General features: G+C 31.1%; 6 protein-coding genes across 10 annotated transcripts; 2 read left to right on the top strand and 4 right to left on the bottom strand.

Moving 5' to 3' along the window:
• Window positions 1–1,631: 1,631 nt before the first annotated feature.
• LOC100305574 (uncharacterized) lies at window positions 1,632–3,295 on the bottom strand. Its single transcript, XM_003538089.5, has 3 exons — window positions 3,145–3,295; window positions 2,002–2,157; window positions 1,632–1,884 (listed from the first exon to the last, which is right to left on the bottom strand). The coding sequence occupies exons 2-3, from the start codon at window positions 2,155–2,157 to the stop codon at window positions 1,837–1,839; spliced, it is 204 nt and encodes a 67-aa protein (XP_003538137.1). The 5' UTR covers window positions 3,145–3,295; the 3' UTR covers window positions 1,632–1,836.
• Window positions 3,296–6,421: 3,126 nt separating this feature from the next.
• HDA12 (histone deacetylase) lies at window positions 6,422–12,606 on the top strand. 4 transcript variants are annotated; one of them, XM_014764138.3, is made up of 15 exons: window positions 6,422–6,610; window positions 7,291–7,403; window positions 7,517–7,634; window positions 8,598–8,672; window positions 8,776–8,995; window positions 9,120–9,166; window positions 9,405–9,490; window positions 9,626–9,734; window positions 9,932–9,981; window positions 10,056–10,146; window positions 10,958–11,028; window positions 11,268–11,366; window positions 11,933–12,016; window positions 12,105–12,171; window positions 12,400–12,606. In XM_014764138.3, the coding sequence occupies exons 1-15, from the start codon at window positions 6,574–6,576 to the stop codon at window positions 12,480–12,482; spliced, it is 1,350 nt and encodes a 449-aa protein (XP_014619624.1). In that variant the 5' UTR covers window positions 6,422–6,573; the 3' UTR covers window positions 12,483–12,606. The 4 variants fall into 4 exon arrangements, with proteins under 4 accessions (XP_014619624.1, XP_014619625.1, XP_014619623.1 ...); XM_014764139.3 differs by having other exon boundaries at window positions 6,423–6,610; window positions 9,120–9,183; window positions 9,398–9,490; window positions 11,933–12,005; XM_014764137.3 differs by having other exon boundaries at window positions 6,423–6,610; window positions 9,120–9,183; window positions 9,398–9,490.
• Window positions 12,607–13,605: 999 nt separating this feature from the next.
• On the bottom strand, window positions 13,606–16,620 carry LOC100527219 (uncharacterized). Its single transcript, NM_001249631.2, has 5 exons — window positions 16,306–16,620; window positions 15,716–15,851; window positions 15,309–15,376; window positions 15,145–15,231; window positions 13,606–13,814 (listed from the first exon to the last, which is right to left on the bottom strand). The coding sequence occupies exons 1-5, from the start codon at window positions 16,480–16,482 to the stop codon at window positions 13,734–13,736; spliced, it is 549 nt and encodes a 182-aa protein (NP_001236560.1). The 5' UTR covers window positions 16,483–16,620; the 3' UTR covers window positions 13,606–13,733.
• A 3,199-nt stretch (window positions 16,621–19,819) lies between these two features.
• On the top strand, window positions 19,820–24,082 carry LOC100792154 (serine/threonine-protein kinase D6PKL1). Its single transcript, XM_003539129.5, has 2 exons — window positions 19,820–20,684; window positions 23,164–24,082. The coding sequence occupies exons 1-2, from the start codon at window positions 20,161–20,163 to the stop codon at window positions 23,963–23,965; spliced, it is 1,326 nt and encodes a 441-aa protein (XP_003539177.1). The 5' UTR covers window positions 19,820–20,160; the 3' UTR covers window positions 23,966–24,082.
• A 4,497-nt stretch (window positions 24,083–28,579) lies between these two features.
• On the bottom strand, window positions 28,580–32,768 carry LOC100791634 (MAR-binding filament-like protein 1). 2 transcript variants are annotated; one of them, XM_006591026.4, is made up of 4 exons: window positions 32,439–32,768; window positions 31,073–31,116; window positions 30,819–30,959; window positions 28,580–30,585 (listed from the first exon to the last, which is right to left on the bottom strand). In XM_006591026.4, the coding sequence occupies exons 1-4, from the start codon at window positions 32,671–32,673 to the stop codon at window positions 28,813–28,815; spliced, it is 2,193 nt and encodes a 730-aa protein (XP_006591089.1). In that variant the 5' UTR covers window positions 32,674–32,768; the 3' UTR covers window positions 28,580–28,812. The 2 variants fall into 2 exon arrangements, with proteins under 2 accessions (XP_006591089.1, XP_003539176.1); XM_003539128.5 differs by having other exon boundaries at window positions 28,643–30,585; window positions 31,073–31,119; window positions 32,439–32,767.
• A 2,750-nt stretch (window positions 32,769–35,518) lies between these two features.
• On the bottom strand, window positions 35,519–45,684 carry LOC102668782 (histidine-containing phosphotransfer protein 1). The gene is made up of 8 exons (XM_014764134.3): window positions 45,487–45,684; window positions 45,267–45,397; window positions 44,705–44,773; window positions 43,673–43,744; window positions 42,785–42,857; window positions 41,947–42,053; window positions 36,690–36,896; window positions 35,519–35,824 (listed from the first exon to the last, which is right to left on the bottom strand). Exons 1-6 carry the CDS (start codon window positions 45,556–45,558, stop codon window positions 42,015–42,017), a joined length of 456 nt encoding a protein of 151 aa, XP_014619620.3. The 5' UTR covers window positions 45,559–45,684; the 3' UTR covers window positions 35,519–35,824; window positions 36,690–36,896; window positions 41,947–42,014.
• Between the last annotated feature and the right edge of the window lie 16,238 nt (window positions 45,685–61,922).

Below are 61,922 nucleotides of genomic sequence, written 5' to 3'. Positions count from 1 at the left end.
TATCATATTTCCATTGATTATATGCTGTAAAAGCTTTTTCTTTGTCTGATTATAATAAGAATTCGTTTGCTCCTTGTGCAATGCACTCTTTTAGTACATGAATTATGATCAAACAAAACCGCGAGGAAGACAAAGTAGATGGATGCAAGACTTGCACCCATAAGTTTTCAACTAAGGGGGCAAATTTGTGCTTACTTTCACAAACTAAAGAAGTTTGTGCTTTAATGTCCATGTGAAACACTGATTTCTCCTTTAGCAACAAAGTTGCTTGCTTAATGCTGTGTTTGTTCAAGATTATAGGGGTTAAGTACAGAAGAGAAAATTTTGCCTTTAGAAATTTGTGCCTCCTAACACGAGAATATGTGGATTTGCACTTAGATCTGAGAATACTCCCAACCAAACACTACAATCTTCCAAATCTCATAAACGTTTCCGATTTTCCCACATTGTAGAGTATACAGAACCCAGAGATTATTTGGGATTGATTAAACGGCGTAATAAAGGGGGGTCCGGAGCTAATATAGGATTTTTCTTCCTGCCTTTTTCTTGTACACTAAGCAAATGTTTAGATAATTTCAATATTATCTTTCTATAAGACTCATATGGATTGTAACAAATATTGGATAATCCGTATGGATCCACACAGATTTTTTTTTTTAATTTTTTAAAAAATATATTTTACCAATTAATTTAAAATAAATAACTCATGCAAAACTCAAAGAGTTTTAAATTATTATACACTCTAACTAACTAAACTAATAGGCCAATTAGGATATAATATAATTAATATCATTATATATAAAATTAAAATTTCTAATATATATTTAATAATATATTAATTGTCAGAAAATTTATTATGTAAATTTTAATATTATATATAACAATATTAATTATTTTATAACATAATTAGTCATTAGTTTTAAACTAATTAATAAAACATATTTTTTTACAAATTAAAAAGAAAAATCCGTATGTATGTAAATTATCAATCTGTATGACTCATGGATTACCAATCCGTAATAACCTTACGGAAGGACAATGTTGAATTATCCAAAATCTCCTGGGTGTATAAGAAAAAGACTGGGCGAAGAAAAACCCACAAATATATTAGACTAGACGAGGTTGGGGAATAAGTCAACTGAGTCCTAACCCAAAGTGATACTTATTTACTGAATATATAAACAAACGTAATTTTTTACTAAAAAATATTTATATGTTGCAGATTCGTATTAACGATTGGGAAAGTGCAAAACCTACAAGAAGCATTTGCCCGAGCCATTGTTTGTGGTGGCGGCCTCTCCAATTGAAGACCAAACAAGAAAAATAAATACAAATGCTATGAGATCCAAACCACTTGGATCCACCTTCTTTGTCCATTTCACGTGTTCCTATCACCACCTATAGTTTAAGGCCCTCAACCTTCAAACCCCAAACATGGAAGGACCAAAACAAGCAACAACGTCTCACAAGGCAATTCCACTGGACTATCCACCATGCATGCTATATAAGGCAAATTGAAATGTTTATCAAAGCATAAGAAAAACCAGTGAGCTTGTCTAGCAAGGAGAAGCATAACCTAGATGGAACAGTTAACACGGAACAAGTACTAAACCAGAAACAGAAAACAGCAGTTTGAGCCAATTCACTCAATTTGATTATATCAAACATACAAAGAACAACTTTCATTCAAGTTATAAACCCCCAATGGCAGTCAAAATCTGCAACTAAGCAATTTATTAAGAGAACAGACATAAATGCAAAGAAAACCACTGGCCCATATTAACGAAGCTAAGGTAGGTTTGTGTGGGAAACCCTCCTCAATCAGAAATTCCCAGGTTATTCTTTCTTTCCAATTCCATGCGACATATTATAGATCCCTCGTCCCTAGACAAAATACACAAAACAGTGTCTATAAACAAATGGAGAGCTGGAGACATTGATAAATTCAATCTGTTGAAGTCAACAGAAACAAGTGAAAACTCATATCACAATTAAACTTACAATCATGTAAATTGACGTTGCAGCCAAAGCCAGTGGTATGGCCACGGATGTAATCTTATCCATGGGTCCCTTCAAGTAGGTATGCCTGTGGATACTCTGAAAATATTTTTGCTTCTCAGCAAGCTTTTCTCGTGGTCTGAATGGTGATTCCGACATCTGCACACCATGGCCAAAGATTATCCCAATTTTATCCCAACTATATAAAAGAATGAATTGAAACAAAACAATGTCCTATGTCCCCCTCCCCCTCCCCCCTCTTTTTATATATCACAAACACAACAAATTGAGAGATTGAAGCCTTGAACTAATTCCAACATATGCATCAAACAAACAGGGGAAAAAACCAGAGATAAAAGGGAACAATGGGATAAATGACCCAACCATGATTAGTATCAAATAAAGTGGGTAATTTTAGGTCAACAAGATGTATCATACAAACAAACAAAAAACTATATACTAATAATCCAGTACAAACAATTTTCAGTTTTACAAGATAATATCTAACATGTCACATTAGAAAAGCTTTACCCCTTTACATGTAACAAATGAAGCAGGTTTCCAACCCCTCTAGTAAGTAACAAACTAGCTCTTGCTATATTCTCCTCATCACTCCAAAGTCTCTTGCCTAAGTAGCATTGTATACTGCAAACTCTAGCTAGTTCATCAATTATCTAAGCAAGCACTATGATATGTGCCAAAAGAACATGATTAAAAATCACCAAGTGCTTGCCACCCCTACCCTAATCTCATTTAAATCACAGTTGATAATTCAACAGAGCATTAAATGAATAACCCCCCCCCCCCCCCCCCACAAACCACCACACTGACACACAAAAAAAAAATGAAAATCAAACTGAAGCATAATTTTGACTTATAATGAAAATAGGGAAAACGATTCAGATTTAAGCGAGAAAACACAATCGAACACAACAAAAAAAATTGGGCTATGATAAAACCATCATCGCCAATAAGGTACACTATTTGAAAAGGCTCCAAAGACTGGAATTTGGCAAAAAGTATTTGACGAAATTATTTTAATCACGGAAAATTATATATGGAGCACGAGATCTGGGAGAAGTGCGTGGCTAAATTAAGCAGTGTGAGTGATGAATAGATGAGAGAGTGGGAGTTTTATGAGCTTACTCTGAATAAAGGCGATGGGTGTGGTTATCGATTGTAAAGATTTGAGGCACGAAAAATGACGAACGAGCTCTCTTAAGAATCTAGGGTCTTTCAATTTGGGGAAGATGAACCAATTTTATAGGGGCTCCGTTAACCTCTCTATCTATTGACCCGACCCAATCAATTTTTACAAGTGTTTTCGTAACATTTTTTTGGGATTAAAATATTAAATATTTATTTGTTATAATTAGTATTTAAGTTTTACAAAATAATAATAATAATAATAATAGTATAAGTTTTATAGCATTTATAAAAAAAAATTACCTTTTTTAAGCTAATATTGCCAAAATTTGTATTTTTTAATCATAAAAAATATTGTTCAATTCTTTTTTTTTTCCTAAAAACATATAAATAAGAGTTTAATTTAAATGTATTAAGGGTTTGGAATGAAAATATGTTAGATTTTGTTAGGTCTAAGCTAGACCTTGTTAAAAATATATATAGCTTGATTCGACCTATTAACCTGTTAAAGATTTTTTTAAAAGGTCTAATTTAACCTACATAAAAGTAATGTTTGGCTTACAAACATCTTCAAATGTTTATTTTGTGATAGGTTAACACCCAAATAGAAGTGAAAAAAATGTATGTTAAGAAAACCATATTATAGTCCCTTAAACACTTAGACGACAGACGTTCTCATTATTTTAAATTCCATATTTTCGAGGTTACACAAGTATAAATCCTCACAAAAATAACTTGGAGATGGAATTACTAGAGAAGATGTTTTGGTTGTTGTACATCTCCCAATATACAAAAATGATTTGTATTTCATTTATTTTTTATATGATCAATATGACCCCTCTGACGACCAAGTGTTGTGTATTAGAATTGTTTAGTATTTTAAGTTTTATTTTTTTAGGAATAATTTCCAAATGACCTTTGGTTGAATTTTGTTAAAAGTTTTTTTTTCTATCGTAGAAATTTAAGCATAATCAAGGTAAAACATAATTGGTGTTACATTTTAATATTAGAGCAGTTTGATTCAAATATGATTATGATTAGTATAATTAGATTAGAAAAAAAGAATATTATGGGTTATTTCTCATGCCATAAATCATAGTTGCTTTGTCATATAATATTGAGACTTATGACTTCAATACTAGTTACTTTATAGTAAGGAAATATTACAAGTGAAACCCGAGGTCAAGGGCAATCGTCCTTCAATTCCTTAAGATTCCTTAAGAGTGTGTTTGGATGAAGAAATTTAAAATTCTGAGAAATTTTAAATTTTAACAATTTCAAATATTTCAATTGAAATTCTTTTATTTTCAAAATTTTGTGTTTGGATAAACAAAAATTAAAATTGTGAGGATGAAAGAAAATGAATGTAAAGATCATAGAAGATATGGTTAATGTGCTTTAAAGAGAAGAATATTGATGCAATATGGGGAACCGGGACACGACGGTGTACACCACCATACCTGACCACAATCAACCGCTCAAGGCATGGCCCAGGACCTCCACATCGGCGAGCACCTTAACCGCGTGATAGGCAGCGACGACTGCTCCCCTAATTGGTGAGTGCAGTTCTATGTGTCCCCTTACGCCCGCACCCAATTGACACTCCACAAACTCAGACGGTGTTTCTTAAGGAAGAAGATCATCTGCGTGAAGGAAGAGTCGCGAGTTCGAGAATGGAATTTCAGGAGGAACTTTGTGGAAGAGAGGATGAAAGTTATAAATGAAATACATGAACGATTCGGAAGGTTCTTCTATCAATAAGAGAATTTCAATTTCTTACATTTTAGAAGGAAATTAAAATTCTACATTTTTAGTTGTTTAAAATTTTGTTTTAAATTTCCAAAAATTTAAATTCTTCATAAAAAACATCTAAATAATGAATTTTAGACTAAAAAATTTAAATTCTCTGATAAATTATTTTTCTCACTTAAAATTCTCTATCTAAATACATTCTAAAGGTAATCCCACCGAACTAACCTAACTATAAAGAAGAAATCCTTGAAAGAGTAAAGAATACCCGGAACAAATAATTGTAGAAATCCATAATTCAAGATTTGTTGAATTCAAAAGGAGTCAACTACCATCCTTTAAAGGTTATAATTCCACTGAGACAAGGTTATGGTTGAGGGAGATAAAAATGATCTTTGAGTGAGTACCTTACCTATATTAATAATGAACTTATGTCACTTTTGTGTTAAAGGATGAAGTTGAGTTTTAGTGGAGAAATATGAGGGACATCATGACCATTTTGAAGAATACCTTAGAGCAAAAAAAACCTTTCAAGGTAGTATTCTCGGAAAAAGTGTCTCTAAGGTTGCGAGGGACCACATAAAAATATATGAGATGCACAGCAAAAGCATGACAATAAAATATAAAAAAAAGAAAAAGTTCAAGGTCTTCCTGATTTGGTAAACCCAACAATTTATTATTGATAATACAAATTATTCTTGAAATCTCAATTACATTAATGAGGAATAAGAATTTAGGCTGTTTATATTTTGGACCAATCTAGTCTCCTCTTAAAATAGGTCTGATCATATTTTCACCTGTATATCGAATTCATTTAGGTTTAGACTGAATTAGGATCCGAATAATTGATCCGGCCAAAATTTAAGGATGAGTTATGGTATCGACATTGTTATTTAATGGTTATCGACATTGAGGCTGCAAAAAGTTATTTTTGAGACAGGTTGCAAATAATTGGTGGATTGTATAACAACTAGATGTCCTATACAATTTGGTGCAATTTTTGCTATTGAAAATTGTCCTATACAGTTTGTACGTCGACAAGCAAATTCAGTTGCTCATTGTTTATCAAGAGTATCTAGATTTTATGTTAGTCTTGATTATTTTGACTTCACTTCCTAGTTGAATTCACTCTTTTATTAAGAATGAAATGACACAAGCATGTTTTTTATTAAATAAAAAATAGTTTTAAATATTAAATATATTCAAAATAGGTGCCTAAATTTTTATTGGTTAAAACTAATCGTTAGCAATTTCCAACTAAGTCTTTATAAACTAAAGAAATTTGAATGTACAAAAAAAGAAGCTAAAGACATTTTAATTAAAAGTAGGATTTTATAGTTAGTTTATGGCAATTTAAACCTACTAAAAGAATGAGAACTTTTATAACCAATTTAAAAACATCTGAAACTTAATTAAACAAAAAATAACGTAACCAAGATCTTTTTTTTTTCTTTAATTTAGAGAACTAGTTGAAAATTTATAATGTTCAAGAAGCAACCAACAAATTTGATAAAAATGTTATTACGTTCTGTAATTATATGGAAGATTACAATAGAAAAAAGCGAAGGGGCACATAGAAGCGAAGCGCGAAATGGCACACAATTGATATCATCAATGGCATTCTATTGCTAGCCATTTTCTCCTTTCGCTAATTCTTCTTCTACGCTCTCTCTGCAAAAGATGCCTTCCAAGGACAAAATCGCTTACTTCTACGACGGTGCGTTTTCCTCTTCTATTTCACTTCCATCCTCTCTAAATCGATTTCCTTCCTTCCTTTTTTTCTTTTCTGTTTCCTCCGATTCTTCTTTCGCGGAATTGAACTGTTTGAAGTTCGTCAACGCTCTTCGTTTCGACTCGGTCTTCTAATTCCTAGCTCACTTCGTTCCTGACTATCAAAACCCTAGCTAGCTAACCCTATTCCTATGCTCGTTGTGCTTGTTGCTGCGTTTGGTTGCAAGAAAATTGTAAAATAAAGAAATTAGTTTGCGTTTAGAACTGTTTTGGATTTCAGATTCTGCTCCTTGATTAGTTCAATTCGTGTTCTGTAAGCTTTAACGCTGTGTATTTTGGATTGTTGCTGAAATTTTAGTTTTTTTTACATTTTATTTATATTCGCTCTGTTGGGTAAGAATATCAGCATCTCTAATAGCAGGCGAGTTCTGTGAGGAGATGTTCAATCTTGTATTCCAATTAGTTCTAGGTTTTAAATTGTGGTTACATCCGCAATTGTGGCTGCAATATCATGGATTTGGTGCATTAGCCGTATTTATTTGCCAAGGATTGCAGGTAACTGCAACCGTAATGTAAAACAGTTGCTGCAATATTTTTTCGTATCCGCTAGTCTTTGTTTTTTGCATGTTTTCTGTATACTCAAATACTTCAATCTTCATATTGCAGGTGATGTCGGTAGTGTATACTTTGGGGCGAAGCATCCAATGAAGCCCCACCGGCTTTGCATGACTCATCATCTTGTTCTCTCATACGATCTTCATAAGAAGATGGAGATTTACGTTAGTTACATATGTTGGCTGTTTTTGTTTTTCTGTTGCCCCAAATTGTTGATTATTGGTGTGGCTGATTGCATAATGTTGTTCTGATTGTTTCTCTTTTATGTATGATCCAGCGTCCACACAAGGCTTATCCTGTTGAGCTTGCCCAGTTTCATTCAGCTGATTATGTTGAGTTTTTGAACAGGATTACACCTGACACTCAGCACTTGTTCTTGAAGGAACTGACAAAATGTATGCTTTTCACAGTTTTAAACTCGTTTAGATGTGATTTTAAGTTTTTTGTTATGAAGCGCAAACACATAACATGTAATGGGTATGATGCGACCTGGTTACAGGGATAAGGGAATTTCTTAAAATTCAAAATATGATACAACCTAGATGCGTTTACATGAATTTAAAAGAAAACATAGTTTACATAAATGCACAATAATTAAGAAAACATATTCTTAAAATTCATTAATACATATGTAACATAACCATATAAGTGGAGGATGATAACAATTTACGAAAAGAATACTTGTGATTACCGCAAAAATAGTTACCTATATTTTTTTCCCTTGTAAGAAAATCTACACTTTCTCCAATGCAAATGCCTAAAAAATAACATGTTTTTCCCAAATCCATGTTATGATGTCCAAAAAGCATCATTTGTCCTATTCAGAAAAAGTTTTGGCTCTATAATTGCTCCCCATTTATTATAGCTTTAAGTATGTAGCAGAAAAGTTAGAGTTGTTTTGGAGCTTTATTCCTAATGTATCAGACAATAAAACAAAAAAACGGAGGATACTTGCTGGATACGTATCACATGCATGTTGGAATAGGATATGTATATGACACTTATACTATGCCATCAGAATATTGATGTTACTTTTAAGTTTTAACCAAAATGAGTTTTTCAGAGTAACATTATCCAACCCCAATGTTTATGGCAAATAAGCTTTTGCGGTGGGGTGGGAGGGTGGCATTGGGAATTTCTGTAGAAGATAGTAAATGTTAATGTTTTACCTACAATGTTGTTACTTTTCATCAAAATATGAGCCCCCCCTGTCCCTTCTATAAATTATTGATATTTGACTTCTGAAATTAACAATATCCAACCCTATTGTTTATATAATAATTTTACTTCTATACTATCAATTTATTGTGTAGCTACTAGCTAATAACAAGTTTTTTTCTATTTCGCAATCATTTCAGATAATCTTGGAGAAGACTGCCCTGTATTTGACAACTTATTTGAATTTTGTCAGATTTATGCTGGTGGAACTATAGGTACAATATATTTTTAATAGTGATTCTCTGAATTTTGGTTATGCTTTGTTTTTTCGGTTATGCCTAGTTTGGCCTATATATGCTAATTGATAAGTGCCCGCAGATGCTGCACGTCGATTAAACAATCAATTGTGTGATATTGCTATAAACTGGGCCGGTGGACTACATCATGCTAAGAAATGCGAGGCATCTGGATTTTGTTACATCAATGACTTGGTTTTAGGAATCTTGGAGCTTCTTAAATATCATGCTCGTGTTTTGTATATTGATATAGATGTGCACCATGGTGATGGTGTAGAAGAAGCCTTCTACTTCACTGACAGGTCAGTCAGTTTCTTATATCTTGTTAGATTTATGAAGGTGAAGCTATTGAGAATGTAGGACAATTTTGCCATGCTGCTTGTGATTTTTCTCTATTTTGTTAAATGGAAAACTTTGTCATCACAGGGTGATGACTGTCAGTTTTCACAAGTACGGAGATTTGTTCTTCCCAGGTACTGGCGATGCTAAGGTGATTTTCTTTATTCTGTTTGTATTTTTAGTAAGTTAACTAACTACTCTTGTTTTAGTTGTACCAACCACACTATTTGTATTACAACCTTAGTATTACAATTACACAATCAGGATTTCACTGTTCCCCTTGTAATTTGCTAAGTGGAATGCTCTTTTCTGTTTGAAACACTATATAGATTGGAATGATTTGAACTGATTTTACCATATAAAAGGAAATAGGAGAAAGAGAAGGAAAGTTTTATGCCATAAATGTCCCATTGAAGGATGGAATAGATGACAGTAGCTTCACTCGACTTTTCAAGACTGTAAGTTCAAAATTTTATTTCTTCTTTTTTTGCCAAACTTCAACCTCAATTCTAAAGCTTCTCATTTTAATATTCATTACATTATTTCTGCTTGATGGTATTTTGTCTGAACTTTTTGAAATTCTTATGCTATAGATTATTTCCAAAGTACTTGAAACATATCAACCTGGTGCAATAGTTCTCCAGTGTGGAGCAGACTCGCTTGCTGGCGATCGCTTGGGTTGCTTCAATCTCTCTATTGATGGTGCTTATCTCCCAGCAAATTTCCTATTCTGATGAAAATATCAGTATTCTATGTTAGGGATAAGACTTGATTGTTCTTGTTGGTGTTTTTTTTGTCTATGTTATCAGTCCATCTTTGTTCTTCTCTGTTGGTCTCTATTTAATTAGTGGATAGTTTAGCTTGATTAGAAAAATTATTTTTTGATGTTTCTTTCATAGGTCACGCTGAATGTGTTAGCTTCGTAAAGAGATTCAATTTGCCATTGCTGGTGAGTTTATATCAGTTTATGTTTGCCATTGCTGGTTGAGAATTGAGATTTACACGAATGGACTTCTGCCACAGGTCACTGGAGGTGGGGGGTACACAAAAGAAAATGTTGCTCGATGTTGGACTGTTGAAACAGGAGTTCTTCTAGATACAGAGCTTCCAAATGGTATATTTAGTCAGCCTCTTTTCAAGTATTGAATTGTGACATATTTTACCAAGAATTTATTTTTTGTTAATTGGATTAAATATTTATTGTTCAAGCTTCAAAGTAAGACAGAAACAATGTCGCGTCACGTGAACTGCGAAGTGATGGTGATTTGAACTAGGTTTTATACTATAGAAATAGTGATAGATCCCAACTAAAATGATCAGAATTCATTCCAAAAACATGAAAACAAAGAATACTACAGAACTTTGAGGCTCTGTAAACCTCGTGTCCAGAGGCCCCAAACTCACTCAATGACTGGAATGTCCTCTCCCCTAACTTTCCCTCCTTTTTTCTTTTTATCTTTATTACATCAAATGGTTTCCCCTTTCTTTCCACCTTTGCCACATAGGCAAGGTTGTTACTTGTTATGCTCCAAATCCCTGTTCTTGCTCTTTCTCACAATTCCCATGTGGTATATATCATTGGATTTCTTTAGTTGTACACCACTGTCAGGAATGATGGAAAAAACTGTAATACCAAAATTTTCCTTTGGGAGCATACGAGAGGTTGCAATACATTATGCATCTTGTCTTGCAATATTTGCGCGGAAAATGATTTATCCCCCAAATGCTTTTTATCTTAGCTTCAAGCTTGTGCTTGAGGTTTATGTCCAGATAGAAAATGTAATTTTAATTTGCCTTTACACTGCAAGCTCCTAAATTAATTCGTACATGTCTTATCCAATGAATCAATTCAACATTCTAGATTTAAATTCTGTCTTATTGTTTGCAGAGTGGAAACTTTCTTACCTGCTTGTTCTGTCTTGCAGAGATTCCGGAAAATGATTATATTAAATATTTTGCACCAGAATTTTCTTTGAAGATTCCAAATGGGCAGATAGTAAGTATTTTCTCAATAGTCTTTCATAATATTGTCTTTATTTATTGGGGGTTTTCTCTGCTATTAAATTTAATTTGATTGGTGATTTGGAATTATTGTCTTGTCATATAATATTTCCAATTTCATTGGATATGATTAAATACATATTGTTATAATGTTGACTTTGCAGTGTGTGGTGTCCTTACTCTTTATAATATATACCATGGTCGTACTCATTTTGTTTCTTTTATATTGATCAGGAAAATTTGAATAGTAAATCATATCTTAGCACCATTAAAATGCAAGTCTTGGAAAATCTTCGTTGCATCCAACATGCTCCAAGTGTACAGATGCAGGAGGTGAGTTCATACTTGAAATAGAATCACCCCATCTAGTAGGCAGGCTCAATTATTTTATCATAAAATTGTTTCTTGTAAAAACTGTTTTGACTTTAGAGGCACTATGTTACTAGCTCTTCAACTTTCTTGTATTCATGAACTCTTACAAATGTGGTTAATCATCAATTATTTGCATTGGGAGGTAAATCTTAAATCTTTTAAACAATTGAAGTGGAAAATATTCTTTCTTATAGTGCTTCTAAATTAAGATGAGAGTCGATAGTAGATTGGGGAGAGAAAAGGGTTCAAAACTTGGTTGGCATTTCAGGAACTAAATATCAACTTGTGAATGGCTTTGATTGGGTTCTGCGGATTTATGCATATCAAGTGGAGGACATTTTGATATATGGTTGTATTGCTGGTTTTTTAGTCTAGAGCTGTAGATTTTTCTGTTTTGACACCTGATATCTTTTGTACTGTTACAGCTTGTTTGGATCACACCTTGTGGTTCAACCATGCTCTTTCTTTAATATAATATTCATTTGGCCTCTTATAAAAGAATAACTGATTCAGTAAAACTGCTTAAGCTGAAGGACAACGGCTATGGAAATTGGGCATTTGGGCTCTCTCTCTCTCACGAGACCGAAATCTATTATTTAGGTTATATATATGTTAGTAAACTTGGAATGTCAAACTCGCGATTAATACTTCAATGTCATCATTTTCCTAATGGTGCGACTAACGTTTTTTGGGTCACAGGTCCCTCCGGACTTCTACATTCCAGAGTTCGATGAAGATGAGCAGAACCCTGATGAACGCCTTGATCGTAAGGAGAAAGAAAAAAATATTAATTGCACTTTTGATCTCTATATTTTAGTCATTTTGGCATCTCCGATTTTAATTACTCACGTCTAGTCTTCGTATTTCTCCAATTGATTTATAAATTTTAACAAAGAAAAAAATGTATAAAATGTTTGAAAAAGAATCCTTTTTCCCTATTCCTTCTAACTTGTGCCAAAGTTTAGTTTACTGATTTTGATATTTCTTTTTTCAGAGCACACTCAAGACAAGCACATTCAGCGCGATGATGAATACTATGACGGTGACAATGACAATGATCAAATGGATGTTTCATGAAGTTAGCACTTGCAATGTTGCCTTTTGGTTGGGGAGTGACCATTTAAGAGAGAAGGAAAATGTAATTAGACAAACGCCTAGATGTATCAACAAAGCGGTAGTACTAGCCCAAGAAACTTGTATATTTTGTAAGATTTTTATTATTTTATATATATATATATATATATATATATATATATATATATATATATATATATATATATATATATATATTTGCTCAAAAGTACATTATTCCGGTCTTCCCTATTACCGAATGTCATTTTTTGTGTGGAATGAAAATAGAGGGTGTAAGAACAACTCTGACTAGAGCTGCATAACATTTCTTTTTTTAAGGTGCCATTTCGTAAACAATACTGGCAGTAGAATTGCACGAATTGTCAAATTAGGGAACCAATTGTGTCTTCTACAAGAGCTCTAATTCTGATAAATGAGCCCAACATTCTACGGTACACAATTGCAGCAAATGAAAAAGGTAAAATGAGGATAGAAATCGTGTAAAAAGTTCATCATCACCACCAGAGTTCAAAAAGAAAACCATAATTTGGTCAAAAATATTGAAATTTCTGAATTTTCTAAAAGCAAAAAAATACAGAATTAGCATAGATCTAGAACCCGCCGCCCATAACCAAAAGAGGTCAGAGGGGGAAGAGAGGATTCATCATTAAATGTTCTTATCTAGTTGTTAAGAAAGAATTTAGCTGCTATATTGAACAACAAAGAAAAAAAATAGAGACGAAATTAATTTTTCTAACGAAAGAGATAAGTCAGATAAAAGTTGACAAACTAAATCAATCTGAATTGGAAGGTTCAATGCAGCGGTTTGTATTTATCAGAAGCTTGGTCTAAAATTCCCAAAAAATTAACTTTTTATGATTATATCGGAAATAATCCAGCAAAAGGGGGGTTATTTAGAGCAGGTTCAATGGACAATGGAGATGGAATAGCCGTCGGTTGGTTAGGACATCCTGTCTTTAGAGATAAAGAGGGGCATGAACTTTTTGTACGTGGTATGCCTACTTTTTTTGAAACATTTCCGGTTGTTTTGGTAGATGGGGACGGAATTGTTAGGGCCGAACTTATGACTCCAATTGTAAGATAAGCATGGCAAGAAGTTTCGAAATTCCATATACATATATATCGTGGGTTCAGTGTAGTGTACCACCGAAACATGAAGGTACTTTGACATCTATGAAAACCAATGATTTTATGACTTCACCACAGGATTGGATGTTTTGGCTATTAATAAAGGTATTAGGATTCTTGTACATGTTTGTTTTCTGCCAAAATGGTTTCCAGTAATGATCCGCAAGCATCTTCAAGCAAATCCAACACCTGCCAGTGCCAACATAATGATATGATAAGCAGCACCAACCAGAGCAAAGAATTGTTCTGTACAACACAATAGTGTTTTATATCTTTTAAAATTTAAAATAGGTGGATTTCCTGCATCATCAACAATTTGAGACTAGACGCACGTATTCTGACCAAATTAGTCCCTGAAAATTTTCCAAATTTTGGTTTTTGTTTCTGACCTTAAAAGCATTGATTTAGTCCCAATATTTTTGGAAATAGCCAAACAAGACGAAAATGCGTTAGCTTTAGAGATTAAAGTGTGAGTATTTTAAAAAAATACAGGGATGAAAAACTATTGATTTTAAAAGATGGGGACAAAAACCAAAACTTGAAAATTTTCAGGGACGAAATACACCAAACATTAACCCTATATTATGTCTTGAATTGGCATATTTTTTTCAAGTCACTGAGACATCCTGTTTGTTGGTGCCAAAAGATGCAAATACAAAACTGTTTCAATTTAAGATGTCCTGAAGCAGGTCTTATTTGAGAGAAACTGGAAGCATGACATAAGCTGAACTTCTCACATGTCAAATATGTGCATTAATAACCAAGTCGTTGGTCCGAGTAATACTGGACTCGGTCCCCTAAAGCAAGGTCTTGGATTTGAGCCTTGTGCATGGAAGAAACTAGGTTGGGAGGGAAAAATCCCACTAAAGATGGCCAGTCAAGTTTTCTGACGAAAATTAGTCATTGGCAAAACCAATGGATACTCCATACCAATAACATGTTTACAAAAAAAAATTAAAAAATATGTGCATTAATATATGCCAAATATGTAATTCAACGACACAGGAAATTGTATCTTCAAAGGCACTAACTAAGAAGAATTGATTTCAGTCAGGCAATCTGATACTGCTTCAATGACTTTATCCACCATTATCATGTAACTTAGGCGGTAGGCCCATATGTGTTTCTTCACTTGATAACTTAACCACGTAGTCTAAATAAAGTTCATTATTTGCAACCCCTAGTGTTCTAATAACAAAGGTAAATTTCAGTGCAAAGTATGTGGATATGGGCACTGTCTATACTTCAACCTAAGGGGCTATTGCATAAGGTGGTATATATTAGACATATAGTATAAAACCGGTTTGGGGCCTTTTCAATCGACAGTTTATGCTATTGGGATGGTTTCAGCCCTCAATTCCACCTAGACATGTCCATATAATGCTTTTTTTTCCCAAGTGATTTAATCAAGTAGTATTATCATTCAAAACTATCATAGAACTGGGAAGCAACACTCTACTTCAACCTACAAAATGCACCAAGTGCCAACCCATAACATAACCTAACATGAATAGCATACCTTCTCAAACCCTTGATGTCCACCATAATAAGGATCCGGGACTTCACTTTCATCATGCTTCTTACAATACGAGCACATCAACTTAACCTGCATCATCACCATCACAGTTAGACCAATAAGTATGTAAATCAAAAGCTCAAAAAGAAGAAAAACCTTGCTCCAACCTTTTTATGTGAATCATCCGGTAGAGAATGTCTACCTTTCCACCTATTAAAGGCCTCCAATATGTCCTCTAAAGCATACAACAAAAAGTCCATTAGCAACCAAACACACATAAACAAGATGAACTGAGTCAATCATAAACATTCCATCCAGCTTCTTTAGAAAAAATTCTCTACTTATAGGTGAAAAAATAAGATAAAATGATCTAAGCTTCAACCATAAACTAAAATCAACTTACGCACTTTATTACTTTTGTATAAGTGCTTTCATTTAACTCCTCCAATAGCTCAAATGCATAAGTTGATTTTAACTTACACGAGAAACTCAATTCACTTTCCCTTCTTATTTTCTTCTCTGCTAAGTACTTACACAGAAGTCTGTCACATCATAATAAATAACCAAACACTACCTTTGTTCTGTTTGTCCATAGCAAGAATGAGGTCAAAGTCAACGAAATCAGAGGGCTTGATTGGCCTCGAAATAGAAGTTATCAGAATCCCACGCCTCTTTGAAGCTGCCCTCATTCTCGGATCCGCTTCATTTCCCTTCAAAAATCACCACCATCCCCCCATTATTCAATCCAAATAATATAGACAGTCATTCATTTCCATCCGTAAAGCATTAATTTTTCTTTTTTAAATTTCCTCGTGAATTTTATAGGAAAATATTTCACGATTTGCTGTCATTCATCAAATATAGATTCAGCAACAATGGAAATTCTGTTTTTTTACAGAATTATGCATGCATCTAAAAGTCCTTTAATAAATAATATACACACAAAATCCAACCACAAACAGGCATATATGATAGTAAGTTTTTAATAGCTATCTTAAGAATCATTGCAATGAGATTTCTGAATGATGGACCGTGTAAAAACGTTACACATTCCTGTTAAACTAAAAAAAGTGAAATCCCATCATAATTTTTCTTTTAAAAAAATGATCTTTTTGGATGAAATGACATAAGGGTGTTTGTTTATAGATAAATAAATAAACCCACCTCGTGGTAATTGATGGTGCCAGCGGAATCGATTTTGAACTTCGAATTGAGGCCACTTTCGTTGACTAAGTCAGTGAAGACTCCTTCGGCAGCGGGGCTTCTGCAGATGTTGCCGAGGCACACGAAGAGAACGGAAAACGGCTTCGTTTCGGTGTCTGTGACGGAGGGTGAAGCCATTGACGCGCGAATCGAAGAAGAGAAACGGATTTTGCAGGAAATGGCAAAAGGGGTTGTTGGGTTTCGGTTTCTCAGAGTTAATAACTTTGCAGTTTACGAAGAAGAAGAAGAGAGCTTCGGGTTTGGTGAGAGGAGGAGGAGTTGGGAACAGTGACAAAATGGTAAATTAATGACCCTCAGTATTATTGGCTTACATAAAGGTTAACTTGACATAAGAACATATTTATTCTAATTAATTAATTATCTTAAAATTTAATGAAATATTAATTAAAAAAAGAAATTTATAAAGTCTTGGTATAAGTAATGCAAAGGACGTGGAAAGGTGAAATAAGTACAGATTACAGTACAACTTAAAAATACTTTTATTTTGTATTTATTATTTTATAAGAATATGAAGAATTTTTTTAAAAAAATATTTAATAATAATAATTATTATCATTATTATTATTACTTAAATTTGACATAAGCTGTTGGATTCATTCTCATCCTTACTCACACGACATTGTCCTCGAATTTGACGTCAGAGGAGCAACACTACATGCTTCACCCCCAACCAATTTTGGTTTGAGAGTTGATACGATCTCAAGAAAGAAACCCCCAATGGAAATTATTCTCTTGTTTGAGGTAGTATTTGAGGGATAAAAATGTTCACGAGAAATTATTGGAAGACCATAAGTTATCAAATAAATTTTAAAGGACTGAAATTTAAAATATAAAGAAATTAAAGGACTAAAAACTTAATTACACTTATTTTATTTGATGATTATAATGTTTTTATTTTATTTTAATAGCTTTTTGAGGGATGTTTTTTTATTAGATATCACTATGTCCCCTAGCCCATTGAGAAGATCAATTTTTTTGCGATTTAATTTGGGTCAATTTTTGTAATTTGAAAATTTTGCTAGTAAATATAAAAAAAATACTTAATAAGTTTGTTATTAATTGGATAAAAATTGAATAAAAATTAGTTCGACAATCGACGGTATAAATGGATGACAAAATTTTCAACAATTAAACTAAAATAAAATAGTAATTATTTGAATAATACTTGAATAATAAACTATTTGACTTAAAGTAAGCAATAATAATTTTCATGTTTATTTCGAGAGTTCCTACTTAGGTCTTAGGGTTTCACTTTCATCGGGGATGAGAGGTTAAAGGTTAAATGTTTTTTAGATTTAAGTCCAAAGTGTTATTGTTTACTCGTTTACTTTGAGACTTATAATAATAGTAGTACATTAATTTTTCGATAGTTTTTGGTTTTTTGGATTGGTTTTCAGTCTTATACTTAATTTGATTTAGTTCTGACCACACCTGGCATTCAGTCAGACATTAATTTTGTGTCTAAATTTTTTTTACATATGATGGAAATTAAACATGATATTCTCGTTAAATAGATTATTCACAAATATTTAAACAAAATAGAATTTTACATAACTATATCAATCTTTTGAAATATTTGTTGAGAGATGTTTGATAAATAAATAATTTTTAAAATTATTTTTATCTAAACACATGCTTAACTGTATGATAAGGCAGTTCCGCAATTGGTAATACATTTTTTTTCTAAAGTATTATTGTCTCAGCTTTTTTTTTTTTTATAAAAAAAAGTGTTTAGTTTTAATACGTAAAAAAATTATATTGTTCGTAAATAAGAAATTATTTAGAGAATGATTTTTAAATCATTATTTTAAAAGTCGATAAACTTATCATATATAATTAGATGATCATGTATAAAATATCTATATTACTATTATATTTTAATTAAATTATTTTTTTAATTTAAAGAAAAAAGTTAAATAATAATTGAAATTTCAATTTATATTTTTTTATGGAAAATTTTAATTTATATTAAAAAAACATAGAAAGTATTTAATATCCTACTGGTGTGAATAATTCAAACATATTTAAATAGGCAAGCCTAATTTATCACAACATTTTTGTAAAAATAGTTTAAAAAGAGAAATGTAGTAAGAAACCTTCTAACACACTCTTTTCAACACATTTTTTCTTTTTTTAAATTTATTCAACTTTTGATTTTGAGATCAGCTGCTTGTAAATGAACTTGAAGATACTATACAATATTGCTATTTCATCCTGCTTCCTGCACATGAGATGAAAGAATGATACTGCATTACATTTACATGTACAGCTTAATTACTCCACGTTTTAACTTCGCTCACCTAACATTTACAGGCATATGAAATGAGCAATAGCAGCATTTTCAAATTTTTGTATTGACCATCTGTATTTTATATAACAACAGTGTCGTCGTATTTGTGCTGAAAACATAGATAAGATAATGTTCAACAGTGTCGTACCATTTATTCCGCACACTATTTATTTCTTAGTGGGACTCTGTCTCTTCCTTATATGTCCATGTATTGTAACTGATAAATTCAAATTAAAGAATGCAACTTATTTGGTATTTGCTCTTTGCTCTTTGCTCTGCATTGAATTTACACATTTTAGCCTTTTGGTCACTCAATCTCAAACAACCATTTCTCCCTTTGATATCATGCAATTGCATAACTGCCTCATCTTCACTCACACTGTAGTAAGAAAGATGTTAATTAAATGTCAACAAAGCAGGTGGTTGCTTTTTGCACTACCTTTTTCCGTTAATTATACTGTGGCTAAAAATATACATTTGATACATCATCTTAACTTTGGATTTCAATTTGATTGTTTTATCTTTAAAAAGTTTAATTTTGGTATGTTAAAGTATTTTTATTGGATTAAGTTGATCCTTCGTCAATTTTTTGTCCTAGTATTATTAATTTTGTCCAATATAAGAAACGTCATTGTGGCATCTTACATACTCAGTACAGTAAAACATCAAAAAGATTAATTTAGTCGACTTTAGATTGTTTTGTACAACGGTAATCCAGAAAAGATAAATAAAAGAATTGTGAGACTTACGCATTTTTGTTTTAACTCACGAGCGATGTCGTGATAAAATAAAATGGAGAACACTTTTTTCCACTTTACCAAAAGTAAAACCTATTTTCTTTATTTTTCTCTTACTTATGCCTATTCACTTTATTTCTTTCCCATTTACCAAATTGGGTGTAAAAGAAATAACTTTCATGAGTGTTAAAAATTAACTTTCATTCTTTTCTAGGAGACCTTCTTCTATCCCTCTGGATCCTCCAGGACTTGAGTCATGAGCCCCTCCATACTCTCAACGTCGTCATTTGTCTTAACCTTTTTCGTATGTCATTTAAGAGGATCGTCATCTTCAGGGGACAAAGTCTCCAAAATCCTAGTAAAGCACTTGTCTCTCTTCTCAATATAAAAAAATAGATATATGTCGATCAAGGCATATAACAAACATAAATCAATGTTTGAAATTAGCTATTAAAACTAGAATTACATATATTTTAAAAATAAAAGAGAAAATATTTTAATTAAAAATAGTTTAAAATCACAATTTTTTTTATAAATGAGAATGAAATGTCTCAGCTAAGAGATAGATGCTATAATCACAAATTTTAAAAAAAAAAAAAATGAAAAGACGCAAAGTTACGTTTGAAAGTGGTCCAAGCCCAAGTGAGTTACCCGCGTGGGTTTAAAATCCAAAAAACACGCAGCATTCACTACTAGTCACAGTTACCCCTGCTCCCTTCTCAGCACCTGACACACTTCTGCGTCCTCTTTTCCTTATTCCCCAAAACCATGGAAGACACTACAACAACGGAGGATCTTACCGACGACCTCCATAGCCTCAGCTTCACTTCCACCACCACCACCACCACCACCGCTGAAATCAAACGCAGCACAAGCTTCAGCTCCTCCACCACCACCACCACCACCACCATAATAACCCCCTCAACCTCCTCCCACTTCAAGCCCCACCGCCCCCTCTCCCTCTCCCTCTCCGACCTCCGCTTCACGCGCCGCCTCGGCTCCGGCGACATGAGCGCCGTCTACCTCGCCGTGCCCAAGGAAGGTAACGACGGCGCGGTGTTCGCGGCGAAGGTGATGGAGAAGGAGGACTTGGCGAGAAGGAACAAGGAAGGGAGGGCGAGGACAGAGAGGGAAATTCTTGAAATGTTGGATCATCCTTTTCTTCCCACGCTCTACGCCTCCATCCACACGCCTAAGTGGCTCTGTTTCTTGACGCTGTTCTGCCCCGGCGGTGACTTGCACGTCCTCCGCCAGCGATTCCCCAACAAACGCTTCCTCGAATCCGCCGTCAGGTGCGCACGCCGTTAGTTTTCTTCGTATCAAATCATTGCTTTCTTTTTCTCGGGGAATGATCCTGTGTGGGCGCCGTGTTTCACTATTATTCTTCTGACAAATGCTAATCACTACCTCAAACCATTGCTTAAGATATCCCGTAAAAAATAATTTTGTTTATTACAAAATGTTACTACTAAATCATTTTCTTTTTAAATAATTAAATTCATTTCCAAAAATATAATATAATAATAAATTGATATCTAAAAGATAAAAAATATAAATTTAATTAATATTTAATTTGTCATGTAAAATTTGTTATATTTTTTACGCATTTAAAATTAAATTTATTTTTTCAAAATCAATTTATTATTGTCTTTTACTTTGAATTTCACTATTTATCAATTTTTTTTACAATGAAGGCAACACAGCTTCAAACCTATAAGTTTATATATAACATCATACATTTTATTTCAACCTAGGAGATTAGCATGTTTAGTTTTTTTTTTTTTTTTACCGTAATTTCTATTGTATTGTTATGTATTTTTTTTTAAGAAATTTTAACTTTATCGATCTTTGTGTGTATAACCTATAATTCCTTATATGCTCATGTCATAAGATAATTATCATGGGATTAAGACTGCCGTTAACTTTTTCTTTTAAGACTGGACTAGACTATTTATTAGTAGTTAACAAGACTTTTTTATTAGAATGTACTGAAATTTAACTAATACTAGTAGTAATAGTATTATTAAAGTGTATGTACCAACAAAATATTAAAGTGTGTTAGTAGAATTAAGGATGTGATAGTGACTTTTTAATTGAGATGATTTGCTTATGCATTCCACGTAAAATTACTTCTGAAGTACTCAAAATGACAACCCACTATGGTGAGTTCAATTTTTGTGAGAAGTTGTGTTTTGTGTGTGCTATTATAAACTTTGTGGTACCCATAAGATGTGCATGATTACCTTCCAGGTGATAGATTAATTTGACTAGAGAGATTTTTTTTAATGTAAAGTTTTGAGGTTTGTGGGGACTACGCCGAGTTTTGAACCTGCAAAAAAGTTAAAAGTTTATAGCTTTTTTCTTTAGGGAGAATCTACCCCAGATGACGAATCTTCTTACTCTCTGTATATTTGGAATTATGGATTATGGAGTTGAGAGATACTCGACTACAGGGAGATAAAATATTTTAAACTTGATTCCATAATTTGTTGCCTGATTTCTGGATTTTATTTTCTAAGAATAATAAATTAAATGTGAGACAATTCTTCCGGTGGTCCCTATTGTGGGATTCAAATCCCCTCACCCAGGCCAGGGCCACGGGAATATGCCGTTTTTCAAATTAAATCTGTTTTTAGAATATAAATGAATAATTAATTTGTTTATTTTTCTCTAACGTAATGTATTTTTTATTTTTATTTTACTTTTCCCCTCATATGTTTCTGCTTTATGATCATATAAAGAAAATTGATGGTGATAACTTGTCTGTTTGGTGTGAGCCTTCAAAAGATTCCTATGCATGTCAATTAGTTTTTTTTTTTTTCCCCTATCCCCTTCCCCTCATTGAGCACGCTTTTATGTCATAAAAACACACCACAGACAAATTGAAACAAAAGCTGAATCATTCAGAGACATGTTCAACTACCCCAGATTTTTCTTCTGGGTGAAACGAAAAAATGCTTGGTAAGTTGCTACCTTTGCATGAAGAGTCACTTTACTAACCGCTTTTGTTTTCTTGTCATTATTCGCACGTCTCACTCTCGCATGAACCATAAGACTTTTTTAAATCAACTTTTGACACGCATATGGCTGTGTCGTTGACATTTCTTATTTTCTTCTTCCTACATGGAAATTATCAATGTTGTCTCATACATGTCGCACAACATATATGCCAAGTTCTAAGGCAAAACCATATCTTGCCTTACAAACAAACAAAACTTCTGATTCGTCAATTCAACAAACATTCTTACTCAACAAAAAGAATATTAATTATAACTAAAATTATGAAGAGACTAGGGGAAGGGAGACACTAATAAAAAAATATTTCAAATAATAAAAAAATGTAGAAGTTAAATTCAGTTAATACAAAAATAACAGAATAAAAAAATTAATAATATAAAAGTAGTGGGAAGTTAATATAAGTTAAAAAAAATTGAAATTTAAAAAGTAGTTTAAGAATAAAAATGTCCAATAAAATATGTACATTAAATGAGATAATTTTCATTATTAATAGTTATAGATATAGATAAAACAAGTTTATTAAAATACTTGCTCTAAACTCCAAGAAATTAATCGAGTAGTGGAGCAAATCAGGTTCTTATATCTAACACGTTGCATATTTGAGGTCTTATTCGTGTTTTTGAAGCAAGGTAAATGTGAATATTTGTACCTTAAGAAATGCTTGCATCACACTAGCTACATTGCCCTTAATTAATTAAATATACATAGCAAGGTTTTAGCAAGGTTCTAACACATAGCAAGGTTTTATTACAGATTTTATGCATCGGAAGTGTTGTTGGCACTTGAATACTTACACATGTTGGGGGTAATCTACCGCGACCTGAAGCCGGAAAACGTGTTAATCCGATCAGATGGCCACATAATGCTCACAGACTTCGACCTTTCCTTAAAATGCGACGATTCCTCATCAACGGCACAAATCATCTCCGATCAAAAAACCCTTCCCACAGTCCCACGCAACAATTCCCACGTGGAACCCGCACGTGCCACCTCTTCTTCATGCATGATCTCCAACTGCATAGTCCCAACGGCATCGTGCTTCAACCCAAAACGCAGCCGAAAAAAGAAACAAACACATTTTAACGGGCCCACCTTCGTGGCCGAACCCGTTAACGTCCGGTCCATGTCGTTCGTGGGGACCCACGAGTACTTGGCGCCGGAGATCGTGTCCGGTGAGGGACATGGTAGCGCCGTGGACTGGTGGACGTTGGGAATATTCATGTTTGAACTGTTTTATGGTGTGACACCATTCAAGGGCATGGACCACGAGCTAACCCTAGCGAACGTTGTGGCTCGGGCCCTCGAGTTCCCGAAGGAACCCGCGGCTTCCGCCGCCATGAAAGACCTTATTTCGCAGCTGCTGGTTAAGGACCCGGCGAAGAGGCTGGGGTCGGTGATGGGGGCTTCGGCCATCAAGCAGCACCCGTTTTTTCAAGGCGTGAATTGGGCATTGCTGAGGTGTACGCCTCCACCCTTTGTACCCCCTCCTAGTAGTGTGAATGCTGTATATGATGATCATGAAAGTTGTCCTGAGATTTTCATTGACTGTTTTTAATGGAAAGGAAATTTCAGCCATATATGATACCTTCATAAAACTGTTTTGTTATTATTATTATGGAATGGTGCATGTGTATCCCTATTTCTATTAGGTTAAATTTAATATTTTTTGTAATTTTTACCATGCTAAAATTAATATATCTCATTCTAATGTATGTGAATATTAGTTTGAGGTAAAAAATTTTTTTTTCTAATTCAATACATTTTTATTATGTTATTGATTTTTGTTGTGTTAAATTTAATATATTGTAACGATTTTTCTTATTGTAACTAAATAGTATAATTACTTAATAAAATAAATTATTAAAAAATAATTAAGAAATTGCAATGTGAACTTGAATGTTATAAATAATTTTTATGCTTTTACTATTTATCATCATTTGTAATAAAAATTATAAATAAATAATATAATTGTATATATATATTTTTTCTAACTCAATAAATTCTCACAAATATCTCTTATTACTTTTCAAAAATTGTTTCTCTATTATTAATTGTTAGTACTTCTTTTTTTTTATATTTAATAACCCCTTTTTTCACATATTTTTAACAAAATAGCATAAATTGCTAAATTACTTTAGGACACATAAAATTCTTGGATGAATTTAAACATGATTAATGTGATTAATGTTTTAAAGAAGAATATTGGGTGATGAGGAGCTTTATAATTCCCCATGGTCAATTCATATTCTAAGTATCATTTTTTTTATAAGTGCGTTGGATATATTGTAAAATATTTATTGACTATTAATCATTATTATGTTTCTAATTTAGATTATGACTCTTCTTACATGTTTAGATGTATTATTCAAAACTAATTAGATAATATAGTAATTCAAATTTAAATGCAATAAGATAACATAGAAATTTAAATTCAAATGCAATAAGATAACATGTACTAACGTAGCAATTTAAATAAGATAAGTAATGAAATCAATAATTAATTTTTTTATCCTATATATCCTTTTTTTTCTTTTTTTAATTGTAAAACTTTTTCATCAATTATTTCCACATTTATAATACAATGTGTCTTTGTTCTACCGTTATGAGAACCTATATGACATGATACATGATAAATACATGATTTTTGTTTTCATTTTTTCTTTAATCTACAAAAAGAAACTAAAATATTAAAAAAACTACAAATTACCTTAAAAAAATATTAGTAATCAAACACTAATATGACAAATTTTCAGGTAGACAGATATAAAATCAAAACCAGTTTTAAAACTAACAAATATAAAAAATTAAATTAATTCTTAATTTATTTAAATGAGCATATTAACAAAAAAGTCTTCTATAAAAATACAAAAAAAAGCAAAAATGGGTACTTTTAAAATTCACAAATATGTTTATAAAATGAGTTTTAAATTAAAAAAATGGTAAATTTTAAAATCAAGAAATAACAAAATGAAAATGAATTTTAAAATAATAAAAAATAGACAATTTTAAATTTGATTTAATAGAGATGGTTGTACATTGTCAAAAGATAAATATAAAGATAATAAGAATAGAGATCAAAATAATTATATAAGAAAGATATTAGCATAAATTAGAGATGATTTATCTTAGCATGGAAGCATAAAGTGAGAAAAAAATGGGAAACAGTTTATATAAAATGGGTAGTTACATAAATAGAAAAAAAAAATTAAGTTTTGAAGGACAAAATAGTCCTTGTAAAAATGGAAAAGAGGTATCTGGCTTATCTATTATTATTATTATTATTATTATTATTATTATTATTATTATTATTATTATTATTATTATTATTTTTGTTATTATTATCATGGTATACAGGCTCTATGTTAGACGAAAAAACTATCTTGAAAATTAAAAAATTAAAAGCTAAAAGCTGTTATCTTATTCCATTAATTATAAGTGTTTGATAATATGAAAACTTAATAAATATATTAAAATCATGATTTATTTAAAAATATAATATGAAAATTTGATAAATATATTAAAGATAAAAATGAAAAAAAATATGAAAAGTTAGAAACTAAAAACTAACATTTTTAAAAATTTTATTTCAAATAGTATTTAAAAAATATTATAAATTACTAAAAAAAACTTATTTATCCAACAAGTAAACAAAATTTTCAGCTGACAAAAAAAAAAACTAAAATATTTTATCGAACACAATTATATATTTACACATATTTTATACCATTTTTATTTATTAAAAACATCTAATTTTCTTTAAAATGTCATGTTTGTTAATATATCTATATTTTTCCATAATATGATACTTAGTAATTATTTGATTTTGTTATAGACCAAATTTATTTTCTACACAATTGTATTATCAATGGTATAATAAATAAAATAATCAATAAGCATTAACCACATGAGAAAATTATCAATCAATAAAAATTATAATAAAATTTTTTTCCCAATCAATTAATTAATTAAGTCAAGGTTAAATTATCCATTTAGTTCTTATAGTTCCTAAACTTATTCTTTTTAGTCCCTATAGTTAATAAGCGAATTTTTTTAGTTCATGAAGACCTTTTGGAAATTAAAATGTAAACTTTAGAAACTAAAAATTCCACTTATTAACTATAGGGACTAACAGAGATAAATTTAAAAACCATAAGGATTAAATGGATAATTAAGAACAATAATTTTATCCTGGAAACATGAAAAGGATTTGGATGAATTTGTGAATGAATTTCATTTTTTTTTTGGATTTTTTATATTTCTCAATGCAATCTTTATTTAATTGTTTCTATATTTTAATAAAATATTGTTTTATAAATAAAAGGTTCATAGAAGATGCTACATTTTTTCCTGTTAGAAAGCAGAAGTCACCACACTGACGTTCAACTATACATGGTAACAAAACTGGGATTTGTCCTCTTCCTATGTGTCATTGTGCAAAATTTCTGGTTGGTTGCACTTAGTGTGTTTTTGGATTAACATCAAGTAGTCACGTTATATCAACTTGAGAAAAAGACACAAGCTAAGATGGCTTACATTGCATGTATACTATCTCAAATGGGTATTCAAACATGTAGTTAGGGCATGTTTGGATCCACATTTTACATACCTCAACTTGAGTCTAGGATGAATCAAACATAATTTTTTGGCTGACCGTGATATTTGGCAATGTGTTGAAAACATGATTCTAAGTTTTAAACTCCACTGTCATCTTCTAAATAAAATTAGAGAACAACGAAATGGTAGACAGAAACATTCCAACTATGTGGACATTCGAGTGTCGATCAACTCTAGTCTCATTGAAGCTATCAGAAGTAGCTTTTGCATCAATACTAACTTGAGTCGTATTATTTATTCCATTATACCTTTAGGCATGCTATTTGTTCCATGTTTATAACCTTAGTTAAACTCAAGTCATTTTAGTAATTGCATACCCAAAATTGTGTCAAAATTAATTGAGTGCAATTTCCAAACATTGTGTGTCCAAATCAATTTTCTAATGTTATCCAAAAAAAAATCATGCTACTACATACTCACGTCTATAAAATCATGTTTATTCAAAACTAATTCTACAAACCCATATCCAATTACACACTTAATTAACTAGTTACTCAAATGAGATGCATGCACGCCCATACATAATAAAAAAAGTTTAATCCTTCAAAAAATATATTTTTAAAACTAAATGAAAATATTATTAAAGTGACTTCGAAGCACAAGAAGTGCCTGAAAATATATAGACTTTGTTTGAGTATGTAGTGCAGTTGTACAAATGTCCTCGAGCTTCAAACAGAGGAGTGAGGAGTACAGTGTTCAACAACTCATTTCACATGTTTTTTAACAGTAAAAGCATATTAATCACATGTCAAATAACGTAAAAAAGATACGTTGTAGGATTTTGACATTGGTTACTATGAAGAATTTCCGTAAAATAGGTAACAATATTTGTCTGTTTTTAATTGTCAAGGAAAAAAAAATTACAAGTGCTTTAGGTTTATATTTTTTTATTAACAACAATGATAATCATTCAGTTCGGGAAATTTAGTCACACTTAAGTTTGTCATTCCTCCTCAACTGTGTATTCTGTAGAGATCGAACCCAAATTATTCTCCACAAATTTAACACCAAACTACATTTATTTGGACTTTAGATTTACATTACCTTCATGTTATGAGAACAAGCAATGGTTCATCACGCGAAGTGATAATGTGTAATATTTTGCTAGATGCACTAAAGCTTGAATATCAGGATTTCATTCTGCCACATATGTTGCTATCAAAATGATGTTTTAACACATTAGCTGAATAAATAAAAACAACATCTGACAAATGAAAACAAATAAGAGAAGCGCTAATAAACACACTTTATAACACATTCCTAACATACTATGTATTATTGGTTAAAAAGGATTGAAAATCACAAAATCATAAGTGGCGTTCCTTAAATAAGACACGAAACTAACAAAATTTTATGATTTCAATAAATTTCAATCAATAAAAATTGTGTTGCTAGCGTTTCTCCACAAATAAAAGAGATGGGAGGAGGCAGAGTTAACTGAATCACCAGTAGTACAGTTCAGGAAAAAGAGCAGTGGCAACAAGCTTGTCGATTTGCTTCATAGACATGGAAAAGTAGCTGTATATACACTAATGTATAATGTTGCAGACTAAGGTTGGTAATAGTATTCTTACCTTTTTTTTTAGGTTTACTATCAGAAATCAACTCTCCAAAAAGCTTAGCTTAACAATTCCTACAGTGTCATTTAATTTGTACAATACTATTGCAAAACATGAAAATATTTGCATGCCAAAAGTGAATAGAATCAACTGGCTTCCAAATAGTTTATTACAGAATATCATGATCCTAATCGGAATATTTTTAATAGAAAACTCTCTAATTTCTCTGTTATTGTGGATTAGCCTTTCTTCTTCTGACAGTCTTCCGTGCACTTACAGTAACCTTGTTTTCACCTTCATCTTTCTGTGCTTGCTCATTGTTTACCGCAACTTTTGAAGGGTTGACCTTTTTTTCACCTCCATCTTTCTGCACTGGGCCATTGTTAACAGCAACTTTTGAAGAATTGATTCGACTCTTCAAGCGCAATATCTCACCCTTGGCAGAAGCCAATTCCTCTTCAAATTTCTTACCTTTTTTCTCTAAATTCTCTCTTTCTTTGCCAAGTTTCATGATAAGGTTATGAGCATCTTCAATGTTGTCTTGGGCCTCTTTGCATGCATTTCTTTGGTTGGTTAGGGACTTAATAAGCACATCTTTCTCTTTTTCAAGGCTAGAAACAAGAGAATTAGCTCTCTGTAGTTCCCCAGAAAGGATCACCGCATTTCGGTTCATTTCATCTAGTGATATGGTCGCCTCCTCCAGGTCCCTCTCAAGAGATTTTCGGGACTCCTTGTCTTTTGAGACTTGCTGCTCTAATGCTTGTAAATCTTTGTTCAGAGAAGCAACTAACTGTTTTTGTTCCTTCAAATCCTCTGCTGTGCTTTCAGCCTTTTTGTAGACTTCAACTAATTCTTTTTGTAGGCTATCATTCTTTTCAAGAGCAGCTGTCAATTCTTTTGACACACCTTGCAGCTCTGCTTGTGCTTCCTTCAAGTGTTCCTTGGCAGTTGTAAGCTCACTTGCTAGCATTTCTGCCTCATGTTTCGCATCATCAAGGTTTCTCTGTAGCGATTCATTAACCTCAGTGAGCTCAGATGAGAGCTTAGAGACCTCGAGCTCGAGCTCTTTGCACAGTTTGTTTGACAAAGTTAGAAGGTTTTCCAATTCAGCAGACTCATTTCTTGATTTTGCAAGATTCTCCAGGGTAACTTGGAGTTCTTGCTTCAAATGATTCACCTTGCTAGATTCATTATCTAGAGCCTCCTTCAAATCATCTCTTTCTTGGGATAAATCAGCAATGACGATCTGGCTTTTGCTTGCTTCACCTAGGGCAAGTTCAAACTGATCCTTTAGCTGATGAAGCTCCTCTTCTTTTTCTCTTAAAACCTTAGAGTCCAAAGCAGCCTTCTTTACAGCACTGAACTTTAGATCATTGTATTCCTTCTCCATGACATCACATTTACTCCTAAAATTATTGTTCTCAATAGTTAAGGAACTCACTCTTGAATTTAGTTCTATCACCAAGGAATCTTTAGCTTCTAGTTCCTCTTGGGTTTTCAGTAGTTCATCTTTCAACCCTTGAATCTGCAATTGAACATTTATTAAGTCATCCTTGGTTTGCTCATAGGTAGACTTCAAACTCTTCAATTCCAACTCCTTTTCTGCTTGGGATGAATTGAGATTCTGAACAGCATCTTCTTTGTCCTTGAGGTCCACACTCAGCAGATTGATTCTTTCTTGTAAAACACCAATGGAATCTATCTTTTCTTTCAAATTGTTTTCAAGATCCTTCTTATCTGTATCAGTCTTTGAAAGCTCAGCTTTAAGTCGGTCAATTTGAAGTTTCAGGTCCTCAATCAAACTTCTCTCATTTTTAAGCTCCTGCCCCAAGCGGTTAATAGTACTGTTTGCAGAATTCAGTTGGTTTATCAGTGCCAGTTGCTCTTCCTTTGCCTTTTCAAGTAGCTTGGCTTGTTCCTCCCGCTTGTTTAGTAACTTCAACTCATAGTTCTTCTTCAAGGAAACAATCAGTTCTTCCTTTTCCTTCAGTTTGCTGCTCATCTGTGCAGATTAACCAGTAAAATATACTGCTTAAATGATTTTTAGAAGAAAAAAAATTAAATGAAATTAAATGGAAAATGAACAATCATTTTTTATCCTTTAGTAGCAGAAGGAGGAGAATACTCCCTAATTTCCCTTTTTTACTGTATGATTCTTTGGAAGAGAGACATTCCTCAAAGGCTAACACACATCTTACCAGTTTCCAAGAATCATTAGAGTGCATATAAGCTTACTGTTTCTATTGTTGCAACAGCAGTGGACTTTTCTTTCTGAGCAAGTGTATAGAGAGCACCCAACACACCAGAAGAAAATATTCCAATTCCATTCAGGAGAAGCAGAAAGGAATTTGACGGTTGGTCCACTTCAGGTGCTTTCTGTCCATAGAAACTACAAAGTTTAGAACACACTAAACATCCAAAGCACAAATACGATGAGCAAAAATTTACTATTCAACAACATTTGTATCTGATCTTAACCGCACACAAACCTCGGCTTCCTGGTTATCCTCTTGTGTCTTCACGTCGGTTTCTTCTGCTGCAAGGAGAATGAATAATTACACAAGTTACTACAAAAAAGAAGACTGTAATCCATTACTAACATTTATATATGGTAATATACTATCATCGACATCCCAGACTTAAACACAAGGACATGAAAAATAAAATGCAGCACAACACCTGAGGTCCCTGAAATCCAATTTTCCCTAGGGGTGTAAAGGGCAGACCTCATGAGGCATTCATGAATTCATGAATAATAGAAATATATAATAATAGAGCAAGGAACTTTACAGTATTCTACTTTTGACATGTGTATGGAGCTCTAATGGTATATTGTAATGGATTTAAAATAATCAGCCATTCCTTTTAAATTATAACAAATCAGTCTGATAATATATAACATATCACAAGCAAAAAGTAGCAAATCAGTAAGTTTTTTTCATCCATTCCTTAAGAAAGTTTCTAAGTGTCCATTTATTTTTCATCCTTGAGGAAAAGAATTGAAAATTCTAGTATTTACAGTATTCTGGATACAAAAAAGAAGGAACGTGCATATAATTTTGAATTTTTCTTCTGAATATTAAGGGGCAAAAAAGGAGAGAACATCTATTGCATATTCCCCTCATTTCATTCTCTTCAATCTGTAAATTAGACATCATTTTCTGCCAAATGTATCACTGTTCCATTAAAACTCTTCGAGCTTAAAAATGCTCACCGAAATCAAAGCGTGCATATCTAGGAAGTGACACTTTAAATCCATATCTCTTAAATTCGGAAAACAACACATTGCATTCAACCAAATAGGTACTATCTTACATTTGAATCTAGGCTCCTAATCTTGAATGCTAGTGACCTATGACTCATGAGCACTCCTAAATTACTGTGATACACGTTTCACACAGGCACGCAGTGGTAACATATTCAGTACATTTCCCTGTCATTTTACAATTCTCAAATAACTGAATAAGTAGAGTAAATCTATCAAGCAATCATCAACAAAGCTGATGGATAGTCCGTACTAATATCATGGTAAGTCAAAAATCTATGTCAAGCATCATAACTATAAAAAAAAAAATCAGTTGCTATAAGCCAACCCAAGAAAAAAAAAACACTATTCCTTTTTCTGGGTTACTAATTGCTAATTCACGGGCCCAAATTACGCATCATATGTAGGCTCTTTATTGAAAGACAATACTATTCGAGACAGGGACTGACACTTAATGTGAAGATCTCTCCCAGCGGAAATTCAAACCTTTTTTTTTGTTCACCACATAAATACAATCACATTATTGTAAGATATAAATGATATGATAACATGAGAGAGATGAGTAGAGTAACGGAAGAAAACAAAGTTACTAGGGGGTGGAGGTGGAGGTGGGGATTCGAGAGCTGGGGCCCGCTTCAAACGGCGAAACGGAAGAAGAGCGATGCTGGTCAAAAGAACGGTTCTTCTGTTGCAGAGTGGCTCTTTGTCTTGCTGCCCCAAGCAAGATGTTGTGGAAGCTCGCAATTTTATGGGCCCAGAAGAAGAAGAAGATGAAGATGGGAATTGATAGAGGGGAGAGTGGAGTAAGCAGAAGGTACTCGCCATATGCTTGCTTACTCACTCACTCACTCACTCGCCACATACAATGCTAAGCGAGCATGTGATGGCTAATCTATCTGGCGCTTTTGCTAAGGTAATATATGGTGGGGGAAACAAGACCAATATCAAATATACACACCGGAAAATAGAATTTGTTGTTTTTTTTTCTTTTCTCATTTCTTATTCGGATGGGAAAAAAATTAATTATTTTCTTCTTTTTTGAGTTGGAAAGAAAAAGTAAAAAAGAGATCGTGCAAGAAAAAAATTATTCCTTTATTTTTTATTCATGAAAAACATGAAATTATATTGATTGATTTGTTTTAAGGGATCTAACTCATTAATTGAGCATCACACGAGTTATTATAAATTTTTTATGTGAATCTAAAATAATATTTAATGATTTATAATACTGTTTGAGTAAATTTATTATTTTATTATTTTGTCATTTTCTGTCTATTTAATAAGAGACATTTTTTAAATGCTCCCCCAAATTCTTTTTTCTCCTTAATTAAACAATGAAAAAAATACTTGTAATTTCTTTTTATTCATTTTTTTTTACTTTTTTTCTTGTTGTATATAACTTGTATGGTTATGATGTGAATTATTTAGAGGTTATAGGATTTAGGAATATTGTTAAATTAGTTTGTGAATCCAACACAAGTTAGATTTGATTTCTTACATCAATTATGAGCTACATAAAACTATTATGAGCTATAAAGTTATTTCTCTAACTTGTGTTGGATTCACAAACTAAATAAAGGTGTATCAAATAAATTCTACATTTTATTAATTGAAATTCACATCTTTTACCCTCTACTTTAATTTAAATATTTTTTGCTCTAAACCAAACACACCTTCAAGTAAATTATCAAATAGTTTTGAATAATAATCCTAAGAACTTTATTCCATTAACCAAATTATTATTTTTGAAAAGGCTAAAATTCAATTTTCATCCTCTTATTTTTTCAAATTTGTGCTTTTAGTCTCTCATTTTTTAATTGAGACATTTTATCATTCACTTTTAAAAAGTTTATAAATTTAATTTCTCATTTTTTTTAATTGAGACATTTTGTCCTCTATTTTTAAAAAATCCGTAATTTTAATCATTGTGGCTAATTTCAAACATTGATCTATGTACTTTGTAAATGTTAACTAAAAACGATTTGTTTATTATACACATGACAAATATTTATTTTAAAATTATTTAATTTCTAGCAAACTTAATTTACTAAAAAAGAATTAAAAAAATATACAGCCAACAAACTTAAAATTAATCAAGGGAATTAAAATCCCAAATTTTTTAAAAATGAGAGACGACATGTCTAAATTAAAAAATAGGAGGGCTAAAAATGTGAATTTTTTAAAAGTAGATAACAAAATATCTCAATTAAAAGAACTGAAATCATAGATTTAAAAAAATAAAAAAGATGAAAATTATATTTTAACCTTTTTAAAAATTATAATCTTATCTTATTCCTTTACACAAGCATGGGTTAGTGAGTGTGTTTGATTGTGAAGAAATAAAAGAAAAAGAGAAAATTTTCAAAATTATATGTGAATCTCACATCTCTTTCTTTTTATTTTAATTCAAATATTTTTTTTTAATTTTCTTTCATTCTTTTCTCTTCCGCACATCCAAATACACCCTTCGGAAGAATTAAGGGATTCACGAATTAAATTGCTTTGGCCCTTGAATGTTAGCCAAGAAATGACCTAGAGCCAGAAGGAGATGCATTAATAATGACTAATGAGCAGATACAACAGGTAGTACAATGTTAAGGGATGTTGTGTTTCAAATAAACATGACAAGAAAATCCGTACCCATGAATACCCATTCGAATCCGTTTCGACTTTGACGAGTAATACCCGAGTTAACCAGGTATGGATTCGGATTTTTCTCAGTCACCAAACATCGGATACGAGTACAGGTATAGGAATACTACATTCATCCCGACCCCGAACCTGGACCCGCCTCGCCACTTAAAATTTTTAGAATTTTTGCATAATTTAATCAAAAGGCCTAAAATTTTTATTATTAATTAATTTTATTTTAGAATTTTTACATAATTTAATATTCTTTTCTTAACAATTTTTGTAAACACATGCTATAATAAATTCATTGACATATAAGTAATTAAAAATAAATGTTTAACAATCAATTTATTTTTTCTAAAATTAAATTTTTAATATTTTCTTTACAAAAAAAAATAGTTTTCTAATTTGAATCTGGTACGGAACGAGGTCGAGGATACCTGATACCCGATACCCAACGAGTACGGGAATGAGATAATAAATTTTAACATGTCGGATATCAGATACGGGTATGGAGACATATTGGAGAGTCAGGGTCGAGGATTGTGGAGACATTACCTGTCTCCGTCCCGTTGGCATGTCTAGTTTCAAAAATAAGATAATCTTCATTTGATACTATTGAGGAAATAGTGTGGAAATCAATACTTACCTAGCTGCCTGGTATTAAAAACAAAATGATTCAGTTTTTACAATATCTTTGACTTTATTGGACTGCAGGTTTAATCATATTAACAAATAAATTCAAGATATTCAGGTAAGATTACATATTTATTCTTATGGGAATAAATGATAGTAACGATAATTTCACAATTTTATCGTATAGGCACAATTTTCCCACTAAAATTGAGTTCATAACCCGCAAATGGCATAATTATTCAAGAAAACCAACATAGTAACCAAAAGGGAAGATGAAACAATGGAAGGAGGGGTTTGGAGGCATTTGTGATCCAAGGCTAATTTTTCATTTCTGAATTTATATATTTATAAAACTTCATAAAAAAAAAAGAAAAAAAAATAAGTCATGGGTTGAGAACTTATAAGCTGACATATCAGTTTCTCATTGCTAAATAAAATTAAAAATCAAACCCCTCCTACAAAACATATTCTAAGGTTCAGAAAATGTGCCCCTCGAATAAGAAGTCGAATACACAATGTACCAATGTACTTGCACTCCCATTAGACTGAGGAATACACAACTAGGAAATTAAGTTCCAAACAAACGCATGTTTTTCAATGCTAGATGTCATCTCTAGAACAGAACAGAACTACTTGTGTAGAAGCAATCACTTATATAACAAGCCCAGGAAGATTCAAAAGGCGAGTACTCATCTGACATGCTTCCTAACTGTAATTACATAATAAAAGCACATTTCTCATTATGTCAATTAACATAAAAAAGGTACCTCGTAGGATTTTCATATCAATTACTGTGAAGAATAACAATAAAAACTACAGAACAGATTATTTTTATTTTATTTTTTCTTTTTTTTAGTTAAATATGTTTTAGGTTTATATTACCTTCATGCTTATGAGTGCAAGGAATGGTTCATCACATACTTAAAATGGTAAAGCATAAAAGATATATAGTTTGCCAGATGGTCTAAAGCCTGAATAACAGAACCATAACTCACCATATGCTGCAATCAAGATCTTTTAAATTTTAACATGTTACACTGAAGTTATACTTAAAAAAGATGCAACGACAAAAGAGGTTACAGGTTTTTGAGTTTGAACTTCAAAGCAAAGAAAATGCATGAGTGCTGAAATTTGATTTATTTATTATGAAAAATTAGGATAGTAAAAATCAAAGCCGTAACAACTTGGTTATGAAGGTTTTGCTTTGAATAATCGGTTTCTATCTCTAACAAAAACAGTTATTAAGCCATAGCTCCACAGCTCATGTTTTTAGGTCAAGAGTTACTTTGACATAAATATTTCTGTAATTTAAAAGGAAAAAAAATAGAATAAAGACAGCTGCAGTGTATGAAGTAAAAAAACAAATATAGGCATTCTGTTTCCCCCCCCCCACCCTCTTGGCCAGTTTCCTTGTTGCCTTAATATTAAAAAAGAACAATTCAACTATTTTTCTGGCATTTAAAAATCCCAAGTTCCTGTTATAGACTAAATGTCCAATCAAAGAAATAACAAAGCATATATATGTGCACAACCAGCCGGCACAACTGCAATAGATGATGGACAATGTAAGCTACCTTGCCCGATTTTCCTCCATTTCATGAGCTAGTAGGGAACCCAGCTTACAGAAGTCAACTTTCGGAATATGACTGTAGATATAGAAGTAGTAGTCAGAAAAACTAAAACTACATCTGCAAAATGTGTTCCAATCGGCTGTGCAGTGCAATCTGGTTTCCCAGTATTTTTCAGAGAATATATCCAACTAAGTTGATTGTTCACTACCCCTGCAAGTAAAGGCAAGAAAACATAGTTAAGCATGTCAACAGTTTTTAGCAACATCGATGCAGAAGATCATTAGGAAGAAAATTTCTGTATTAGATGTTGATGCAAGTTCTCCAAACAAAAAAAAAAGTATATTGAAAAAATTCAGACAAAGTGTTCAAACACAATTTGAATTGAAAGATACTGAGACAAGCTTGAGTCTCCCCGTATACAAAGAGCTAGTAATGCTATCCTCACAAACCAAATTAAGGTAAAAGACAAAATTTTGAAGAGGATGAAACCTCAGAGAGATCCTTTTTCCAATCAATTGATCAGAATTAAATCAATAATAAGGGTTTATTTACCTCATCAAACAATGAATACATGCATCCTTGCAGATGTCCCTAGAGAATTTCTAGTCATTTTTCATTAAAAAAATTAAAAAGCAGAAAAGCATCAACCCTAAAGAAGCAAAACTAGAAGGCTTTGGTTGGAAGAGATTATTTTGAAAAAGAGGTGCTAACTTTTCTGATTGGCCTATAATTAATGTGTATAGAAGAAGAGGTAAAGAGAGGGAGAAGGAAGTGGAAGGTGAGGAGATTAGGCCCAAACAAGATATAAGGGTTTATGAGAGGAGAAGGGGACAAGCGGCAAGTAAGGAGGGAGATAGACAAATAATGGGGAAGGGAGTAACAGAATTGGCAAGTGGCAGTGTGGGAGAGGAGGAAAGAGCTGCAGGAATCATGCTTGCATTGGGAATAAGTATTTGGACAGTAGCAATGGAATGGAGGGGGCAGCAGAGAATTAAAAATTGGTTTGGGACTGAGTAGAGAAGTCTGGTTCTCTCTCAGTAGTAGGAGTATCTTTGCATTTTACTTATCTTCTATTCTTCTTGTAAGGGAGCTTTGCTTCAATCCAATTGTTGTTTTTTCCGTAATTCTTCTATATCTGTTACCTGATACATACTGTAAGAGGATTCCTCCACTAAGTATTCACTTTAATATCAATATCAGTTTTCTTTTGTTCTATCTCTATCTCTGGTTCCTATCATTTTCCATTGCAGATTTAAATTCCCCAAATAAGTAAAGACAAACAAATGTTGTCTGGTAGCAGAGCTTAATTACTACCACATAGAATCTGTCAGATAATAATGACTTTTAACTTTAATCCCTATGAAATAGCCACTACAAGTTACAAATAACATTCATGCCATTGTCAATGACAATTGGCAGCACAATTTCCTTTCCTCTTTTTTCAAACTACATCTGTTGGAAAGTATAAAAAGTGTCTAGATTCTTTGTATATAGGCAAACCATAATAATCATGTAAATATGCTGATTAGGAAATCTGTTAACTGTGATTCCTGTAATTAATACGTTGACTATATACGGTGGAGCCTCCACTACGTAATTCAAACACATGGATATTACCAAATGCCTCTCTTTTTTGCTATTTCAGTATGGGAGCCCGAAAGAGGGTAATCATCAACTGTGTTTACCCAGTGCACTGCAGACCGGTGAAGGAGTCTTTGTAATTATTAGACCTCACATCTTCCTCAATGGGAAAGTCTAGAGAAAAGGTAAGGCCTATTTAGCCCATCCAGGTCTGCTGTTTATTTCCAAGGGAGGTTTCTCCAGTACCCTTTCCTTTTGCAAGAATGCCAGTAACCCTTAGCAATTAGCAACCATATTTAGCTACATGTCTCACTTACTTGAAATATTAAATACAGCAAATTATTTTTGTATTTATATTCAAGTAAATGGGACATGTGACTAAATATTAGCCAATGATAGCTATGTGTGCCAGTACCCTCATAAAACAAAGGGTATGAAAGATCATTTGTAAATTATAATGTACTAGTAATTAGAATATACCAGTTCTGTACAGCTGTACTTTTATGGAAATTACTGAGACCATTTCAATGCCATTATGTTCCAGACTTTGTGCCACCTATTTTAAGCCCGTCAATTCTAATAATGGTTCTACTTTAAAGACATTGACATAAAAATTCTACAATCAATCTACATGACAAGGTTTAACTCATACCTGAAGACAGTTTTTCAGGTGTGGTGAAAAACACTTGTCATATATTTGTATTAATATGTTAAAAGATGGGTTTGGTCCAAAAACAGAAGAAAAAGAAAATCATTAAAACTAACAATCTATGTTAGTAGGCAGTTTTTTAAAAACTCATTTTCCATTTTTTATATTAAATTAAAAAAAAAATCAGATTGACATGCATGCTATAGTGCGTGTCACAATATTAGCATAAAATTATACTTTTGAGTTTTTGTTATGATTATGCATCATCTTCATGTACTGGTGAAAATAAATAGGTATTCAAAATCTTTTTCCTTATTAGATTATATTAAATTTGGGACATTTCTGGTCAAATTCATTTTCTATTAGAATATATTAAATTTGAGACTTTCCTTTTCAAAACCATTTTCCTTATTAGCTTCGTAGTAGTATTAAATTGGAGACTTTCCTTTACTAAACTGTACATTTTTGAAAAAGTTGACAATGTGAATTTAATTTTGAGTCTCTTTTGGATTAGCCTTTTCTCTTAAAATATGCTACTCAAGAAGGCAAAGCATAAATAGCTGTCCCCCCCCTCACACGCACACAGTTAATTAAATAAAGTCACTTAGATGTGCAAAGTCAGCTTAAAATCAAAGGAGGACAAAAGTGGCTTGTGACGATTTGGATAATAAAATGGCTCTAATATCATGTCAAGGAACAAACTCCTAAAAATCTAAAGTATTAAGTAGAAGCATATTATTGGTTCTATATCTCTAACAAACTTAATGAATTTCCAATAATTATTGAATAACTTCATTAAATAGAATACTATTGACGCAAACTCAAGTTTTTATGTTTAGAAGTAACTTGATTATTAGGTTACCTGCAAGGAAAATGTTTGTTGCCCTAGAGAAGATCCATCCATTCTTTAGGATTTCCAAAATAAATCCCATAGAATGCTAGCAACTGCAGATGTATTTCTATCACCTCCCCAGTATAGTTTATCAAATAAAAATTACAATATGATCAGACTTGAAGCCAGCATCTTACCAGGGTTGTTGGTATTTGCCATGGAGTTCAGCTACTATAGCTTGGACTCACCCTAACCCCCCACACTATTAATAAACGCTCAGGATTAGTTCAGATGTGCATTCTATCTCCACTACTTCTCTAGTACAATACCACTCTAACTTGAGTGTTGAAGTGTCTTTGTAAGTATCACCACCACTTTCCCATGTTGCTAAGTCACTAGAGAGGAGCAGTAAGGAATACTCACCTTCTTAAGCCAACTTTCTAAGTCTTAGAATTTGAGCTTAATAAGGTGAGAACTGCTCAAGCTTTATAAGGACTACATTGGCGATAACTGTAGTTGATGAGGGATCTCAGCAAACCCCCTCATGCCTAGGATTAGACATCTAGAGCGCGGACAAATGTGGATGGCCGATTAACAACAACCCTTATGTGTGAGAATAGACATCTAGCACAAGGACCAAATGCGAATGGGTCAATAACTAATCTACGATAGACTTTGATACCATCTTAGAATTTGGACTTAGGGCCAAACTCAACCTTACAAAAACCGCTTTGTAAGGTGATAACTGCCCAAGCCTTATAAGGACTACTACATTGGCTATATCTCTAGTCAAGTGGATCACAACACTAAGTTTATTTTAGGTAAAAAGTCTCACAAAAAAAAGGCAAGATATTACTTTAATATTTTATATTATATTTTAAGCTTATTTTTTCTAAAAAAATAAAAATTAAATATTTTCAATAACATTAGCATGTGTTCATTCATATGGAGGTATCAGCTAAAGTGTTAGACTTGTATGGAGGAGTCGAATAATATTTTATATTACTTTAATATTTTATATTATACTTTAAGCTTATTTTTTCTAAAAATATAAAAATTGAATATTTTTAATAACATTAGCATGTGTTCATTCATATGGAGGTATCAGCTAAAGTGTTAGGATTGTATGGAGGATTCGAATAATTGGACACTTAATGAGAAGTGTCTGGCATATGTCAAATAACTATCGGGAACATGTCAGTGTTGGAAACATATCCGCACTGCAACACTTAAATAGGACTGCTGTTCATGCTTCGTAGTTCAACTCAACACCTAGAGTGGAGGTTCATTACTATCTTGGATCTTGACACGATTACCCATAATAAAGAAACACTACCATGTTTTCCCTCCTATACCCCAAAATATCAAATATTATAAATAAGGGTAATTGCATAACCCAATGGTTTTGATGAGAAAGTAAAACATGTTTAGAACATAGTACTTGGTGAATTCATATTATATTACACACAAATAACATCGGAATAAGACAAAAGCATTATTATCAAAAACAGTTTTTATAACACAGTCTTTCTGTCTATCATTAACAAAAGGGAAAAAAGAATAACAAAAAAATGTAAAGCAAAAAACTAGTACAGCTTGATGGCATCCTACTCAGCCTACAGTTTTTAAAACTACTTGGTTCTTATTTTCCTTAATGCATTTTTCTTTCATTGTAAAAGAAAAAGTATAAAAGCAAATTAGAGAAATCATTCACTAAAACTCTACAAGGAACCCTACTTCCACAGCATCTAGCTAACCTATCATTGGGCAAAAGCAAGCATTTACCATTGTATCCCACCGCTCTGGTCCCCATCCCCACAATTTAAACTAATAAGGACTTCCAAATTCCAATTGCCCACCTTTAAATTAGAATATTTTGAAACAAAAAGTAGTTCTAGAGCACCCAAGGAATTCTCTACATTATGAAATGTCAATAATAACCTATCACTAATTAAGAAAATTATAGAAGAGAAAAACCATCAAAGGCCAAATATAACCTTCAAAAGGAAATTTGAAATCATTCATACTTGTATATCATTTGTAGGTTACTGACTTATGCCCATAAATAATATAACCACATAATATGAAGCTGAATTGGATATACATAAACAAGTTCATAGGTACACTGAAAACCGATTATCACATGATCCTGAACCTAAACCGGTGGCCAAGTCATATAAAATAGCTACTGAAATTACCAAGGCAAGTCATCAGAAATTTCAACCAGATATGCTTCATCTGTAGATATCATAATGATCCATTCTTTTCACAGCATATTCTCAAGATAGATAATATTCCTCTCCATCTGTGGCATTTAAGAGTTGCACAATAAAAAATAATGAGAATTAGAAAATTTGAAGTTCCTACTAAATTCAGCAAAAATAAATAATTTCCAATACAAACCAAGAAATTCAATTTACAGAACTTGTTTTGCCTTCTTATATAAGAAAGTAACAGCCACACATTGAAAATCACATAGCAACAATAGTCAACAAAAATTCAATGCATATTTATTACAGAATTAACCAAATCATAAGTAAAGCACCACAAGTTTAGTTATAAAACTGATTCGCTAAAGCTTTATTAAACATAAACAAATAAAACTATTACCCAAAAGAATAAAAACCTTAGCACATTGATAATAAGAGGAAGGATCACATGCAATCTTAAGATCTGTAAGTGACAATTACCAACACTCTTTCTCCACCTTCCTCTCCAATTGTGTGAATCAAGGTAGGTTGTTCAGCACATAAGTATGTAGATGCAATCATGTTACATTCAATCAGTAAAGAAAAAGGGAGACAAAGGAGAGTGTAAGATATTGTACAGGCACATAAAATAATAGTTAAAAAATCTTTCAAATTCTTTTACTTAATAAACCAAGCACGTACACACACAATCTTCGACACCAAACTCAGAATGTCAAATAGGTTTAACTATACATAAAAAAGCCAGGTACAAACACTGTTGCTGATGGGAAAAAGAAACTGCATTTTATCTATCTTTGAAGCCAAACCTAAAGTGATATTGATGTACCTTCACAAGGGTTTCAAATCTGCCTCTCAAATAAGAAAACCTGTTCTTGGTCCAGTATAAAGCCAGGGAGCAACTGAAACATCACAAGAAAAGTGTAAATCTTTAAAGTATTAAAAAAGGTCGAATTGAACAAAATCTAGGGAGTCTAACAATAAGGGAAAGAATAAAATAATTGATTGCTATGATGCTTTTAGTTTTATATACATTAACAATTGTTCAATGATACAATCCCCCACTCTTTGAGTGCCTGTATGTAATAATTTGATATTCGTCTATATTTTCCAAAAATGCAATACAAAATTTCAGCAGACTAAAAACCTTCACTTCTTCAAATAGAATTCACAACAATCTTAATCAATCAACCGATGACCATTCAACAAATTATGCATTCAATTAATCCAGCCACCCAGATCCATATAGAATACACTTGATAAAATATGCTTATGGAAACAATTCATAAGGAAGCAAATGCTAATGTACTCTTTCTTTGATAAAACGAGATCCTGGTACTTCCATTTTGCATAATCAGACAACTTATTCATCACAGGGATGTTTTAAACAGGTGCAACCTATATATCTTACAAAAAAATAAATTCATGACATGCTCGCCTAATCAAGCCAAGATAATAAGTAACCATCCAAAATGGAATGATATTTTGGAGGTAGAGGCAAAGTAGGTAAAATGATAATGAATAAGGGCAAGAGCACATCGATAAGATATGCTACATATACACACAAAACTCATTGATTTGGAACATAGTTTGGTGGAAATATATCACTCATCCTACAAAGCCAGACAGATCATCATTCATCCACTATAACCTATAAGTTTCTCTAATGTCACATGTATATATAAACTACAGGTTCATGATGGAGGAGTTTCCTTACCCATTCTTATCTTTCCTCTCACATGCTTCAATAAGGCTAGCACATGCACGTCTTACACCCTCTGCACCAATGCTGCAATGAGCAAGGAAAAGCTTAGAAACTTATTACTCAAAATATTTAATCTAAACTCTAAATAACAACAATAGTCTTGTCCCACTAGGTGAAATGAGTTACATAGATCACACGAAGCCATTAGGATCCGTTAAAAGTTAGAACTAAAACTAAATAATTAAAAATCCAGGTTTATACACTTAGCTCATTATCACTAATGTGATGTAAAAAAACACATCAACAATAAAATTTTGTAATTCTCTTTGAAAGAAAAAAATCCAACAGTCATGAATCTACCATAGAAGTCTGGTTCTATACATTTGATTTGGCACTTAGGAAACACAACTATACAAATGGGACAGAAAACACCCTGTGCAGGCACCCGAATGACACATTTAAAATCTCCTTCGAGGTGTTAAACAGGGAATGCCTTGTTGACACAAGAAAGTTGAGCTTTGAAGATGTAAAACATCAAAGGAAAATAAAACATTTAGGGCTTGATTGATTTCTAAAACCTTTTTTTTTGGGGGGAAAAACAACTCTTTTCACATTTTTGGAAAAACACGGCAAACAATTTCTCATCCAAAATCAATTGCATTTCGAAAATGATTTCCAAAACAAGTGCTTTAAAAACCAAAAGACAGAAACAGTTGAGAGATGTTTTCTTATCTCCTGTTTTCTTCAGGTGCTCAAGGGATAACTTTTTTCGAAAACAACAATCTACTCATGAAACAAACATTCAAATGTGGGTTCAGGAGACAGAAATTTTAGAAAACATGAAAAGTTAGAAGGCTTCAACCCTAAACCCTAAACATAAAACCAAACAAGTTACAAGGCCTTAATTTGACATACATCATTACATTATATTAGAAGGAAACGTTATCCACATATACAATAAGATTTTAATTTCCACTTTGAACAGTAAACAACCAACAGCATCAACAAATTCTCAGCAAAACATTTGACAAGGATATTCATTACCTGGATGTCCTCGCATAGAAATCCAGAGCGAGATCATTAAGTCGTTCATAATTAACCCTCTCCTGGTCACTGCACACGAGGAGAAGGAGGAGTCACAAACCGATCAACGAAGCCAAAGAATTATTACTAAGAAGCCTAAATTTATAAATTAGGAAGAAAAAAAAAAGGGAGAGAGAGAGAGAAGCGCCAGCAACGCACTCGGCGTGGGGCCACTAAAATTTATAATTTTTAATAAATTTTAACTAAAAAAAAAAAAACATGTTAGAAAATAGGCGTAATTGCATAATTTATTATCATTGTATTGTGAATTTTATAGTTTGTTTTTCAGGAGTTTTATCAATCGAGTTTTTAATTTCTACTTAACAACGTCATTTTGAGGCAGTAAAATTTGGTAGTAAGAATCCTGAAAAATAAAATTGGATGATAAAATGCACCAAAAAAAAACTTAAATGGTAAAATAAATTTCAAAAAAGAAAAGAAAATCTCAAATGATGAAATTCATTAATAATAATTAGGGGGTAAAATGGGTCATTAAGATTAGAAAGGATGTGATGCTGCTTACAGTTGGTGAGAGAGAGAAGAAAAGAGATCCTTGCAGGAATTACAGTAGGTGGTGACAAGTCTGAGGATGATGTCGCAACGAAAAGGTTGCCTCAGGACTTGAAGCTGAAGGAATTGTTGATTGACAAGTCCCTGCGAGAATTGAACAATCGATTAGGTTAGGTATCTGATAAAAAAAAAGCATGTGAGGACTGAGGAGTGAGTGAGTGATAAGTTGGCACCTCATCGTGCATGGAGCGGATGTGGTTGTAAAGCTGGAGCTTGAGAGCAGCTATGTTGTTAATGTTGGCCATTTTTTGGTGAGAGAATGAAGAAAAGAAGAGTAAATAAAGAAATGAATGAATTGAGGGAGAAGAAAGAGAAGGGAAGGGTGGTTTTGAGTTGTTCCATGTGTTAGGGTGGGGTTGTTGTTCTTGGGTCTTAGCCATGTCCTTGGCTTCCGAGTTCTAACGCCTCTGTGTTGCATCATATTTGTCGTTTCAACATTAACATGCAAGAGTGTCAACGTCACTTTTCTCTCTTTAACTCCCACCTTTTATTTTATCTTTGGCTTCGTTCATGAACTTCGTGTCTTTCTTCATTTAATTTTATTTTTACACTCTCTCTTTAACTCATGCAAGTTTAATTAATTTTTTGTCCTCTAGTTTATTTTTAAGATTTAATTTGATTCTCTTAATATTATTTGAAGGTTCAAGTTTTTACTGCATTTGAAGGTTCAATTAAATTTTATAATTTTTAAAAATAGTTGAATTAGGATTTTTATTTTTACAAGATTTGATTAGTAATTTGATACAAAGAATTAAAGTAGTGATGTAAAACTTTATTGCACGTGAGAGAAAATAATTTATTTAATGAAATAACATATGTTTATTTTTTTTATATAATTTTTTTTTAACTAAAAACAGTTACACATCCTAAGTGGAATTAGTTTTTAGTTTGATGATTAGAAAATATCTTTTATCTCTAACACAAAACAAAAGAAATCAATTAGTTCTCTTTTAAAAAAAATAAGTTTGATTTGGTCTTATTTTTTCCAAAAAAAAAATTCTTAGCAAATGAAAAAAAAAAACCAAGATGAACACTTTTTGAAAAATAAAGGGCATGTTTTTAAAAGTATAGAACCTAATTAAACCTATAAATAATAAAATGATCAACTTAAAGGTAAAAAATAAATTAAGATAAAAAAATAATTAAACCCATTAATAAAAGAAAACGGTATTCAGTGAAAGAGAAAAATAGAAAGAAAGCGGGAGAGACTAGAAAATTTGGTGATTTTTTTTTTTGTCGTTAAGAGACAATACAAAGAATGTATGAACTTTTTCTTCTTTGTTTGATTAAATATAGATCGAGAAGAAAAAAAGGGAGAAAAAAATATATAAATTATAGAAGAATATTAATATTCATAAATAAACATAAAATGCAAAAACAAAAATGACATTAATATTCTATGAAAGTCATTGGTTAAATATGTCAAAATAAAAATATGTTTTTCATATATTTTACCATCATATTTTAATTTTTACGCATTTTTCAATTCAATTTTTTCAAGTATTTTAGTATTATGTTTTTCAGTTTTTGTGCAAATTATTATCTCTTTTATAACAAAATGATATCATTTTTTACAAATAACCACTCCCATTCTGTTTAATCAAATGAATTAAACTACTTTCTTATCGTTTAAAAAAATATTGTGACGGTATAACATATAGGGATATATCAGTATTTTATTACATATTGGAAAGATCGATAAAATGTGTAAAAATTAAAAAGAAAATAGTGAAATGCACCGAAGAAATCTTGAATGGTAAATTATTTTTTAAAAAAATTTATATGTGATTGAAAAAATTATATATAAAAAATATACTTAATTCAACCAATTTTTAAGCACTACATTTACATTTGGAGTATGAATGTTCAAATAAAGATTTAAATATATTTTTTATTTTTGTAATTTAACGTTTTTTATTTGACTTAAATATATTTTTTGTGTTTTAATTCTAATAAAATATATTTATTTTATTATTGTTCTTAAAGTACTTTGCATAATACTTGAACCGTACAAAAAGTGCTTTGAACAGGTAAAAAAAAAATATCATCTAAAATATCATGAAAAATAAAATAAATATATTTTGTAAGGACTAAAATGAAAAAAAAAATTAATAAAAATGAAAATTAAAAAGTGTTAATTTGTTGGGACAAAAAAGTATTTAATCCTTTTTATTTTCGTCCCAACAAGTTATTTATTTTTGTTTTTTTACAGATATTTTTTGTTTTAATCCTTGTAAAATGTGTTTATTTTATTTTTTATTTTTAAAATGCTTTACATAATACTTTTTTACTATTTAAATTATTTTTTTCACGGTTCAAAAATCTATCTAAAACTCTTTAAAAATGAAAAGGTAATCAAATATATTTTACAATAAGTAAAATGAAAAAATAAATAAATTACAATGAAAAAAATGTATTTAAATAAAAAAAATATAATATAATCCACATCAATTAGACATAGAGTAAAAATATATATATTTTAATTAAAGAATAAAAATGTGTCACAGAATTACTTTTTAAATTCAATCTATATATATTTATCAGTATAATTATACTATACTAATATATATTTTCATTTTTCTATTTAATATATTAATTATTTTTAAAAATTATGACGCTATATATATATATATATATATATATATATATATTAAATTTTATTAAAGAATAAAATTTTAATATATAAAAATCTTATGAAAAGTCATATGTTTCAAAAATATATATTTAATTTATTGAATTTAATAGATAAATCATATTGAATAAATATTGTAATTAATATATTGGTAGTAACATTGACTAAAAACAACATTAAATATAATATATAGTCAAAATATTAAATAAAAATTAAGAATATTATATTAAGATATATTTAAAGTTTTTATTTTTAAATTTGTTTATCAACCAGTTCTTTTAAACAAATATTAAATAAAAATTAAATATTTAATAAATATATTGTATTTTGTAAATTCCATAATTAATATATTAGTAGTCTGGTTGACTGACAAACAACACTAAATACTATAAATAAATAAAATATTATGTTGATTTTAATAATTATATTATATTATTTAATTTTATATTACATTTAATAAATACTATGATTATTATATTATATAAGTAATGTTGACTATTCAACAACATTAAATATTATGTTTATTAAATATCGTATATAGTCAAATTATCTTAATAGTGGGAATCTGGGTTGTCAATGTAAAATTTGGATTTAATTTGCAGGTAATATATCTTTAGAAAAAATGAAGAAGTGTGATTAAGCTTTAAATCGAAGAACAATCTCATAATTATTCCCAAAAAACTAAAACTTAAAAAAAAATTAGATATGGCCTGTGCTTATGAATAAATTATAAGGTTATATAAATTTGTTGTATATACATGAAAATATGATAACAATTTTTCCATTTTTTCTACTAATTCATATTTTAAATCTATTAACTTCATCTTAAATTAATTTATAAATTGGTCATTTTTACAATATTTGTCTTTAAATTTATATTGAAAAGACAAATTGCTATAAAGTACTTAATTTACCGTTTGTAATTACCCTTAACTAAACTAATAAAAATATAAACTTATCTTTTCAATAGAACTTTTTAAAATTGTATATTTATATTAAATATTTATTTTATATTATATATTTATTTTTATAATTTAAATATGCATGAGGGAAGGCAATAATATTATTTTAATAAATATTTTTTTTGCGTATTAATTGGTATCTTACATAGATCCAATCAATCAATCGGTATGTAAAATAAATTTAAAATGACTACTCATAATATAGCCTTTTATTTATATATTAGTTTTGGCAATCAGAGACTTTCAATTTAAATTTTGATAAATAATTTGAATATATGTATTTTTTAATTTCTAAAAAAAGTTTCAGAATTAGTTTTATTTATTTATTTTGATATTTGATCATAACAATAAAAAAAACAAAAAATAGTATGCAACAAATAAAAGATTTTACTAAAGAAGAAAGTTAATCACCAATTATACCTAATTTTTTGAAATTATTATTACTTTGGGAAATTTTACATACTACATTCACATATATAATGTATTGTCTAGAAGTTACATACTACATTCACATATATAATGTATTGTCTAGAAGTTGTCTTCAAAGTTCCTACATTTATATTAGGAACCTATCTAAAAAATAAAAAATCATAAAAAAATTATGAACATTGATTTGGTTTAGTTTTTTTATTTTTCAAACTACACAATTTGGTTCAATTTGTAGTTTGACATGCAGAAATCAAGTTAAATCAAACCGCACTATAAATATTCCTATAAATTATTGTTATAATTAGTATTTTGTTGTTGGATATCTATGCCCTAAATTTCAATAGTTGAAAGTAAGTATTATGAATGTTGTTCTACTATTTCTTTTTTAAGTTCAAATGTTCATTGGTTGAAACTTGAAAACAAGTAATATGTATTATTTTTACTTTTAAGTTGAATGGTTTATTATTTAAGTTAAATGATTATTATCAACTTGAATACAATTATTGTTTTACTTTATGTTCAATTGTTAAAACTTTTGTTGTATATTTATACAGTTCATTATTGAATTAGTTATTATTCAAGTTTTATCTATTTAATGACAAACTTTTTAAGCATTTTTTAATACTTACTAGAAGAATTTTCAAATCTCAAAAAATTTGCTTGATTTGGTTTAAATTTCATAAATAATTTAAATTGAATCAAACCATATTATACTTAATTTTCTTGTTTGGTTCAGATTTATTTTAGGTCAAAATCATACCAAACCGTATTAGAAATACCCCTTATTTATATTAATGCCTTCATTAGAGTCGGATGAAAAATCAATTCACATTCCATTCCACATTCATCGTGCACACTAAAAAAAAGCAAAAAATCTAATGAGAAAAAAATAAAAATAACATTAAAGTAAAAGGAATCAATATCAATATGAAAAAGAAAAAAAATAATAAAATAGAGAATTATGGCTTATATTATATTATGGCTTAGAGGAGATAAGAATGTTATGGCCAAAATAAATGTAAAACCTAAAAACTAAGTCAATATATATAGGAAATGAATGAGAGAAAGATACTAAAATAAGTAAAATCGAGGTAATATTTTTTTTAGAGGAATAAAATGCATTTAATGCCTTTATTTATAAAAATTAACAACTATTTTTTTACTTAAATATTTTTTTAAACAAACTTATATATACATACTTTTTTAGAATTGATTTTGTATTTAATTATAATTGATTTAATTAATTAAAATTAATGAAATTACATTTAATTCGAGAACGGGAGAAAGGATGTCACATGGTAGCTTTCAATTAGATAAAAACCTTGTTTTATATAATACTAGTTATATTTTGTGTGCATAAGTGTGTATATGCTTGCAAGTATATTCATATGTATTCGTTAAAAAATTAAAACAAAAAATAAACTAAATTAAAAACAAATAAATTTAAATCATATTGTTGTACTAAAACAATTACTTTTAAAACATATATATGTATTAAAAATAAATAATTTTGAACTTTTATATTTATATAGAAATTATATTAGAGTAACTTAACTTATATATAATTAAAGTTATTTAAGTAATTTTAAATTATAAGTATCCCTTAGTTTGAGTTATTACCTATCATGTCCGATTAATAAACAGATAGAATAAAAATTGATTTATTTTCCTCTTAGATGATTTATGATGTATATTCACCTTTTTAAAGAAAAGAACAATCCAATCTTTAAATTGTGATATTAATTAACTTAATTACTAACTTAAATATATTAATTACCTTAATTTCTATTTTAATATATCAATTGCTTAAATTAATCATTGTAGGTTTAAGCAAACAAATGATACCAACATTTTTTCACTAAATGAGTTTTCCCTTAATACTAATTTTTTAAAAAATACTAAATGAGAAGATATATTGTTATGGGTTAGTTATAATATTGTTCAAAATGTGATTTCTGAAAATATAACATGATACCTTGAAACAAAAGTTTTAAATAAATTAATTATCTTCTTTTTATCCATGTTTTGATTGAATTTTATTGTTTGTTTTAATGAAAAAATTAAATTAAATACACAGGATTTAAGTTCACCATCATTTGTCACACGTGCAAACAGACACTATCTTGTTTTATATAATATATAAAATAGATATAGATAGATAAACGAGTAGAATAAAAATTGATTTATTTTACCCTTAAATTATTTATAATGTATATTCAACGTTTTAAAAAAGAACAATTGAATCTTCAAATCATTATATTAATCACCTTAATTATCATACTGAATATATTAATTACCTTAATTACTTTTTTAATATATCAACGGCTTAAATCAACAATTGTAGGTCTAAGCAAATAAATTAAACTATTTTTTTTTGAAGTAAATGAGTTTGCCCTTAATATTAATTCTCTTAAAAAAATATTAAATGATAAGATATATTGTTATAGTCATAATATTTACCAGAATGTGATTCCTTAAAATATAATGTGATATCTTAAACCAAACGCTCTAAAAAAATTAATTTTTCTCCCTTCTTACATGTTTTGATTGAATTTTATTTTGTTTTTTTAAAGGAAAAATATAAATTAATTATGCAGGACCTAATTTCACTATTGTTTGTCATGTGTGCAAACAAGCACAATCAACAACCTTGTTCTATATAAGAAGAAACAAGGCAAGAAGAGATTAGGAACACATTTTGAGATATAAATTTATTTGTAGTGGTTGAATGTGCTTTGTTCATGGGTGAAAAAGAATTTTGGTAAAATGTACTTTGTTCTATTTCCTTTTATGTATCTTTCTTTCAATTGAACAATACATGTAACATTGTCTTCACGTGTGATCGTTGATGTCATTTTTTCTTATGTTTGACTAAACTTTTGCATGATTGATTGATGTGTCTATTTTGGCTTGTTTCACCTATTGTCATGAAATTATTGTATCACCTCATGTAAACTTATGACATATCATTAAGAGAATCTTACGGAGAACCTCTAAAATAACGAAGTACATGCTTAAATGTCTTCATATTGGTGAAAAATTATATTTTGCTATCGAATAAGTGAAATGATATATCAGGTCGTGTATGTATAATAAGATAAATTAGTGTTTCAATAACACTAAGACATGGTACTTCAAGACTAAATACTTCTTCATTCTTTTCTCAATATCTAAAAGGATCATAGTTAATATATAGAGACATTACAATCATTGAAGTGTACAATGAATGTGATTTTCCCATATAAAATCTTTAAAGCACATTTGTTATAAAAGCTTCTTGATGCACAAAAAATTTATTCTTCAAGTATCCAATTTCCCAAACAAAACTTTGTGTTTCCTAGGTCCTTCATCTCAAACTTTTTGTTTAATCAATCTATAGCTTTGGAAGCTCTTTAGGAGTTCCAAAAGTATTTATGTCATCTTCATTAATAACAATCACATCAAATTCATTTCCATGTTTTTAGTAAAATTACATGGACAAATGAGATAATTTTATGTCTTTCTTTTATCAAAGATTATTTAGAAGATTAATCCCTATAGGAGTTCTTCATAGTCTACATTATTTTAGCTCATACGGAGACTTGACCAATTTGATATGATAATCTTCTCAATAATCTACACTACTAGGCAACTATATCTTTCAGTAAGTTCCATACAAATGTTATTATCAATAGACCAATACAAATAGGTTGTAACAACATTCATTAGATGTAAATTGAGTTTTTCATGTGTAATTAGATTGATTAAGTCTCACATCCACTATAGGTGAATATCTGTATCCAAAGTTAATGTTAGATCTTTGTGAAAATTCTTGAGCAAGAAGTCATGTTTTATATCTCACAATTTCATCATTCTCATTTGCACAAAAATCTATTTGCATCCAACTGGTTTTACATCTTCAAGTGTAACCTGAGTCCAAAAATTTAGTTGTTTTTACACCTTTAAGTCTATAATCCAAGTCCAAAAACTTAATTGATTTTACATTTTCAAGTATATGGACTACAAGTCCAAAAACCTAATTAGTTTTAAATTTTCAAGTATATAGGCTACATGTCTAAAAATCTAATTAGTTTTTCATTTTCAGGTGTATGAACTACATGTCCAAAAACCTAATTGGGTTTTACATCTTCGGGTGAATAGACAACAGGTCCAAAAAGCATTCGCTTTGGAAAATGAGTCTAATTTTACCTTAATTAAGTCTTTCTATTCTGGTCAATCATTTATTTGTTTACAATCTTTTATAGACTTACTCTTGATCTTCATTATCATTATCATGTATTTCATTGAGCACTACATTATATGCAAATACATTGTCAACATCAACTTTATTTTGGTTCCATCATATTTCATTCATGACATAATATGAGATTTCTTTATTTTCACTAATTTTAGGAACCCAGGTTCTTCTAGAACTGAAATATATAAACATGTGAAAATAATCTTTCAACATCCTCATAACCTCAATTTGGTCATATTACTTTTAGCTCATTTTCTTAATTTAATATTTTTATCTTCAGAACCAATGAGTCTATCACGCTTCATGTATATCTAAGACTCGTTTTGCAATATTATACTATCTAACAAAAACATCAAAATATATTGAAGCATTAACAGTTGATACATATGATTTAGTCATTCTTTTTATTAAACTTTATAAATGAATTATCTTTTTAAACTTCTGATTCACATTGTTTTGTATGAGAATTAAGATAATGATAATTCATTTAAACTAATCTCTTTTTTCCAACTACTTACTATCTATTCCTCATGTTGAGAAAACTAATTTAAAATAACAATTGACAAACTCAATCTTAAATAAATCTATTGTTATATTTTATTACATATGGAGACTCATACCCAACATATATTTCCTACCTCCTTTGAAGATTCATCTTAATGTGTTATAATTAAACAATTGGACTCATATTTACAACATTATTTACAACATATACAACAGATTTGAAAAAATAATAAACTGGAAATATAAAGTTGCTAACCAAAAATCAATTTCAAGAGGAGAAAACTAGTTATAACTTGTTGGCATGATACAAATCAATATTGTAACATGTAAGATTGCATGTCCCCGTGAAAACATTAAAAGTTTTGATCTCATGAGTACCTGAACATGTTCCATAGGATGTTGAACACAAATTTTAATAGTCATACAATACTCATTAAAAACATGAGATGCAAACTTACTAACATTATCAAGACGTATTTTCTTGAGCTAACAATCTCGCAAAGTTCTGGTTGCAAATTGATAACAAACAAAGATGCGACCATCTGACTGATGTTGGGATTCAATTCCAAATGTTGGGATTCAATCAATCAGCCTAATTTGATTCTAACAGACAATCATCAAACCTAACCACATGCTTTCTATTCATGTAGAGAGAAATTACTTTATAAAGATGAATAGAATCCCTTTGTGTTCTCATACTCAAAATCATGATGAAAACTAAATGCGGAAGCCTACCTGGATTAACCATAATGTAATGATGATGAAAGGTTGATCAGAAGATTGGTTTTATGATCTTCCAAATGTAGAGAGCTCTTTTCTTTTCTTTCTCTGAATTTTTCTGGCGAGATAAAGAGAAAAGGGAAACTTTACGCGTTGCTCTCTATAAATGGGGACCATAACCTCTTATATTGGTAACTGCCATCAATTACCCCAAATTTGATAATTATAATTTGGCCTCTCATCAAATTATAATATCACTGATGATATCTACAGAATTAGCCTTTCATGACATATATGCCCTTAGTCATACTTTTATATTGATTAGACCACTTTAATATTTTGACTAATTATATAATGGCTCTAACTCATTCAATTATATATATATATATATATATATATATATGTATGACCCAAAATTGCTAACAATCTCCCACTGATCACAAATATATATATCCTTGCATCCTTATGAATATATAACCAAATATATCCAAAAGTCAATGTATGCATACATAAAATCTAACATAGAACATAAAATACATAAAAGTGACTAACTCCCACTACACCAAAGATTCCTTAAACTGTAAAACACTCATATGAGCAACATGCTCATGAAAGATCTTGGGTGAAAGTCCCTTAGTAAGAGAATCTGCTATCATGGAATTTGTCCCTAAGTGTTCTATGGAAATTTGTTCACTCTGTACCCTTTCCTTAATAACTAGGAACTTGATGTCAATATGCTTTGACTTGGTTAAGCTCCTATTGTTGTTAGAATACAATACAACTGATTTGTTGTCACAATATAACTTAAGTGGTCTTTCAATTCCTTCCATAATTTGCAACCCCGTGACAAAATTTCTCAGCCATATTCCATGATTTGGTGCCTCAAAATATGCCACAAATTATACTGCCATGGTGGATGAAGTAATAAGGGTTTGCTTGGCACTGCACCAAGAAACCGCACCACCGGCTAACATGAAAATGTAACCCAAAGTGGATCTCAAATTATCTAGGCATCCTGCAAAATCCGAGTCAGAATACCTAGTGATCTCCAAGTGATCTGACCTCTTGTATGTGAGCATATAATACTTTGTTCTCTTCAAATACCTCATAACTCTTTTGGCTGCTTTTCAATGATCCATTCCTGGATTGCTTAAATATCTGCCTAATACCCCAACTATGTATGCTATATCCGGACGCATCCATACTTGGACATACATCAAACTCCCTACAGCTGATGCATAGGGAATCTTCTGCATTTCTTGAATTTCCAAATTTCCTTTTGGGCATTGTTTGAGACTAAACTTGTCTCCCTTAGCAACTGGAGTATCCCCGGATCTACGTTCCTACATGTCAAACCTTTTAAATACCTTTTCGATATAACTCCTTTGTGATAATCCTAGAATACCCCGAGATCGATCTCGGTGTATTTGAATTCCTAATACAAATGAGGTGTCACCAAGATCTTTCATTTCGAAGTTTCTTGATAGAAATCTCTTGGTTTCCTGCAACATGCCTATATCATTAGTGGCAAGCAGTATGTCATCAACATATAAGACCAGGAAAATGTACTTGCTCCCATTGAATTTGTGATACACACAATCATCAAGAAGATTCATCTCGAAACCAGATGAGAGAATTACTTGATGAAGTTTGTGGTACCATTGACGAGATGTTTGTTTTAGCCCATAAATGAATTTTTTTTAGTTTGCACCATATTCTTTGGGTCTCCTGACACAAAGTTTTCTGGTTGCACCATATAAATTGTCTCATCAATGTTGCCATTGAGAAATGTCCTCTTGACATCCATTTGATGAAGCTCCAAATCATAATGTGCAATAAGAGCCATGATTATCCTAAAAGAGTCTTTCGATGAAATTGGAGAGAAAGTCTCTTTAAATATCCATTTGCAACCAATGGGTTTCACACCTTCTGGTAATGGGACAAGTTCCCAAACCTTGTTGTCTTGCATGGACTTATACTCCTCATTCATTACTTTAATCCACTTTTCTGAGTTGGAATCTTGCATGGCTTGATGGAAGTTGACTGGATCATCTTCCATTATACCATTATTTTCCTTATATTCTTGGAGAAATACCATATAATCATTTGGAATAACACTTCTCCTTTCTCTTCTAGATCTCCGCAAAGGTACTGGCTCATGAAGCATAAGTTCTTGAGGATCTTGAGTTTGTTCTTCATGAATGATCAAATTATCTTGAGTGGGGGATTCAATAACAATATATTGTAGAGGTTTCGAATTTGCTTTATCAAAAGCAATTGTATGAATCGGTTCTGGAATTGTTACTGATTCTTCCTCTAAGACAGAGTCTCTAACTTTATTCTTCCCCCCAAACTCAATATCCTCAAAGAATGTGGCGATTCCTGTCTCAAAAATTGTCTTTAATTTGGGATCATAAAATTTATAGCCCCTAGATCTTTCAGAATAATCAATAAAGTAGTTGCTCACTGTTCGAGAGTCCAATTTCCTTTCATTTGGCTTATAAGGCCTTGCCTCAGCTGGACATCCCCACACATGAAAATGTTTCAGACTAGGCTATCGCCCAACCCAAAGCTCATAAGGTGTTTTGGCAGCTACCTTGGTTGGCACTCTATTTAGAATGTAAGATGCAGTCTTTAATGCCTCTCCCTAGAGTGACTCTGGTAAGTTAGAATGACAAATCATGCTTCTTACCATATACTTAATAGTTTTGTTTCGTCTTTCAGCCACACCATTCATGCTAGGTGGCCCCGATATGGTGTACTGTGGGACGATTCCGCATTCCTCTAGGTACCTTGCAAAAGGCCTCAGACGTTGTTCACCTGAACCGTCATAGCTGCCATAGTATTCACCACCATGGTTAGATCTAACACACTTTATTCTTTTGTTGAGTTGATTTTCAACTTCAACTTTAAATATTTTGAACACATCTAGAGATTGTGACTTTTCATGTATAAGAAACAAGTATGCATATATGGAGTAATCGTCTATCAATGATATAAAATATTGTTAACCATTCCATGAAGGTGTATGAAATGGCCCACAAATGTCTGTATGTATCAATTCCAAGACGTTTGTAGCTTTATATGCACCTAATTTCTTGATTTTGGTCTATTTACCTTTAATGCATTCAACACAAATATCAAAGCTTGTGAAATCAATGGAATCCAAGATTCTATTTGACACAAATTGTTCAATTCTATTCTTAGAAATGTGACCTAAGCATTTATGCCATAATGCTCCTGAGTTTATATTATCAATTCTAAGCTTAGTATCATGCAATTCTGCATTAAAGGATTCACTATAGGAAGCTACAATATCAAGTAAATATAGATTATCATTAACCAAGAGTGAACCAGTTCCAACAATATCTGAATTAAAAGACAACCTAAACACATTGCTTCCAAATGAACACAAATAACCCAATTTGTCCAAATAAGAAACTGAAACCAAATTTCATCTAAATGATGGTACAACAAAAGTGTCTTTCAAATCCAAATAAAAATCAGTACATAATAATAATCTAAAGTGCTATATAGCTTCCACTTCCATCGATTTACCATCTCCAACATAGATCCATCTTTCAGAATCAATTGGCTTCCAGTAGCTTAGGCAACCCTGCATTGAAACACCAATGTTAGTAGTGGCACCAGAATCTAACAACCAAGTGTTTCTAGACACTGAAGCTAAATTGATCTCAAAACAGAACAAAGTAAGAAACATACCCTTCTTTGCACGCCAAACATGATATTTGGTACATTTCTTCTTTACATGTAGAGACTTACTGCAAAAGAAACAGTTGTCACCTTGATTTTGTTTCTTTTGTGCTAGACCCTTAGCAGCTTCATTCTTGGGCTCCTCGGTTCTTTTTCTTTTGCCCTTGTCTTTAGAGGTACCACAACATGAGCACTTTCAATTCTCTCTTGCTTCAGCCTTTCCTCTACTTGCACACAGTATGAGATGAGCTCATTAAGAGACCATTTCTCCTTCTTTTAAACTAACTAACTAAACTATGAAGGTAGAGAAATTAGCACTAAATGAATAAGCAAGTCTTTTGATAGCTCAAGCTTTAGTGCCCTTAATTTTGAAGCAATATTTGACATTCCCATAATGTATTCCCTGACCTTTCATTTACCTTGATACTTCATGGAAATCAAGTTTGAAGGAGAGTACTTGTTTTCGCTTTATCGCTTTTTGCAAAGTGCTTCTCAATTTCAGCAAGGAATTCTTTGGCACTAGTTATATCATCTGAAACAGTGCCCCTAAAGACCTCAAGAATGTCATGCTTAATGATCCCACTCCTCATGAAGTTTCCTCTGTTCAAAGTTACTGGAATCCGTAAGAGAAGGGGGTTTCTCAATCCTTAATGGAAGGTCTAGATCCATGCAGCCAAGAACAATTTGCATGTTCTCTTTTGAGTCCTTAAAATTTATACCATTAAGAATCGGAATCAAATTCAGATTAGCAGATATAGAAGCAACAGTTGAAAAGATCAAAATAAATAATTCAATAAGCTCACATAACAATCATCAATGCATTTAAATAATGGTATATCTCATCTAAAGATATCTAGTGCACCGTTAATATAAGTCTTTGGACAATGGTATTAATTGCTAGTGATATCCTTGTTGTAATGTTCAAACGTTGATAATAAAAACATATCAAATAACAAACCCATCTTTTGATGTGACTTATCATTCACATGCAAATCCTCATAATTATTACACGTTTAACCATCACATGTGTGTATATAACTTAGTTAAAGGGTAATTTTCCTTTGGGCCAATCACCATTCATATGAATAATCACACACGTTAACATTTAACATTTCTCATGAACAATCTACACAAAAGAGGTCACTTTTGTGATATCTTGATTCAATTAACTCATTTAAATGCTAAATAATTAAAATGATATACCATAACTAAATTTTGAACATTGATGCACCAAATCCAAAATTAAAACGTTTCTTGAGTAAATTATTTTAACTTCATTTATTTATTTTAAATTTTAGAGACCAATGATTATTATTTTAATATACTGCAGAGACCTCTAAAAGTAAGAACAAACACATAAATGATGCATTTAAAATTAATAATGTGATAATCTTATTTGTTTCCTCAAAAATACTGTATCTAACGTGTGTATGTTGTCCAAACATCATACGTGAATTAAGTATGGGTGGGTCTGATACCATATGTTGGGATTCAATTCCAAATGTTGGGATTCAATCAATCAGCCTAATTTGATTCTAACAGACAATCATCAAACTTAACCACATGCTTTCTATTCATGTAGAGAGAAATTAATGTATAAAGATTAATAGAACCCCTTGTGTTCCCATACTCAAAATCATGATGAAAACTAAATGTGGAAGCGTACCTAGATTAGCCATAATGGAATGATGATGAAAGGTTGATCAGAAGATTGGTTTTATGATCTTCTAAATGTAGAGAACCCTTTTTCTTTTCTTTCTCTAAATTCTTCTAACGGGATAAAGAGAAAAATGAAATTGTATGTGCTGCTCTCTTCAAATAGGGACAATAACCTCTTATATTGGTAACTGTCATTAGTTACTCCAAATTTGATAATTATAATTTGACCCCTCATCAAATTATAATATCATTGATGGTATCTTCTACATAATTAACCTTTCATGACATATATGCCCTTAGCCATACTTTTATATTGATTAGACCACTTTAATATTTTGGCTAATTATATAATGACCCTAACTCATTCATTTAAACCATAAAATATCTAAATGATCCACATGATTGGTGTATTGCTCCACAAATATCACCTTGTATCCATTTTAAAAATTTAAGGAATTCATCCTCAATTTTTTTGTGATGATATTATTATTAACTTCTCTTAGGAACAAGTAGTACATGAGAAATAATTGAAGTAGAGATTCTTTTGACTCTTCAATGGGTGTTCACATGAATTTTTAACTACTTTTTGCATCATAATAAACCAGAATGACCCAACCGGTCATATCAAATAACAAACTTATTTTGTTTTGTAAACTTTTAGTTTACAATCATGTTTTTCAAATGACATATATAAGGAAATAAAGATAGATTGTGTCTCTATTAGGTGAAAAATCTATCTTTCTTTATTTCCTTATATATTGTTTTATAAATGATATGAATAATAAATATCGCAAGAATATTATGTGTGCTAGAGAAAATATTTTTTTATTCATAAGCATTTTGTTCAAGTATTTTCAAATTCCATAACTATATAAAAATATTTTATAAGAGTTAAAATTAAAATTATTAATAAACTATGAGATGTTCTCTCTTTATGAGATTTTTTAGGGTTTGGGTGTGCATCATTTAGGTTTGGTGAGTTTTTCTAGTGAGATTTGAGCCTTTTTTTCCTTGATCGAGAGTTTTATTGTCTTCCATATATTTTCTTGATTTGTTTGCCCTTCAGAATCACATGGAGCAGTCGAATATTAGTGACCTAAATATTAATGATGAAGTTGATATGGAGTTCAACCTTGAAGAAGCAGGGGAGAATGCTATTGATCTCTCACTATGTCTTGAGGGTAGATTCTTAACCAACATACACATAAGAGTCCCTATCATGAAAGAAAGAATGGTTGAAGTCTGGAAACCAATTTGCGGTATCACCATCGATGAGCTTAAACCACCTGTATTCCTTTTTTGCTTCTATCACATTGTTGATATCCAAAATGTTTTGAAAGGTGGTCCCTGGAATTTTGATAAGGACGTTCTTATTTTTTGTGCTAAAAAAAATGGAGAAAACCTAAGGGAGTTGCTTGGGGCACCCAACGTTTTTGCTGGGGCACCCAGCAACTTGGGTGAAAGGGCTAAAATGCCCTTCACCACCCTTTGATATATAATCAAATAGTGACTCATCCATATGAGTCATTATTCCCCTCCCCTGCAAATGCTTCTTCTTCCTCCCTTCCTCTTCGGCTTCCTGCTTCTTGTTATATCTTCGGCTTGGTGCTTCTTCTTCCTACTCCATAAGACTTGTGGTTTGTGCTACGGTGACATGAATACATGAAGTTGCTGCTGTTTGTGTGCGTTGCTGCTTCCTCTTCTTCTACTTGGTTTGTCCTTCGAGGTAAGTTATCCTTTTTTCGATGTTTG

This window comes from Glycine max, chromosome 11 (assembly GCF_000004515.6).
Source record: "Glycine max cultivar Williams 82 chromosome 11, Glycine_max_v4.0, whole genome shotgun sequence".
NCBI lineage: Eukaryota > Viridiplantae > Streptophyta > Magnoliopsida > Fabales > Fabaceae > Glycine > Glycine max.
Note: the sequence above shows the minus strand (reverse complement) of the source record. Positions and strands in the feature narration are given on the sequence as shown.

Bases quoted from the DNA above. Each gene is read 5' to 3' on its own strand.
- LOC100792154 (XM_003539129.5), top strand. From the start codon at position 20,161: ATGGAAGACACTACAACAACGGAGGATCTTACCGACGACCTCCATAGC. The intron at 20,685-23,163 runs GTGCGCACGCCG...GTTTTATTACAG, and splicing joins TTCCTCGAATCCGCCGTCAG to ATTTTATGCATCGGAAGTGT.
- LOC100791634 (XM_003539128.5), bottom strand. From the start codon at position 32,673: ATGGCGAGTACCTTCTGCTTACTCCACTCTCCCCTCTATCAATTCCCA. The intron at 30,960-31,072 runs GTTTGTGTGCGG...TTCTATGGACAG, and splicing joins AGGATAACCAGGAAGCCGAG to AAAGCACCTGAAGTGGACCA. The intron at 30,586-30,818 runs GTAAGCTTATAT...TAATCTGCACAG, and splicing joins CTGTTGCAACAATAGAAACA to ATGAGCAGCAAACTGAAGGA.
- HDA12 (XM_014764137.3), top strand. From the start codon at position 6,574: ATGCCTTCCAAGGACAAAATCGCTTACTTCTACGACG. The intron at 6,611-7,290 runs GTGCGTTTTCCT...TTCATATTGCAG, and splicing joins AATCGCTTACTTCTACGACG to GTGATGTCGGTAGTGTATAC. The intron at 11,367-11,932 runs GTGAGTTCATAC...AAACTGCTTAAG, and splicing joins CAAGTGTACAGATGCAGGAG to CTGAAGGACAACGGCTATGG.
- LOC102668782 (XM_014764134.3), bottom strand. From the start codon at position 45,558: ATGGCCAACATTAACAACATAGCTGCTCTCAAGCTCCAGCTTTACAAC. The intron at 44,774-45,266 runs GTAAGCAGCATC...CCTCGTGTGCAG, and splicing joins TCTTCTCTCTCTCACCAACT to TGACCAGGAGAGGGTTAATT. The intron at 43,745-44,704 runs GTAATGAATATC...TGCTCATTGCAG, and splicing joins TTCTATGCGAGGACATCCAG to CATTGGTGCAGAGGGTGTAA.
- LOC100305574 (XM_003538089.5), bottom strand. From the start codon at position 2,157: ATGTCGGAATCACCATTCAGACCACGAGAAAAGCTTGCTGAGAAGCAA. The intron at 1,885-2,001 runs GTAAGTTTAATT...TATTTTGTCTAG, and splicing joins CAACGTCAATTTACATGATT to GGACGAGGGATCTATAATAT.
- LOC100527219 (NM_001249631.2), bottom strand. From the start codon at position 16,482: ATGGCTTCACCCTCCGTCACAGACACCGAAACGAAGCCGTTTTCCGTT. The intron at 15,852-16,305 runs GTGGGTTTATTT...TGATTTTTGAAG, and splicing joins GCACCATCAATTACCACGAG to GGAAATGAAGCGGATCCGAG. The intron at 13,815-15,144 runs GTATGCTATTCA...TGGCACTGGCAG, and splicing joins GACATCAAGGGTTTGAGAAG to GTGTTGGATTTGCTTGAAGA.